A 72,089-nucleotide genomic window follows, 5' to 3' on the forward strand; every position below is an offset into this window, starting at 1 on the left:
TCATGCCTCTTTCTACACCCTATTTAGATCATTCAACCAAGCATTTTTACCCATTTAGTGAATTCTAAATGTCAACATGTAGACTCTCAAGTCTGCTTCTTGATAACCTTGATAAACATGCACATCTTACACAAATGAGGATCCTTTCTTAGAATTGATGTTTAAGGATTAAGTTACAGAGAAACTGCACTCCATATGGGCAACACAAAATAAAACCAAACACAGCCCAAAGTGCAATAATGTCAGAAGAGAAATAATTTGAATGAGGTGGCTTGTTACAAACTGCAGTCTCTTTGGAACAGAAGTCCAGTCCAAGTTCTTTCTCCCAAGTCCTGGAAGGTTTAAAGGCTCAATTAGTTATGGTCTGCACAACACTGTGAGATTCTCTTGCAGGGCTCTGAAACAGCAACTCTTTCATCTTCTACCACAAAATCATGTATTTATGCTTCTCTAGAGCACATAAATTATGAGCCACTGGAAAAGGTGAGAGGGACAGCTAGGATCTTGGGTATTGGTTAAGGTCAACAAGTAAAGAGTATATTATACAGTTATTTCTTTCATAACATACCTCTACTTTTAATGAAAACAGGGTAGTGTAGCAAATCACTTTCTTCAGTGGAGTTATGCCATGTTGTACTAAGAGAAGTTGATGGACCTATCTTCTTAACAAAAAGGCATATTTTCTTGTGAATTCATAATCTGCTGATTTCTAGGAACAATAAATGCATTTTTTTTTTCAAAGTCTGTCAGTATGACAATTGCAGTAAACCAAAACAATTATCTAAATGTTATGGTCTCAGAATGTAATTCATATACATCTACATAAGCATTTAAAAAATAAAGAAAAAATGAAACTACAAGACTCCATCATGTCCGTACAGAACTTCAGTATAATAACTTATTAGCTTTGGAAAGCATAGCAGTCTGCACAAAGGATAAAGTTTCTGTTGGCTAAATTCCTGGGGTTTTTTACAAAACTTGATAACAAAGGTATGACCTACATTTTTCTCTGTTTAATAGTCATCTAATGCCTAGTCCACAGAAATCCATTTTCTGTTCTGTCAGTGCTAAGTGTGCTCATTGGCTGGTGAGAGCCCTGAAGCTGTAGCCCACAGTGTTTGAGGAGGCTCTTTTTGGAAGACAGACAGATGTGAGACAGCTCTGTAAGGTCCACTGCAAATTCTAGAGCCCCTCTAAGTCTTTTATCTGGGAACAGTTTTGTCTGGAAACTTGGAATCTGGTTGTACCACAGCAGAGAGCCTGGCACTAGCCATGTGGGACTGGGGATTTGTTTCTCTGGCTCAAAGGCATAAGGAAATCAAACTCCCACTGGGAAAGTATTTCTTAGCTCTCGAGAGCCTGGCGGGTTGGGGATTTTTGGGGTTTTCTGGGTTTTTGGTGGTGGGTTTTTTTGGGGTTTTTTTGGTTTTTTTGCAGTGGTGGTGGTTGGCTTTGTTTTTTTTTAAATTTATCTGTCTATTATGTTACATTTTTCAGAAATGCAATTACATCTAAGGAGAATGAGCACAGTGTCTTCTTGTGTTATACAGATTTTGAAGCTGTGTGAGATTTGTAATAAAGTTGGAAAGCAGTGTGAGAAAATTACCTGTAAGTACTTGCTCACCTAGAAGAAAAGTACTGTCAAGTCTGGCATAAAGCAATGTTGCAGTGTTTCCAGAAATACAAAAAGCATTTATTTTGCCTTGGTAGTGGAGCAGCAGCCTAGGAGTGAAAAGCTAAAGAGAACCCTGAACTACTGACAGATGTTACACTTTGATGACTTCAGTAAGAATTTAAGGCAGCTGAGGGTTTCCCACAAGGGTCCTTGCTCCCTACTGACTTTCTATATTGACAGTCTCAATTTACTAATTTGTGAAGAAATGGCTGCAGTAGTATTTTTTCATGATTAATCAGCAGTTCCCAAAATACTTGAATATCATAGCAGAATAAAGCACTAATAGTTTAGATCTGTTTTTGATGTGGTATGAAAATCAGGATGTTAATACTTCTGTTTCAGATAAGTCTTACAGTTAAAATCAAAAGAACGTGCACTACCATCCTTCCTCTTAAGACAGTCAAATGTATTCACCTCTACTCGGAGAAAAAAACCCATGAAATAACCATAAATTGCTTCAGCAAATTACAGTCTAGACTTGCTGATTTGTTTTAACAACACAAGATATCAAACCCATATGCAAGCATTATTGTAAACTGCTGTTCCTAAACGCCTGTAAACGCATTGTCCTGTGGACTAAGTATCACTGCAGCCAAATAATTACTTAGATTTAATGTGGAATTTGTAACAGGAAAGGAGTATTCACTGTGTCATTTGTAGTAGTCTGGTTTTTCTCTTCCCCTGACATCTTTAGACAGTGTGGCTGGGTCATCACTGTTGTTTGACAGCAATGCAGCTCGCAGAAGATGAGAAGGCAATTTGCGGTTACATAACACTGACACAGACAGTGAGCTGTGTACCTTCAAAAGGGAAAACGAAACAGGAGTCAGGCTGCCTTTCATTATTAATGCTTTTTTGTGGTTGTCCAAGTTTATCTTTGTAACTCGTAGTACCCACAAGATGTACTCATTTCCTGCAGAACCACAGCTGTGGAACGCATGGAGGATTTACCTTTGTGGCTTCCCAGTGATTGAGCTTTGCCTCCATCTAGAAGATGGGGAATGTTGCCCCGACTACAGTGGTCTTTTTTCCTTTGATAGGCTGCAGCGTTCAGCTAAGCACATGTACATCAAGCACGGGGCAGTGACAAGTTCATAGCAATTTCCAATGAAAATAACATAAAATAGCAGTGAAAATAACATATGAAAACTTTGCATTTCATGGGCCAAAGATTTTTTACAAACTCTTCATTATAAAATAGATTGGTACAGCTCTTCAAGATTTTAAAAGCTCTGGGTAAAGTCTTCCAGCTGTATCGTACCTGAGACACTGTCTTCTTTGGCTGGCTACTGGTTGCATCACTGGCTAGCTAATTTTGGGAACTGAAACTATTACATGCACAGAGTAATTGGGATACTGAATTTCTGTGGTAAATTAGTGGCCTTTAGAGTTCAAAATGAAATGAAAAAATGTCACACACACACAAAATTAAGTAAATTTGTTCCCTACGAGTGAAATATTGCAAAAGTGCACTGCAAATAAGGAGCAACTGCACCTGCAGACAAGACATGCCCATTCCCTGCCCTCTGCAGTGTAGAATTTGTGGGATGTGTTTATTTCCCCGTGTTCTGCATACACTGCTTTCCCAGAGTGCACAGGCAGAACGAGGCCAAGGCGATATTCTAACCAGACTGCTTCTGCATACTGACCTTTCAAATGCGCACTGAGTAGTCTCACATCTGACTAACTGCACTTAGCTCATACAGGAGTTTCCCCTCCCATCCTTGGAATAAGGCATCAGTTTTGGGGAGAACTTTGTTCTGAACATAGCAATAAGGCACTTGCAGTCTTCTTTATACAATCACTTTTTCAAACTCACTTGGCTTTATCAAACTCAGCAGATAAATAATGTATGTCCTTCCCATTTCCTATGTGAGATTGTGAGTGAGGAGCTGTTTCTTGACAGATGTCCAGTGAGTATTTTCAGAAGTGTTTTTTCAGTCAAATGTAACCATTATAGCCGTCTAGTCAATTTAGCAGTGGCATCTCAGTTTTCAAACTTCAGCCAAGTTTTCTCATAGCTATGACTAAAGAGGTTCAGTTAGAACTTCCTAACAGAACAAAAGGGCTCTTTTTCTCTGCTTAAAATTACTTCAACACAGTATTTTTTCACCTACAGAAAAGTAAAATGTGATGCCTCTCAATCAGGGAAGGAAAAAAAAAAAGAGGACATTTTAATAGTCTGAAGAGAGGAAAGTAAAATGAAAGTATGTATGGCACAAATCCTAAGAACTTTGCTTAGAATTATTACAGACATTGAGGTACAGCTTCTTTTGGCATCCATGGGACATCAGGATTTGGAGCAGATCCTTTCCTGCAGAAACAAAAGGCATTTGTGTTATTGAATAAAGATGGAAAATGAGAACAGTAAGAAGGCACTGGTAGAATATCTATGCATATTAGGTTTGACCTAGATTATGAATTTCAGTTATGTTTTCTAAGAACTCATAGCATTAACTATATGTAAAACTACAAGTAGGAAATCGACACAAATTACAAACCAAGAGTTACAAATCACCTGTAGTACTGTAAGCTGTAATTTCTAAAGAAGTCAGATATTCCTTAATTTTTGCAATTATGAAAATGTCAATTGTCTTGCTTAGTAGCAGGAAGAATTGAGACATTATAACACATATTCTATCTAAACATTGCCCACCTTTAATGTAGGTTTGACCACTTCCTTGAACTTCCTGCAAATGCCTAAATATAACTTTCAATCATTTTATTAGGATATAAACTGTGCTCTATGCATAAGAATCACAACAGAACACGGTGTGACCCACAGGATCACCTAGGAAACTGCTTGTGTTGGTAAAAGACCATGTTCTCTCTTCCTAACAAAAGTATTGAATGCAAATTGTCTGAGACATAAAATGTGCACACTGTATTAATATATATGAATATATATATATATATATTCATGTCCACATGAATTAATATAACACTTGGGCAGTATTAGCATATTGACTCTTGCTTCTGATTTACAGGAAAAATATACTGCAGTGAGTTGCAAACTCTAGCAATTTATAGAAATACAAATTAAATTGGATTGAGTAGCATCAAGTCCAGTAATTGCAGGACCAAATAAATCCCATACATTACCTTAGGATCTATTCAATACACTGGTGAACATTGACTACTTTGTGAGATCTTACTTACCAGTTTGTCATGAGATCACAAAACATTTTACCTAAATTTTCAATAAAATGTAAAACTAGGTAAATACTCAATAAAATGAAAGATGATACCAAATCTAATGATAAATTCCCTTTAATTAGGACTTTCTATCTCACTCTGATTTTCAGAAGTAAAATATATTTTGAGCAATAACCTGAACTCCTTGTGTCAAAGTGATCCAGTGACAATACTTAATATATGGTGAGATTCACAGTAGCTACTTTTTTGTCAACATTTGCAGATTTTTAATTTAGAAATAGCTTGTAGTTCATGTAGGGGAGTAAGTTCTTGTTCCTTTCCACTTAATGTCCCTGGGGTTTCAAGTAGTGATACCTTTGAGAAGAATGTTGTGGCCAAAACTTTTGATTGCTCTACTAATGCATCTCTGGTACTCACTGTAGAACTACTGTGCAGTTGAGGGGAAAACAGTAACAACTATTATTTTTAGCAGACATCTATCTGACAAGAAAAGTACTGCTGACTAAATAATTTGTTGCACATGCACTGGTCCAGATTCTGCTTGTCTTTTGCAATCAAAGCTCTCCTTGATGCGTCTAGGAAAACTGAGAGTGCACACATAGCAAATTCACTCCCCTAAATATTGAAGGACACATTTTCCTACTTTTTCTTCCCATTAAGCATGAGCATATTCTGAAAATAGTACTTGTAGGATCAGTCATGTAGTGAAAAAACATTTAATGAAAGTGAAAAATTTTCCTTTAGATTTATAATAGGCTCATGCAGGCAGAAAAAAATAATGAATACTCAAAAAAACCTCAATGCAATGAAAATTCACATTATAATCTAAAAGCAAGGATGCCATAAATCCTCTGCCATTCACAGGTCAGTATCTGAGTTCCATTCCTTTTATCTCTGCCAAATCCTTCAATGCATATTTTCTGGCAGTCTTATTGACTCTTCTAAAGGATATTCAGTGACTCCATCTAGGTTAGTAAATCAAATGTTTCCCAGGAAATTAACTGCCTCCACCGTTAAATCGCCAGGAGAGTCCCTGTGATGGCTGTGCCAAGGCTAGGTAGCAATTTCCCAAGGAATTCCTGGATGTAGTTCAGGAGGAGGCATAGGCCAGAGACCATTGCTCTTTGGATGTGGCCACCACGTCTGACCCGATCAGACCTGACCATGGGGTCATGCAGCTCTTCCACTCACTAGGAATCTCAGCATATGACAGTCTGAATAGCATCACCTACAGCCATGGGCTTTTTTTGTACTACTAGAGAAGTACATGAATTTTCAATAACCCTCTTAATTCTCTCTACATGGGGTCTTTCACCAGAAATCTCTCACTCTGGCATTTGAGTCCTGGGATTCATTCACTTGAAGCAGCTCCACTGTAGGAGCATCATGGAGACTTACCCCATAACATCCAGATGGTTGTTACTATAGGTGATCTAGCCATCAGCTCCCACTTCCATTTCTATGATGCTAGTTCTTCAAGAGATGTTGTCAGTGTAAATGACACAGTGTGATTTCTTACACAAGATAGAGGCTGTTAAAATGTATATATTCACAATTTTTTCCCTCTTGTCTGAAGAACTAGTCTAAAGACATATGCGCAGTTTCTTTGGGTTCCCACAGAAAGCAATTTCAGCACATAAGCTGTCCTCCTTCCTAGTCAAAGCTTCCCTCTGTGACTTGCTTTCAGAAGCTCCAAGATAAGCAAGTTACTGCAAGAAAGGGCTGCTGATATCAAGATGTGTTTGAGGGAGGTCTGGAGTGCATCTTGAGATTATAACTTCCCTTATTCTTTGGTCCTTTTTAGAAAAGTTACCATTAAGACAACAGACAGTTGATTACTTAGAGAAGATTTTGGATTCCCTGATAAGTCTGTATGCATAACCACTCACAATCATCTGAAGAGATTAAAATTTAAGACCTAGAAATGACTGTAGCAGAAATTTTAAAAAATTACCATATACATTTCTTTTTGTGGCCTTCAAAGGTGTTAATTTTTACAGATCCTACACCAGTGTTCTGCTTACTGACCTTGAAGGGCACATTATACATTTTTATATTTACTGCTGCCTTTTCCAAAACTAGGGGTTCTACAGAATCGCAAATGAGTAATAAAAAAAGAAATGCTGAGGAATTACTAAGTTAAAAATAGATAATACAATTAATCCTTGGCTTTAAAGGAAAAATAATGCATTTTAAACTCATACTTCCAGCATAATCCCATTAAGACCTAGGTAGGTTTTGGTCATATATTTGCTTCATCTTCTCACAATGATATTAATGCAATTAATTTTTATTACTTAGGACGCAAAACAAAAGTAGTGGGAATGTGAAAATATCTGGTTAGACTGTGCCCTTGAATTTCCAAGGAAGCTGGCTGTATGCTTATGTGGTTTTGGAAAGGCATAACATTCACTTTAACAATGTGCTACTGGCTTTTACCAAAAACAAGTGAGATGTGAAAAAAGACCAAAGAAGTGCTTGCAAATATATTTCAGTATGGAAAGTAGCTTGTTACAGAAGTTAGGAAAAACTTTCTCATGCTTACCAGCCTCTACAGAAAATGTCATAATATGCATCCTTTTAAAAGTAGCTTCCAAAGAAGTACACACTAAAATGCATTATATCAGCACTTCATACAATTTACTGTTATTGAAACTTGGCTGTTATAAAGTGGGGCTACTGAAAGCATAGTGTGAAGAATAAAGAAGGCAGACTTGATTCTGCCTTCTTGATTTGATTCCTGGCTGTGCACACATAGTAAGCAATGAAGAAGCTAGTCAGGCCACATTTGGGATGCTTATAGAATCACCTCCATAGGGGCATAGGGGATTCATTAACTGCCCTCAGGATTTAATTCAGGAAAACTCTGCATTGGAAACTTCAGGGGACATAGAAGAAAGTCTTTTCCTTTTAATAACAGGGTGTCATCATAGAACAGGCATGAAATTCAGGTTACCAGTTGTCCAGTTTCATCCTCAATCAGTACGATTATCAAGTTAATGTTTTTGTGGAAGCAAAGCTCTGCAACTTTTAGATTTGCATTGTCAAATATTTTATTTACATAGTGAAACATTTATTTTGATGCAAGGAGACTTCAAATTTGTCAATACCTGAGTCCTTTAATTAAGGACAACAACAGGCTGACAACAGAAAGTTGGAAAGGTTGCAGTAGGTCTGTTTTTTGTGGTTGCTGTGGTGGTGGTTTTTTTACTGTTAAGACATAGAAGACAGTAGCTGCTAGAGAAGTGGAAGACATCTAGAAAATTGCAGAGAAAAAGGATTATCTGCACAATCCAGTTGTGACTTGATTGTAACTACTGAGCATTCAACAGAAGTTTGTGCCATATTAAGTCATATGATGGGCCTCGAGGAAGTGAATATCCAGAAATATGTCTGGAGTCCATAATGAAGTCAAGAGAAGCATGCAGTGGAAGAGGAGAGGAAAAATCAGGTTTGTAGATATGAGCTTATGATTGATCTGTGACTGTGTAAGCCATCACATGATCAAATGAAAGAAAAGGTGGAAGAAAAAGGAGATTCTGTATCAAGAAGTAGAGAAGAAATATAGTGGGGATAGTGAATGGTCACATCTTGAGTGGAAATCTTCAGGATATTTAGGAGATCATCGGAAAAAACAAAAGACACAGCGATACTCAGAAAGCTGGAAGAGGAAAAAGTGAAACTTCAGATCCAGGCTAAGAGAAGTTAGGTCTGCCCTACAGAGGAGTCCTTGTTAAAGATGAATAAATGTGCAATGGCAGATGGATAGAACTGAAAGAGGAGTACAGTGTGAGTTTCAAGCCTCAGAAGAGCAGGCAAAATGATCCCTGTGGTACCACAAAATGTCCCCAACCCATTCATCAATTTTGGAGTGCCATGACAATGTTCCTGTATAGGAAATGACTGTATAGACTTAAAGAAAATATTCATAGAAATGCTGTAAATAATAATAAAAAAGCCTAGTCATGTAGCATGAAGCAACCACAACACCGCTTAGAATGTGGACCAAATGTTTGTTGGGCAGACAGACGACCAGAGAGCTGCATGACTTTGGTGAATTTTCCAAGATGTTCAGGCCAGAAGATTTGCAGCACAGTGACAAAATGGGAGACATTTGGAAAATGCATCGTCCAAGATGATCTCCTATCCCTTAGTCAACCTGAAAAGCCCACCCATCACTCTGTTATTGAAGCACACAAATTAGAGAGCTTATGCCAATAGAAGATCATGATCTAACAGCCAATCAAGACTATCATGTCTTCTTGAAAATCCTTCCATGTTTTTGTACAGATTTGTGATGCCTGTTTAAAAGTTTTCAACCTCTGTGTGGAAAGTACTAGAGTCTGGCTTACAGAGAATGGGCCTTACAAACTGCAGTAAAGCAATAGATGGCACAAATATACTGATTATTTGTCCTTTCACCAAGGAGGTCAGTGTGTAAGTGAGCCTTAAGAGGTTCCTTAAGAGCCTTGAGGACCAAGGAGAAAGCTTATGAGCATCAGCCTGGGAGGCATTGGCAAAATATGCAACATCTGTGCTTGGAGCAGATAAGACACACAGAACCTTGGACAAGCTGAGGTCTTTATTCTCTCCCACTAATAACATTCTCAATAGGGTGCAGGTGCCTCCTGTTATTTTGAGGAATTTCATCTAGCTTCTACTGCCAGGACTAAAGAAGCCAAATATGCACAAAGTGCATCCACCCAGTGCACACTATTACATCTTGTAGCAGTTGCAGAGTGGTGGTGGATAATTCACTGAGAAAGCTGGAGGCAAGCAGGCATGGTTTCCAGAGTCACTCAAATGCCAATAGTATAAATACTATACATATGATGATGATGATGATCTGCTTTACCTATTTACAACATATGAGAAACTGGAGGTAATTTTGTTTATTATCACAATAATATTGGAATACTGATGAACTCATTAGCTGATCTGAAAATCTGGAAAGGACTCCCAAAAGCAATGGAAGTCCCTGTTCAAGACACTAGAGAAATTAGGGAAGTCACACTGGAAATTTAGTGTAAAATAATTACAATTATTTTGAGCATTTTATGGTCAATAGCATTTTTATAGCACCTTTTGTTATTGAAATTCTTCACATTTTTTTCCTGCTTACTTTTCCTGCCTTCACAGAAAAGCAGGAGAAGGACAAAAAGTGTTCTACAAAAAGAAACAGCACCTGTTTTATTATATGAAATGTAATGCACATACTTCTTTCTCCTCTGCATACATACACCAAATAAATATAGCCCATATGGCACTCAGAGTATGCATGTGCTCACATTCATGCCACACATAGTTATCCTTTCAAGAAGTCACCTGCTAACTTGTGCTATTCTGCAAACTGGAAGTGCTCCTACTGCTGCAATGCTGCACTGAAGAAGATGCTGATCTGTAGGACAGATGTTATCCCTGAAAAAATTCTGAATCTGGTAGTGTATAAAACATTGATTTTTCTGCTGAATTAAGTATTGATTTAATTGGAGCTTTTTCTGCCTCCAATTTTGAGATCATGGAACACTTTTTCTAAGGCTTGTATATATTGCTTGGTGGTTTGCAATATTTCAGTAATGCCTTGAGGCTTTCTGTTTCATTGCAATTGCATTTACAGCAATAAACTGTTCAACAAACACTGAGTTTTATTAAACTGGCAAAATATGTGATAAAGAAAGCTAAACAAGCCCACAGTCAGCTGTGCCAAAAATAAACAAATGCTTTCTTTTAAATACTAAAATAACAACAAACGAGGTTCAACAAAACTAAAACGCAGAATAATTCCAAAAGTGAAGTGTGTATAAAATTAAATTTCACAAGAAGAATAGTCACACTATCCAGCTGCAGTTCCACTACAGCAGAGATTCATCATTCCATGTGTAAGGAAATCCTTAGCCATTTTCTCCTATCCATGGCCACAGTGTATTGCTCCTTCAACTTAACCGAGAGACTGGAGCGCCATTCCTGAGCTGGAGGAAATGATCTTCCTTTTTGAAAGCTTTTTTAGGGTTAATTTTCACCTGTCTGTATTGACTGGTTGAGAACCAGCACAGCTGTGGATACCTGTGTTCTCAGGTGACAGCTGGACAAGGGAAGCACACCCGCCTTGCTGCCTAATCTTACCTGTGGCATCAGTATGGTCCCCCTAGGAATAATGCACTCTAAAATCTTTTCCCTTTGCTTTCTACTTTCCCTTTCCATCTTTTATCCCATGAACAAGTGTGCAAGAAGTAGAGGAAGCCATGGCCTTGCAGCTGCTGAGCTTCTTCAGCATCCATGGAATGACCCTCAGGGTTCATCCTTCAGCCATCTGGAGCAGCACTGCCATATTCCTGTTGAGCAGCAGCCAACTCACCCCACATGTGCTTTCAGTGTGAAATCAAATAGTTTGTTCAGTGTTTTGTTTTCAATTGGCTACATACAGTATCTCCTCATTTCTTCTTGTATCCTGTCTTGAGTATTATAAAGCTACACTTTTGCATTTTATGGTTGCATCAAGACTAGAAATATCCAAGATGGGTAATGCAGAGGTGAACAGTGAAAGGCAAATCAACTGTTGTCATATTAGAAGGCAAGTTATTGTCTTTTCAGTCAAGTAATAAAGGCAGTCATAGAAACATAAGATCCATCCTCCTCACTCCTATTTTGTCTGTTCTTAGTACCCTTCACTGACAAAGACACAATAATTTGCCCAAGCAGTCTCTTACAACACCTAATTACCTTCCCCATATTTTTTTAACTAGGTGGGTTGCAATTTTTCTGCAAATGGAACATGGACATGACTGATACAAAAGATCTCTTTCACTAGTCAGGGCTCCACAGCTTTCTTTTAAGCTGATCGTCTTGTTCAGAACATGTATATTTCAGAGGTTCCTGACAGGAAAAGCATGATGGGTCTTCATGCCAGTGAAAAACTTTCTTCAAGGACACTCTTTTTCAAGTCTGGTGACTGCAGAAGATACACATAAACTAAGGAACATGACAATTTCTTTAACTCACCCCTTAATGAAAACTGGCAAATGTCACTTCTTTACAATAGCTTTAGAAGAGAAGAACATCACCAGTGTGACAAAAGAAGATGCTCAAGAGCTTTGTGTTGAGAACTTTAACAGCCTATTCCCTCAGAGAGAGAGATCTCCTAAAAGCAGTTTCTTCTGTCTCATTTTCAGTGGCTTAAGAAAGGACAGGATACCTCTAGAGCTATTTCATCTAACTAAACACAGACATTGTCAATGAAGACATCTGCAGATGAGTTATTCTTCTCAATTCCCTTCACAGTTAATGGAAAGAAAGAGTTGTATTTGGCTGTGATTCAGCTTATGCCTTGGACACCTTCTGTAGGATGAGATGTACCCCAAAATGCATAATTTGCTCCTCTGAGTACAAACTGAACCTGAGATAAATAGCTTGAATATAGACATCTAGACTGTATGGATTTAAAGCAAAGTGAGAGGAACCCTTCTGCTGCTGGCTTTTAACAGGAACAGTTTCCATGGATGGAGTAATTTTATTTGCAGGCAAAATCACAGCCTTGTTTTGATTAACTTTTTTCTGGAGCTGCAGTCCATTAGCACTCACTCATGCAGACTGTAATGATGTATTGTATATTCTTTTTAAAATCTTATATAACAGCTCTAGTGTGCAACAATGTCACGGTAATTAGAATCACAGTTTTGACTATTATGAAGCATTTCCTGCTTGTGGTTCTAAAATATAATTTCTGTCATTTGGCAGCTACACTGCCAAGAATGTAGCAAGGTGGGGGAGATGTGTAAACAATTTACTCAAGTTTCTATTCCAAATCAAAGCTAATGACACCCCAGAAGAGTCAAAATCATCTGTTTCCATTATCAATCCACGAGAAAACTTCCTCCCCTCCAAAATTTTTCTTCCAAGATCAAGCAAAGAGGGCAAAGTTGAGCCTTCCTAGTAGCAGAGGGTGCAACTTAGGCTGCACTACAAAATGCATCTGTGGAGAAACTCCCCAGACCATCTCATGGAGCAGGCTCAGAGCAGAGATTTGCACCTGCTGAGGGATACCTCCTATTGCAGTGTCCATGTTGTACTACTGCTCTTCTTCTGTTCCTGCCCCCACAAAGAAGCTCCAAGCTGAAGAACTGAATGAAGGAAAGAATAGGTTAGCATTGAGAGAACCAGCAAGTGTCCAAATTCAGGATTTTGTAGCAGGGTTAATAGTGAAGACATTCTTGGCCCTTTAATGAATTTCATTTGATTCCCAGCTGAGCTGTTTCAATATGTGTGTTGTGCTTGTGGCTCTGGTATAGCAAAAACCAGCTGAGGTGGCTGCTGTTAATACTGATGTGCTTTACTACTGCAACGATTGTGCTCACTGCAGCTCCCCCAAACATGCCCCACTCTTTGGACTCTACTTTTCTAACCTGTGACTTGAGTATGAGAGCAACTGGTTGGACTGGTAAAACAGCAGCTAGCTGGCAGTGTGGAAGCTCGTAAAGGTTGGCCAAGCAGCCTCCAACAGTTTGTAAGGAAAATGAGGGATTAAATTACAAATAATGAGATATATATTGCCACTAAGTTTCTAAGAAGTCAAGGCAGGAGAAGGGCTGGAATACCTAGAAAAAGCAATGTTGAAATTTGACACCTCACAAATTTACCCAAACTGCAGCAGGACCTGGCAGTGCATGAATTGAGTAGCATGTCAAAGAAATGTGTGTGAATACTAAATAGCAATATGGTCAAAACCAGGAATGAGGACTTTCAATTTGGACAGTTAGATTATGCATAAATTGGGAGTAAATCCTTTGTTTTGCTTTAGGAGTTAAGTTACATGAACTCCCTGTATTTTAATTTTCTCATCTCTAATATTAGAGATGATGTATGTATACAGAATCCAGTTATTTTTCTCAGTATGAGGCGATGCCTTGCTCAAGGAACAGCATGGAAATAATTTCTGCCTCTGCTGAAGCAAGAATGGATTATCTAACAGTGACAAACTGTCACCATCATTTTGCCTTGGCAAGTAGAATAACTGAATCCTTTTTCTTTTTAGGGATAAAAACACAAATCACTTTATACATGAATAAAACATGCTATCCTACAAAGAGATCATTTCCTCTCCAAATCCAGTGGTTGCCCAGACAAAATCATCTCAGAAACACCACAAAAATAATGAGATGTAGCTGAACAGAAGGAGAGAACACGAGAAAGGGAACAAAGTTAATAAATAAGGATGGGGAAAAGCACAGGAGAATTCTTTTCTGTGAGACAGACACAGGGTTCAGAAATGAGAAAATGTTTAAATGGTCAGGATGTCACGAGGGCGTTAAAGAAACATTCAGAGAGCAGAGTTCAGTCCAGAGAGAGTACTGTAATTCTCTTAACTTCAGTACAATTTATTTCGAGTCAGTCAAATAAGATCCCAAATGTATATGACACACTACTGCAGCTATGAGGAGATGAGTGACTGGGCTGGGAGCAGTAGAGGTGAACGCAGGACGGAACACCAGACCCTCCTCGACAGCTGCCTGCTGTGTCCCCGCCATCCCTGAAAGAAATCCATGGGACGTGCTGAGCTGCAGAGCCCCAGATCCGAGCCCCTCCTGTCCCTTCCCGGCTGGCGGCTCGGGAGCTGGCATGGCTGCTGACCCGGGAGCGAGGCGTTCTCAGGTCCCAGCGCTGCTCGTCCTCTTTTCTTGAGCAGGAGAGAAGCCCTCGTCCCCGCCGCCACACAGGCATGACATTTCTTCTGCTCTGCCCTCTCTCAGAGGGGCACTGCCGCCTGCAAGCACGGACTGCGAGCCCTGGAAGGAGCGCGGGGCCCGGCCCGGGCGGTGGGAGAGAACTCGGCGGAGGGCGGCGGCAGCGGGGCCTGCAGCGTGCCCGGACTGCTCCGTCCCGCACCCGGCACGGCTGCGGGGATCTCTCCGTGCCAGGCCCCGCTCTGTGCCAGGCCCGGGCCCCGCTCCGTGCCAGGCCAGGGCTCCCTGCCAAGGCCTACAGCGTGCTCGGAGCGCTCCGTCCCGCACCCGGCACGGCTGCGGGGAGCGCTCCGTGCCAGGCCCCGCTCCGTGCCAAGCCTCGCTCCGTGCCCAGGCCCCGCTCCGGCCACCTCCGGGCGGGGCTGGCCCCATGCCTGGCGCACACCGGCAGGGAACGGGGGCTGCCCTGGCCTGATGTCCCCTCCTCAGTTCCCGCCTGACCCCGGCAAAGGCGTCTCCTAACTACAAATTGGTTCACTTTGGATATAAGGAAAAACAGCTTCCAGCACCAAATTTAAGCCTCGGCAACATACTACGATTCGAGAATTCTTACACCTCTTTAATGCCCGCAGGCACAGTTAAGACTCCGCAAAACCTCTTAATTAAGAATGCAGAGAGGTGTCTTCAGGAGAGCTATTTCAAGCTTTTGTACACTCAGCTAGTAAATACGAACTTACACTACAGTAGTCTGTGGAGTCAGAAACTTGGATCTGCAGTGTTTGTTCGCCTCGCTGCCCTTTTAGAATCAGTCTCAGAAGGCTCTCGGAGTACGGTTTAGAGTATCAAGCCATAGAGGAAGTATTGTTTGACTGGCTTAAGAATCACTAACATTGTCAATTCTTCAGGTTGATTTATATTTCTTTTCCCAAGCTTTCCAAAATTGTGTCCTCTTTGCCTTTTCTCATGGCACACTGAATGATGTGATTCTGACATGTTCTCCATTTGTGATTGTCAATAGCCAGGAAGATTTATAGCCTAAGGTTAAAAAATTCCTCTGGCTATGCTCTCCTCTTGTTCTTTAGCTTAGGAATCCAAAATGGGGAATTAGTTTTAAACTGACTGTAAATACTAATGTTGGATTTAAAATTCAAAATTATACCACTTTGCTATGTATGTTTCAATATATAATATTTTGTGTTGGTCAAAATTATATGAAAAAGCCTCAGATTTTTCAGGATGACTGAAAAAATTTTACTTGCCACTTTTTACTGTGGTAAAGCTGTGATAAAACCTAAAAGTATGTTAACATGTTCTGTATATATTAATCATCATAGTAATTCTTTTAGAGCAAATGTATTAATTTAATTTTTACCTTTTTTTTTCACTTTGTTAAGTTTTAAATTTGATGTAAGAAAATATCTGAAGCTCTAACATTAAGAAATGAATGCTGACTAGGATCAGACTCAAAGTCACCTACATTATAGCACCAAGCCCTTTAATTGCATTATTCACATTTTTTTTAATTCCCTATATTTTTCATCCACTTATTTAACTTCTGGGAGTGATCTTTAGCATCACTAAACAAGACAGTAATATCTTTAAAAGCTTCTCACATAAAATTAAGACTGTCCATATCTTGCACCTGAACAAGCAAATGAATCATTGATTCACACAGAGGAAAAATTCTCACTTTATTCATTCACAACATACATGGATCCTACATGTGTACATTCTTCCTTGTGTCATGGCTGTCCTGGAGTTATTTCTCTTATGTCATACTTTCCTGGAGGATGCCACCTTTGTTACATTACTAAACGAATCCCCCAACATTACTGAACTAAAATGGGTCCTAGATGTTATTTTATTAGGTGGTGAGCCCAAATGTCTCTATATGCCCCATATCTCATCCACAGGATGCAGACTTTGCTTCCATTTGTGAGCTGCAAATTAAACTATTCTGTGTTTCTTCCTTAGCAAGTATCACTTGTCTGAACAGCAATTCTAACTGGATTATTATTGAACTGACAGATTAATTTCACAATAAAGAGAAAGGTTTTTAATAGCACACTGAGAAAAAAAAAAACAACCAAAAAATTACTTTTTTTTTTCATTTTCAGTTGTTTAAATGAAGAACTAGCTGTGGTACCTACCAAATGCAGGTGGCAAGTTTTCTGTGCTTTAAAATAATGCCCTCAAACAACCTTTGCATTTACAACTTATTATGTGAAATTGGGATCCCTACCTTCCTACTTGGTTCCCATAGAAGTGGCAGAAAATAACAGAAGAGCAGAAAATTACAGATCCAGCAAAGAGATTTCACACACTGTTCCCTTTTTAGAACATTTTAAGCTTTATTAACAAAACACTTTAAACTTTGAATTAAGTGATGAAGTTTCTTGGCATCAGAAAACAGCTTTGAAAACCACTGTTTTAGTTTCCAAGAAGAAAAAGCTTAATACCAAAACCATTTCTGTTTCCAACTATAACAGTATCTGGCATAATGTGATATTGTAACAGCAATTCCCGTCTCTTGGTGAGTGTGGATGGCTTTCTGTTCCACAGTAAGAGCAGAGGTATGCAGTGGAAGGGTCAGCTTTGAGCTTGGCAGAACACAGCATTTGTGATTTTAGGCAAGTCGTTCAAGACCACATCCAAGAAAGGCAGCAGGCAACACTTACAGTGCATAACTTCAGGGCCTGGTCTCCTCTTACAGTTCAGGTGAAGGACTGCACAACTGGGGAATTGCCTAAATCTGGCTAGGACAGAGGTCACTGAGAACAGTAACTGGACTGAGTGCCTGTGGTGTACCATTGCCTGCCTCTTGCCAAGACAAAGTCGTGGGCAGGTATTACAGCGCCCTGATGAGGTCTTCAGGGTGAGAGAGAGACTGAATCTTGGTTCATGATCAGAAGGCTGGATTTATTGATATATGATATATAATACATTTTTACTATACTAAAAGGAATAAAGAGAGAAGTTGCAGAGGCTGCTAAGCTAAGAATAGAATCTACAAACAAGAGAGTTCTCTGTCACTGTGTTCCAGAGAGCTTGCCCTGTGATTGGCCCTTAATTGTACACATGGAACATGAACAGGGGCAACTTGCTACATTTCACAGCAGCAGATAACGATTGTTTACATTCTTCTTCTGGGGCCTCAGCTTTCCAGAAGACGAACAAATCCCAAAGAAAGAATTTCTATGAAAAAATGTCTGTGACAGGCAGGTGCATGAGCATGGAGCACAAGCACGGAACCAAAAGTCCAAACCCCTCCCAAATGCTTCAAACACACATTTCTGAAATTTCAGCTCCTTCAGTGTTAGATGATAGCTGATGGAGCTTTTAAAAGGATAAAAATATTGGATTTATATGCCTAAAAGTTCTGTGTGTCCCACATTAGGCATTCCAGCAGCACTGAACTCTCCAAGTTAATTTCTCTTTTTACCTCAGGTACTTTAGTGTTACCCATAATGTGCAGAGCCATGTGTGTGCTAAATTCTTTTTGCATCTGGATCATAATCATTCTGTATTCACTCCTTTACACGTGGAACAAGAATATCAGTTCCCTACTCATATACTATAAGAACAAATATATAAATATTTTTGTAAAGTGTTCAGATAATACAGACACTGGCATTTTAAAATTAGATGGAAGTGCAGCTATGCTGTATATATGCTTATACTTCCATCTAATTTCAGATCTAAACAATGTAGTCAGTTAGAAGATCAAAAATCACTTTAGAGGGAAGAAAAATCAGGCACTTCCCCTCTTTCTAGGCCACCATTTGAATTCTAGATGAGGCCTTTTAGCTATCCAAGTTGTGATAGGTAATTACACTGTAGATAGTATTAAGAATTACTAGTTTATTCTAGTCAGAAGAGGAACATAAATGCAGAAAGCATTCTTTATACTAAGGTTCATTTGTTGATGGAGCTAAGGGATTGATTTTGATTTTGACTGAGAGATTTCCCATGAAAGGTCTTGTCAGAATTAAATGTCAGACAATTAAGTTTCTGGTGATATTTGCTAAAACCCAGTTTCTTTAGTATACATGAAGTTAAAAATCCATTACCTTTTTTTTCCCCCCAATATGTTCAGCACAGCTACATCTATTTCTTACCAATGATACAGTATTGGAATCAGGAGCCTTATTTACTAAGAAACACTTTATCTCCACAGCAGAAGCTGTGATGCCAGAAGGTAAATAGTGGAGAAGACACAGAGGTGGGCACAGCTGGCCCCACTCCTGTCTGTAGATATCTCAGAGCTTCTCTGACCATGGTTGGAAATTATCCTAATTATCCTTGTGGTGGTTCACTGCCCATGGGGTGTCTGGGGCACATGAGTGTACTGGTTTTGCACAGCCTGTTTTTTGGTAGCAGGGGGCCAGAGGTGGCTCCTGTGGGAAGCTGCTGGAAGCTTGCTGGCCAAAACTGGGCCAGTGAGAGAGGCTGGTAACAGCTCTGTGATGACATATTTGAGAAGGAAATCACAACAAAGTCAGTTTTTTCTCCTAGTCAGAGAAGAAGAGGAGGTGAGAACATGTGAAGGAAAACAACATGGAGACACCAAGGTCAGTGGAGAAGGAGGGGCAGGAGGTGCTCCAGGCACTGGAGCCAAGACTCTTCTGCAGGCTGTGGTGCAGACCATGGTGAAGCAGCTCTGCCCCTGCAGCCCCTGGGGATCTAGGGGGATGCAGAGATCCACCCACAGTCCGTGGGGATCCACAGGGGATGCAGAGATCCACCCACAGCCCGGGGGATCCACGGGGGATGCAGAGATCCTCCCGCAGTCTGTGGGGGTCCACGTGGGATGCAGAGATCCACCCACAGCCCGGGGGATCCACGGGGGATGCAGAGATCCTCTCGCAGCCTGTGGGGATCCATGGGAGATGCAGAGATCCACCCACAGCCACAGCCCGTGGGGATCCACGGGGGAGGCAGAGATCCACCCACAGCCACAGCCCGTGGGGATCCACGGGGGATGCAGAGATCCACCTGCAGCCCATCGGGATCCATGGGGGATGCAGAGATCCACCCACAGCCTGGGGGATCCATGGGGGATGCAGAGATCCACCTGCAGCCCATCGGGATCCATGGGGGATGCAGAGATCCACCCACAGCCTGGGGGATCCATGGGGGATGCAGAGATCCTCCTGCAGCCTGTGGGGATCCACGGGGGATGCAGAGATCCACACACAGCCCGTGGGGGAGGTGGCCATGCCGGAGCGGGTGGATGCCTGCAGGAGGCTGTGACCCCATGGCAGACCCGGTGGAGGGAGAGAGCCCTTGCTCCCAGGCTAGAGCAGCCTGTCCTTGGAGGACTGCACCCCATGGAAGTGGGACCCACACCACAGCAGCTTTGGGAGGATTGTCTGCCTATGGAAGAGACTCACATTTGCAGCAGCTGTGGTGGGAGTGGACCCAGGCCGGAGAAGTTCACGGAGAACTGTCTCCCGTGGGAGGGACCCCACGACCTTACAGGAGTAGGATTCCTTTCCTGGGGCAGCAGATGAAAATCTCGGTGATGAATTGACCAAACCCCCACGCCCTGTCTCCCTGGACTGTCGGCAGGAACGAGGGAGGAGCTGAGTGGAAAAAGTTGTTTTAAGGGCTTATTTAACGTCTCGTTATCCTCCTCTGATTCTGTTAGTAATAAATTTCACTTTGCAACCTTAAATTGAGCCTGTTTTCGCCTTGAAGTGTTTCTCTCTGTCCTTACGTCACTCATGAAACTGGTGTTAATTTTTTTTCCCTCTCCGCTGCCCAGCTGTGGCCGGGGAGGGTGAGCGAGCGACTCTCGTGGGTGCCTGGAGATTGGCCGGTGTCAAACCACGCACGGGGAAACCGAGGGTTCGCCCTTGACGGTTCATGCCCGTCACCGGGATGCCGGGGGCAGGACAAACACTGGCAGTTCCCATGCTGAACCCAAACCACACCGGGCACCGCTGCGCTCGGCGTGTGTTTAAGGTGTACAACCTCATCCCGTGCGAACTGGTCCTGGACAGTTTATAAGGACTGTACCACAGCAAATTACCCTGCAGCCCTTAGTGCCACCTGCAGTTTGGGCTCTGAGGTTTTAACGCCGGTGCCCGCAGGCTGGACAGGAAGGGCGCGCCGCGGACTGGGGGTCACGCGTGGCCCCGTCACCGCGCTCCCGACGGGAGCACGGACTAACGGAGCCCAAAGAAAGGCCCGGCGAGACGGGCGCTGGCTGAAGCTCCGGCCTTTCGGGGAGTCACCTCCAGCAGGACAAGGCTCTCTCTGGTCGCCGCGACGATGCCGGAGGGGATGGAAGGAGCCCCGCGCGGCCCCGGCCGCGCTGCGGGCGTCAGGCGGGCGCGCACCGTTGCCGGGCTCTGCTCCGCCGGGCCGGCCCTGCTCCCGCCCTCCCGCCAATGACGGCCGGGGCCGTCACCGCGCTGCGTCACGGCGCGGCCGCCAAGATGGCGAAGGTGTCGGAGATGTACGACGTGACTTGGGAAGGTAACGCCGCGCAGCCGGCGGTCCCCGCCCGGGGCAGGGGCTGTGCCCGGCCCGACCGGCCCTCGGCCGTGGGGAGAGGGCGGCGCTCCCGGGTCGCGGCGGGCTCGGGCCGGCGCCGGGCGGCCGTACCCAGGCCTGGGTAACAGCAGCGAGGGGCGGCGGTTCTGGCGGCCGCCCGGCTCCTCGGGCTGTGGGCAGCCGGGCCGCAAAAGCGGCGACCTGTGCTCGGCCCTTCGTGCCCGCAGGTCCCGGACGGTGCCGCGCCCCTGGCCCGGAGTGTCCCGCGCTGCCCCGTGCGCGGCGGGCCGGCCTCCCCTCGCCTCCGCTCCGCGGGGACCGGCCCCGCGTCTCCAGGCACGGTGCGGCCGCTGCGTCGCCGCTTGCCGGCCTTCTCCCCCTCGGTACAGCGCTTGCCAGCAAACATGGTCTCTTGGCAGGGTCAGCAGTTCGCGTCATAGTTCATCTTCTGGTGAACTAAAAGTTTCCTGATACTCTCATAAAGTTCCATCATAAGCATTTACGGGGCGGCTTCAAGAAGGTCTGAAGTGACACAAGTTTTTGAGAATCCCACCCTCCGGGTCTCAACAGCTTTCATGTCTGTTCGATCAAAATGGTGATTTATTTTTCATATACCAACACTGTCTGAGCTTTATTTGACATTCTCAGTGGTTATTTTTCCATAACCGGTATTAACATGTGAGCTCAAGACAACACTCAAGCCCTATCAAGAATAAATGAATGGTTTAGAGTAACAGTTTTGGCCATAAAGGGGGAACCTTTTGCTATGTACTATGCACTGCAAGCATTATAGTGTAGAGAAGATAATGCAGAGAGAAGTCGCGTGATCTTAGGTTTTCATTTACGTACTGCCAATCTGTGAAGAAATAATTGAGTAGTAGAATAATTCCCCAGTCATGAATTAATGCTTAGTTTGATTTTGTACCTAACAGGAGGAATGTTGGGAAAACCTTGATTAACCATTCTTTTATATCTCTTGAATGAATGTATAGTACTTGTGAAGCTCTGCTTGGGTGGAGATCACATAGATCATTACTGGTATTACTGTTAAAAGTTGCCCTAAACAACCTTGTGTTGAAAAATTTTCCAGTTTTTATTATTCTTGAGCAGATGTTGTTACAAAATGCAGGGACTTAGTTGTTTGGGGTTTTTTTGTGGTGGTCTTGTTTTTTTTTGTTTTTTTTTTTTGTGTTTGTTTTTTCCAGTTGTTCTTGGGTATCCATGACAGAAAAGAGCAATGAGGTTTTTCAGAGGGTGGGTAACACACATGTGGACATCTCTCTGTACATTTAGCCCTAGATTGTTTTGGCCCACAGTATTGCAGTGTGTATGCTTATACTCTAAGGTGGAGGCCAGGTGTAGGATATTCAAGCTACTGCTGGCCTTGGCTAATTCATGCTGAGCTGAGCTTCCTACTCTTAGAAATAATCTTCACGTTTTGTTTCCAAGAATTCTGATTGACAGTTGTGGCACTGTGCTAGGTGTAGAGTTTTGTATATGGGTGGGGTTAAATGAGAAATTTCAGATGACCAGCTTATGAGTTTTATTATATCAACTTCTCAGTCTCTTTAAGTATTCATCCAGATGAAAGGCTGGTGTGTGTTGGTACAAGGGATTGTCTCCACTTTAGAAGCATGCATTTGAAAAATTCAGGTTTTTTTTTCTCTATTGCAAGAGATGAAAAGTAAAGTGAAAAAGGAATCTTGCAACAGACCATGCAATGACTCTTCTTAAAAAAGATAGCTTTTCTCTTTTCTCTGTGTGAGCTTCAACAGATCCTGGTGCAAGGTAGCTTTTCATAGGTGTGGTGATCCAGCAGTGTTGTGACCTAGTTCCTAGCAACACAGTTCTAGGAATTTTATGTAGCTCATTTTGAATCTCTTTAAAATGCCTAATTTATGTGAAACTGGGGTATGGTTCATATGTCCTTTATATACCAGGCTTTTCTAAACAAGACATTTTATACTTATATATTGCTTAAAGATGAATCTGCGATTCAAGGTTAGGAAAGAATAACATGTAACAAATGAAATAGTTTGTACCTTCCTTTGCTTTTCACTCAGGTTCTTTGAGACAGAGGTAGGAATTAAATTTTTTTAGGTACCTGCATGGTACAGGTGTTTAGGAAAGATAACTGAAAATAACTGTGTTTTCCAGTGTGGAAGCTGTGGTTTTTATTTTTTATTTCTTTACTTTGTTGCTGTATCTCAAGCTTTAAAGTGTGTTTGGAAATCTGTGTAGCAGGAAAACATCTTGTTTAACTTTATGGTCTTGATCGATGGACTTAGATGATCCAATACCACAGAGTGCTGTGGTATTGAAAGAGAAGCTTATATGTTGTTATGTAACGTATATTTTACAGTAAAGCTGATTTACTTGAGACAAAGATGGTATGTTGCTCCTTTTTTTTTTTTTAATACTGGTTCTAATTCTAGAGAAAATGGCATATTTCCTGCTTCCTTCATAAATAAAAGAATTAGAAACTATGTGGAGTGACAGGAAACCAAAAACTGTGGGTGTAGCCATGGAGTGTGATGTAGGTTTGCACATCACTTGGTACCTGGTGATGTGTAGCCTCTTACTAGGACTTTCTTAAGCTATGTAGAACTTTTTAGAATAAATATTTATCATATTTTCAGTGAAACATTAAAGATTAATTTGTCCCATGAATGGAAATATTTAAAAAAGCAAACACCTGTGTAACTTCATTTTAGCAGCAGGTTTTGGAGTACACAGGTGTAAAATTAGCACAGTCTGCAAATGGGCAGCAGTTCAAGAACTATTAAAATAGTTGATGCACTTCCACAGAAAATGCATCTGACATATTGTCAGGATTGGACAGAACCAGCCAGGTTTATTTTTCTTAACCTTGCACAGCAGCATAATGGTGTTAAACACATCACACGCTGCTAAAGGGAAGCAGTGCCTTTCAGCTGTCACTGCTGAGCTTTTTGGGGATCTTTGAGTGCTTTCACAGCAATTCTTGTTTCAGTCAATAATTCTCTTAAGTGGTTATCAAAATGAAAAAGAGAAAGGAATGGCATGTTCTTTAAACTAGCTTTCTTTTGATATAAATTGAAAAAGTGAAGAGGTATTTTTTTTTAGATTTTTATTAGCTCTGAATGCCTCTTGCTTAAGTTCTCTGTAACATTAAATTAGTTCTGCTGTTTTCTGTATTAAAAATTGCACTCCTTAAAAGTTTTCATTACCATGTTCATGTGAGACTTTTTTCAAGGAACTCTGTCATTTTGGAAAATATCATAAAATGCTTTGTAAGATGAAGTTTACCAGTGTTTGTATTTCTTGCAAATATGTGTATCTGGGAACATGTTATATACAAAAAAGAATTACCAAATTAATTTAAAAACTGACAACTTATGTTTTTAATGTTAGGTGGCAAACTTTCTTTCTGTGACTTAGAAAATGAATTCATATTGAGTTTGTATGGCAAGTCTCTAGGAAATAGGGAACAGCCTAGCATTTCATCTCTGTAGTAATCTATGTGCAATTAACTGTTTCTGATGTGGTTTGGTTGTGTTCTGTGCTGTCTTTGCTTTCTTTTAGCTATTCCTAATTTTCAGTTGTAATCAAAGGGTCAGATCAGTTTCCTCTGGGTTTTATGTATGGATTTTTGGGATTACAGCAGGCAAAGGTGAGATGCTGGTTTTTTTTTAATTGAAGCCCTTTTGACAGCAGAGTTGCCAGGATTAGAGGCAGCATCTGCAGCACCCAGAGTGATGGCTGTGCCTCTGCCTGCACCTGCCACATGAGAGTGCACAGAGGTGGGCTGTGAGTGAAGGTTTGGTGTCTGTAACAGAGATGTCAATATACAGATGAGCTCTGGAAATATAATGGCTGTGGGGTCCCTGAGTGGCTGCTGTGGTAGCAGCAATATACCAAGGTGACATTCTGGAGTTTGCAATTTCTGTCTGCCCCAAAATGATGATTTCCTTCATTTCATCAGGTGCTTTTAGATATCAAGGACTTCAAAACTATGATCCAATTCATCAGTGAAAGTGTAGGTACTTATAGGAGGATTATTTCATATCTGGTTGCTCAAGCCAAAGGAGCTGGCACCTTCCTGGACACAAAAGTGAAACACAGGTTGTGTCCCTTGGCTTGCGTGGTTTTGGGCAAAAGTAAACGTTGTCCTGAGTGCCTCCCTTCCCCAGACCTTGTAACATTTTGAGTTACACCTGCCATGGGTGCCAATTTAGAATAGCCCAAATCTAAAACAAATGTGTCAATTGCTCAGCACCAGCCTATAGGTGAGAGGAGAAGTTTTAATTAAAACTTGGACATTTCTTTACCTTACTTGGTTTTTTTCTTCTAAAATCTGTAATTGTGTCTCCCCGGCCTTGTATTATGTCTCCAAGTCTCAAGTTATTATTGTTTGACTCTTTTGATAGATTTCTTAGTAAAAAATTCATTGTTTGACAGCATTGTAAAAAGACTTGTATAATTTTACTGCAGTTCTTAGTGTTTTGTTTCTTCTACCTTTTACATAAAATTCAGTATTTCTGAAATCAATAAATGTTTCATTCATCAGCTGATGTTCTATTCTTTGTCCTAGAATTGTTTTCCCATTGCTGTAAATGTTGGACTTGTGTGATAAATTGTAGAAGTACCTTCTGTTAATACATAATTCAGACACTATTCCATTTGGAATCACACTGGAATGAAGGCATTGATAATTTCCAAGTAAATGAGTGGGTGGAAATCAGACAGCTTATTTATTTTTAGGCGTTTAGCTTGTCAGCTTTTGTGAATGTTTGTGTTCACACACATTCTTGCCGTCTAACGTTGAATTTCCAGGGACCATCATATGTCTAGAACCATTCAGCTTTGCCCATGCACATGAAATGTAACCCTGTGGTGGTTTTGGTTGAATTTCAAAACACAAAATGTAGCACAATAACAGTCTTATGAGCGATCTGAGATCACTTCAGGTAGATGGAACAACTTTTAGTGCTTAATTTTTGACTGTCATTTACATTAACTCTGTGTTTTGAAGTGCAAGAAAAACTGGCAGTGTTTAGATCTGTCGCTCTATTTGTTTTTCCAGATGTTGTAAAGTTTTAGAAAAATACTAGCAACAGTTATCCTGGTACCCTATTACTAAAACCACTATCTAGTAATGAAAACTATTTTCCTTAAGTTTTCTCAAAATTTGTTCTTGTGTATAGAACAGCTATACTTATATAAATGTATGTGCATATAAAATCACATTCTTAGCAATTTCCTGGTCTAGAGGATAAATAAAGCTCAGGCAAGGTAGTGTTCTCTACCTGACTTAATGAATCTGTCTGCTCTCTTGGAGATCTTAAATATACTCTTGAAACAAAAATCTTAATTATAAAATAAGCTGTCATTTCTACCTTGCCTAGGTAACCAGTGATATTTTTTGTACCTTTGGACACTTCCCTGGCATAGAAAGCCTTCACATCCATGTGTACTTTTATTGAAGCTCCTTTCTCTAGGAATGTGTAGATTCCTTTCAGAGGGGAAGTTCTATTGTTTTTCCTAGAATTTCAAGTGAAAATTTATCCACCTGTAGCAGAAATACAATTTTAGTGTTGTCTGTAGATGTGTGAAACTAATCAGGAGAAATCTCTTGTAGCCTATCTTACCTAAAAATGAATAAACTTTATTATTTATTGGATAACTAGGTATACATTTTTTTACTTCATGTGTTACTGTCCCTTCTGAGAGACTGCTAACTTAGAATTTGAATTGATAATGTTAGAGCATGACCACAGTTTGGGTAATAAGGTTTCAGAGATCTGTTCTCTAGTAATTTTTTAATTTTAGTAGAAGTCACTTTCGTAGCTCTGTTGCTCTTTAATCCCATTCTTCAGATGCATGTCTTATCTATCATATGCACATTCAAATGCCATTACTATCTGAAAATCTCAATTTTTTTTTTGCCCCTTTGCCCACAGATATGCGCGATAAAATGAGGAAATGGAGGGAAGAAAACTACCGAAACAGTGAACAGATAGTGGATGTGGGAGAAGAATTAATTAATGAATATGCATCTAAACTTGGAGATGACAGTAAGTAAGCAATTACTGTTTTAAAAGTTACCTTGTCTGATTTGGTTTTCGTTTTCCAGTCTGTATTTTAGTTAACAGCCTTTATATTGTCTTCCAGTATGTGCTGATGTTGATGAAGTATATATTACTTTCTTATTCTAATAGGCTTCCAGAATTCCAAGTGCTTATTTCTTCCCCAAATGTGGGCTGCAGTGAAAACAGCCCTAAAAATTACATGATAGAACTGTTAACTTGCTATATTAGTATTTAGAGTGCAATGTGAAAGCTTCATTTGAAACTGTTACTAAGATATTATTTGCATGATTTTCTGTTCTTCAGCACTGTGACAGAAATTGAAGCAAGTCCTCATAGGGATCTGTCTAGAACATGGCAGTTATGATGTTGGGAAAAATAGAGAATTAGAGCTTTTTTGCCTTTCAAAATGTCAGAAAGTACTTTGGCACTAAAAGCGCTAAATTGCTTAAATAAGTTGTTGATTAATTCCAGCAGTTTCTTAATTTGTTTGTGTTTCAGCCATGATTTGTGGGAGTAGAAGAGGAAAAATGTACAGACAGAATTAATTAATCCTGTTTACATGATAGGTGCTTCCTATTATCTTAAACAAATTCCAAACCAATTATCTGCATTTATTGTCTCTTTGTGTCCAGTTTGGATAATTTATGAGCAGGTGATGATTGCTGCCCTGGACTGCAGTCGAGATGATTTGGCATTGGTAAGTTTTCAAGTTGACTTTTCTTTCACACTGTATGTATTCATCCTGGGTGTCTCTTCCAGATAGTTTTTTGGAAGTGACAGCATATTCTGAACTCCAGAGCTTGGACTGGTAGAAAGAATATCTATCAAGAAATGCACAGCTATGAAGAAACTGCCACCACCTACCTCCTCTAAGGCATAACTTTTGTTTAGACAGATCACATCTCTTCCAATAGCCATGAAAATATTTACAGCTATTCTGGTATGGGCTAAAGGTCAAGAATAATATTGAGGTTGCCATATTGTACAGAGAGTGTTTGTTTATTGAAAACCTCTCAAATTATATTGGTTTTCTGAATATTTTGAGGTAAAATGACCCATCTTACATATATTATATGTCATATTGGCTACCCTGAAAGAAAATCACATATTGGAGCAAGTCTTCAAGATTAATATGAGCTGCACTGCATAGTGTGTAAGGAAAGGCTGTGTTAAATCTTAGGAAAGCCAAAAATGATTTCTGAATACTGATGGAAAGGAAGGTATAAAGAAGGTGGGCACATATTTTCATAGGTGTGCAACAAAGACAAGTGTGAGACATAAGCTGTAACAAAGGCAATTCCACTTACATATTATGAAAAATTTAGTGAATTCTTTATGACAAATGGCACATTGAAGCTATGGAATCTCCTTTGGAAATGCTTAAAAATAGATAGGTATATGGCTCTGCACTCCCTTGGAAACTGGCTCTGTTTTCAGTGGGGATTTGGAGCAGGTGGCCTCCAAAAGTTCATTGCAATCCATGTTGTTTGGTGGTTGTTGGTAAAAATACTGTTAATGGATATTTGAGTCAATTTTTATGCAAATTTATTTGAATGATATAAATAAGAATTGCGATAGAATTAACTTATTTTGAACTATAACCTGTTTGTTAAATTAAAGACAAAAAAAAGCCACTGAAACAAACAAACAGAACAACCCAGTCAGCTTAGCTGATCCTTGAAGGGCAAAATCAGGAAGAGGCAAAAGTTTATGTTACAGGAAAATGTTAATAATCTTTCACTGCTCTTTCACAAAACAGTCAGAAGAAAACAGAGGCTTACCTTGTGCCCTGAATGCCATCAAGCTTGAGCTTATTCTAATAGAAAAGCCATTTTCAGGGCTCCAGGTCTTTCACTGCAACTACTCCTCCAGTGCTTTGTTCTCCATCAGATGACAAAATACCTCATAAAATCTTTGAGGTTTGTGTGATGTCATTTGGGTAAAACTTAATTCAAGGAGGGTGAAGATAGACAGAGCTAGACAGGGTTATCTCACCATATATATATATGTATATATATATATATATATATATATATATGTTAAAATGGAATATGCTGGAAAATGTAGTACAAGACTTTGAACTTGTGAACCCACTGAACTTCCCTCTCTTTTGTCCCTCAGAAGAAAATACTGTTGTAGTATAGCTGTTTGTTTAAACAAAAACAAATAGACTTACTGTTTAAATAAATACATTTCTGTGTCCTGATTTATATGTAAAACAGATTTGGTCTTTATTTTCAGGGTCTTTTAAAGAAGACTTTCACAAAATTGTTGACGGAGCCAGTGTTGAAAGATCAGTTGTGAAACGTTCTTTGTTTTTACTAACCCTTGCAGGGAGTTTAAATTTCAGTGTCTGCCCTTTAAGGAATATTGCTTGAGATGAGAGAATGCAACATTTTGTATGCAGCTTGGAAATGAGATTAAAAACATAGGTGGAAACTTAGAGGATTTTATTTTTAATTTGATTGATTTATAATAAATAAGTAGTTAATTCAAACAAGTTAGCATCATCTGTGGCATTTTACTAGAGGTGTAGTTCCAAAGTAGACAAACAGCTTTGGCTCTTCTGTTTTTTTAGCAGTGAGAGTTTGACAGCTGGGATGCATTTTGCTTGGGGGATAGGTATTGTCTACTCCAAATGAGAAGCTGAGGTAGTTTTCAGAGTGATTTCTCTGACTTTAGTCTTTTATTTTCCTTTCCTTAATCATTACTTTGTCCTTTCTGTCCTGCACCAAAACCCCATGTGTACTGCATGTCCCTGCTGTAGCCAGCCAGGTGGTTCACACTGGTGGTTTAGTGCAATCACCTATTGTTGGCAGCACTTGCATTACCAGTGTTTTACCTGCTGAAGTCCAGGTTTATATTTCTCTGCCTTTGTCTGATATTTAAAAAGTCAGAAAGCAAATGAAGTACAAGTTGAAATTTCACATGCAAATTGTGTTTGCCATTGTAACTGAGAGAATTCTGAGAGAAAATCACAAGTCGATTACTGACATGGTGCAAAACCAGTCCTCAATAAAATAAATTATTATGGAGAACAAGTCCCAGTTTAAAAAGAGGACATTCAGTGCTGCTGAGTCCAGAACATTTTGAAGATACAACTGGTGTAGTTTATTCATATGCTTTTGGTTTTATCAGTGTTACAGTGAGTTGTTCATGACTTTCCTACAACTTTTTCTGTCACTTTTTTGTGTCTGATAGCTTAATCTACAGTTTATTTTGGCCCCTGGACTGCTGTGTTTAGTTGAGTAATGGTTGTGTAGTGATATCTAATGTGAACAATTCTCGTCTTGCATTACTCCTGCACTTGAGCACTACTTTCATATTGTCAGTGAGGATTTTTTAGGTGTAAAAGTCCATCTACAGATTGTGGACTTGAGTATTGTAATTGTTGGGGTTTTTTTATTTGTACTTTTTTTGAGAAAAATACTAAATGTGTTTATAAAATCACTATCTTCCAGGGTTCACTGATGACTAGACCACAGGATGGATTTATTGTATGCAAAAGTTTTTTTTAAAGTGTACAAATTTTTCAGGGTTTTAAAAGCTGGAGTGAATCTACTTTTCTGGAGTTTTATGTAATTTCTTCTGTCTCTTAAGAATTGTCAGAGATTAGTTCTGTCATCATGTAACATGCTGCTAAGTACGTGTAGTTTTGTATGACTAGAGCAACAGCAGTTTACCTAGATATCACTCGAAGTGCCAGTAAGCAATTTCTGTGCTAAACCTGAGCCTTTCTATGTGAAATTGCATTGTAAGGATCTTGGTTCTTTGCAAATTAAGTTGATTTTGATGAAAGTAGTCTGTTCTTGCTTGAGGCTAAGCATCACAACTTTGGTCACTGTTGCTTTTCTCTCTTCTATTTCTTAGCATCTGGGAGAGATGAGAATATTCCTCTTGGATGTGCTTTAGCAACCTGGTTTTCTACAAAAACAAAGAGGGATCCTACTGATTGCTGCTGATACGTACTTTGTCCTTTGACCAGTGGATTTGATGAGATGGAGCAGATTATGTAGATAGTCCTCTGTTCTTCAGAACCTTATGTCTGAAGAATAAGTTTCTAAGTTGTGTTGCATAAATAAGTGCCTGGAAGAGGATTCAGTGTGAAGCTTTTAATGTGATGCACACCACTGGTCTGTTTGAAAGCCTGTGGACTGTGCTGCCTCCCACTGTCATGAGTCAGCTAGGAACTTCACCATGCTATTTAGCCAATCCATGATGTGTTATGAGTTAGCTTGCTGTGGGGAAGTTGTGACTCAGTCCCTCTACCAAACGTCCTCTGCTAATCCAGAAAAATCTGCCTGGGATGAATTCTTTTTATCCAGCCCAGGTGTCTCATTGATTTCAGGAGTTAAAAATTTTGCCTTGTCTGCCAGCAGGTTGTACCCAAGCCAGTGGCAAACATTTTCTTTGGATTTCAAAGTTTTATTTTAAAAATAAACACAGAGCATTGTGTTAGTATAGTTTGTTCCATTGTGAAATATCCATTTATTAAAGAAGTATCACTTAAGCTCTCACTGTCTTTATTTTTTTTTACTGTCTTGTGTTACTGTGGGGCAACTAAATAGAATTCAAGGTTTAATAGTGTCAGAGCTGTTTTAGTAGGTGATTTAGTGTAATTTTCTGGGCAAATAACTATTTCAAAGGAGGCCTGAGCATCTAATGCCCTGTATGGAAGATACTTCTTAAAATCAGTCATCTAACATACAGAATTTCAGTTTCCAGCCTTCTGTTTGTCAATGCATTTTATTGCTTGTTTCAAAAATTGGTATCTACTTTTGCTCACAACTTGCGTGGCAGGCAGTTGAATTATGAGCGAAGGCCTTTTTTTTCTGATTTTTTTTTCTTCTTCTAGCTTCTGTGAAGATAATTATATTCACAATAGTATTTCTGGTTCTTTGTGTAGTTTTGTCTTCAGGAACTGAGGCGGCAGTTTCCTGGAAGCCACAGAGTTAAACGATTAACTGGAATGAGATTTGAAGCCATGGAAAGGTAAAACCTGAATTTTAAAAAATGTACTTCCTCCTCTCTGAACACAATGTTTGCTCTTTCTTAAAAAAACATTCAGCCATTGAAGAATGGCAAAATAATGCTGGGCAGTTTCTTTATAGGAAATAACAATGTCGGTGATCATATTAAGATTTTTAGACATCTGTATTGCGGTTTTGCCGGTACTGTGCAGTGTTTCATTTTGCAATCTTCCCACCAGAGATCATAGATTAGAAGGATCTCTTACTTCACAGCATAAACCATTATACTGCACAGTAGAACACAGCACAGTTTTTTGGCAAATTCTGTGAGGCCTAGGTTTCATCTCAGAGAGCTAGGGCAGCATGTGAAAATCAGTGCCACTGGTTTTTTTGCTTCAACTGTTCTTCTGTACTCCTGATTACTGCAGGGTGCAGCTCTTTACCCTTCTTTCCTAAATGTGGGTAAATGAACTTGAAAAGGATTAAATCTATAGAGTTTGTTACAGAAACAAATCAAACAACAAACAGAATTGAATGGCTGAACATAAAATTCAGACTGAACTTTTTGAAATATCATTTAGAAGGGTTATAACATACTAAGTTCAACAGAAATGACTAAAATAATGAGCAGATCTTTCCGTATGAATGACCTCAGGACTTGAGGATTAACTTTATTGTACACATTTCTCCTTGGATACATCTTTGTTGTCAACATTTTGTTCTATAGCATTTATCTTGGGTGTTAAGAATGACTTGCAGTGCATTTGAATGGTAGGAAATCTGTTCCATGCCACGTTTTGCACAAAGTTGGTGAGCTGGGAGCCTTTGTGCCATCTTGATAAAAAGGAATTGGAAGCACTGCCTAAATGCTTTTTTAAAAGATATTTACTTAGCATATGTTCTTCCTCCATTACGTTCTTGCAAAATTAGCTTTGAAAATGATATTTGATATGAAACACTGGTAAATGTCCATTGCTTGGACCCAGAGTGAATAAATGGACTCCATTCACAGGAGCTGTCTCAGGGCAGCCAGATGTTCTGTTTCACACTATAAAGTGCATATTTTTGAAGAATTTCCATTAAACTTAGCTCTCTCGTCTTCATTTTATATATGATAGGAAGACAGAATTACAGCAGTTTTTCCCCCTTCCTGAAACCTATTCAGAAGTACAATGGATCATAATTCTGTTCAGGCTTATGTGTCTGCATTAAAGATGTTACTGCATGGGAGCTGATCTTTGTGGGAGATGAGTGCTGCACAGACATCATGTGTGGTTTTACCAATAAAGCACTACTGAGATCAGAGTGTCAAGGAGCAGAGAAAGTAACAAAACCCGAAGTTTCATGTCTGTGGGTTTTCTCTAGAAGTCAGAGCAGAAAGAGGCTTCAGCTTGGGGTTGTTTTGAACAGGAACCCATCTGCAGGTGCTCTAAGCCTTGCCCCAGAGCAGTGTGTCTGTCTTCCCTGACTTAAAAAGAAAGATTTAGGCTGCAGGCATCATGTTTCACTTCAACTGAAGTGAATTTACTAAATTCTAAGTGACTTGTAGGATCTAGGATGGATCCTGCTTTCCCCGACAGGAAAAGGAAACAGTGAAGACCATTCCCATAGACTGGGACGTCCTGTAGACACTTGCTAATAAAAAGAATAACGTTCTGGAACTTCACCATGTAAAGCTGGGATTATGGCCATCAGATTCAGTCTTCTTAAATGCATTTGACAAAGCAGCAACTAACAGAGAACACAAATACAGCATTTTACAGCACGTCTGCTCAAGTCTGCAGCAGTTGCCTTCTGCTTGTTTCTGCTTTTGTGCTTCCTTTCACAGTAGTTCCTATACCTTAGGGTAGCTGGAGTGGACAGCTGAGCTCTGGTAGCATCAGCAGTGCTTAGGGAACAGGGCAAGTCTGTAAATGAGTGTCTAAGGTGATGTCTAAGGAATGTGGAGCATCAGAAGTCCATCAGTACTATCTCTGACAAACTGCTTGTCAAACTACACATGAAGACACAATGTATGCCCTAAATCTGTGGCAATAGCACAACAGCTGTGTAGTGAAATATGGTTTGAATTGAATTATTTCATTTATTGGGTCCGTGTACACAGCTGACTGAACACACAGAGTTGTTTCCCAGAAGGTTTGAAGGTTTGAAGTGCTCATAGCACCTGAAGTAACCTGTTTCAAGCACACTTCAGATGGCAGAATTAATTTGCTTCAGATAGCAAATAATAAAAGTGGGAAATGGTGGAAAATATTTTCTGTTAAGATTTATGTTATACTCTGTGGTAGACTCCTAGAGGAATCTTTCCAGTTTCCTGTATGCAGCTACTTACACTTTTTAAAGTCACAACAGAAGGAACTTTACATGAAGTTTTAAGTTACAACAATGAAGTGGAATGTCATTATTTTGGATGGCTTTTCAAGTTTTGGAGTTTCTGTTTCTTGGGAGATGTGAAAGGAGGAGTAGGGATGTGATGGTTGAACCTATTCAGTAGACATCAAGAGAACAGGCAGGAGAGTGAGATGCTGGGTGTAAAATATCCAAGTTGCTGCTGAAACAGTATTTCATGAAGCAATTTCCATGTGTTTTTCTTCATTGGTGACAAAAAATACTGCTGTTTATACTAAGCACTCTCAAAATAATTTTCTATAAATACAGTTTGCTTAGTATACGTATATTATATTTCAGTACAAAAAATGCAGGAGGGTTATTAGCTATCGCAGGGAGAGTCAAAATGTCAGAAGTTCTGTGTTAGCAGAAATAAATGTGAATGATTTCTTTGTACAGGTATGATGATGCTATCCAGTTATACGACAGAATTTTACAGGAAGATTCAACTAATACAGTAAGTTTAAAAGATAATTCTCAACTGCGCTGATGCGTTGTGTGAAATTGTGACTACATTTTCTGTTTCAATGTGGAAAAATGTATCTGTATTGCTGTATTTGTTTCCTTTAGTTTTATGTTAAAATAACCAATGTTACCATTTTATGATGGGAAGATGTGATCTAATACCTTCTTAAGCACTGATTTTAGGAGACAGATTATAATTAGTGATCTTTCCAGAAGTCTTAGTAGTGTTTAGAGCTGGGTCTTTCAACTCTTTCATTTCCCAGAATATAGAGTATTTAAAAGACTAATATAGTCTGTCACGTCTTCTATGCTTCTGTGCATAATCTTACTTAAGGATTAACTATTAATACACTCAGGTACTGCTTGAATAGCAGTTATTTTGATTCATGTCTGGGACATTTTACTAGCTCTTGAATCAAAATGCATAAAGCATGCCAATTGTATAAAACAAAATGTGAGACAGACTGTACTGTTCTTCTAAGCATTTTTTGAATACTGTTTGTAAAAGCCACTGTGAGCTATTAGCTGCCAAAATAGAAGTCTAGAGAAACTCATAGCAATATATTTTCATTGATGTTTTTTCCCTCAAGGATAAAACTTGAAATATGAAGAAACTATGGAGTTTCAGATTTTTTATAACCTAGATATTTATTGGAAAATAAATAAAATATTATTAATCATTGAGTGTATGTTACTTGGTTTCGTGGAGCTGTCTGTTGGGTAAACTTCTGGGTAAATGTAATACTTAGGCTATTTCAGGTGTTTTGGCAATCTCATGTTAATCTTCCTAGGTGTCAGTTGACCTTTCCTTGGTCAGCTTATTTTATGTGGTCTGCTATTCAGGAGGGGAAAATGCACAGAAACATTTTAAGCACTTGGACACCAGTGATTGGTTGGAGGCTGTCTGTTAGCAGTGCTAGAACTCACAGATTTTGTGCAGGGGTAAAACCAACTATTTCAGTTCTTCACTGTTCTTTTTCTTTCTCCCTGAAATAGTAGAAGCTTGAGCTCAATGAGTTTTGAACACAAGATGCATAGGTGTCCATAGTACATGGTGGATTTTATCACTGCATGGCCCAGAAAGTTTGACATGAAACCTTCAGAGTTGTGTTGGACCCATATGGAACCCATTTGCAGTGAAATCACAGAATGGGTCACCTTGGTACATGTTTTATGACCTTTTGCTGACACCAGTGGGAAATGGAGCACCATATTACAGTGACTTTTATGGACCACACATCTTTGAATTATGCATTTTTGGCAGTGTTATTTTTTGCTCATCTCAACATAGCTAACATCACCTGAGGGCTTTGTTGGATGGCATTACAAAACGAAATTATATTTAAATAAGTAAAATGCATGATTGTTCCTTTATTTGAATTTTCTCCATAACCAAATCATAAAGATCCATAAACTTTTAATATTTAGAAGCAGATGTTGTAAATATTAGAACAGTTGTGTGGTTGAAGTTCTTAATTCTAATAATAGAATTGGAGAATGTTAAATGCAAAGGAAAGTTCCTTGCTATATAACTAGAATTGGTTGGGAAAGGCTTGCATGTCAAGAGTGAAAGTTAAGTAAAAAGTTTTGGTAAGTTGTCATGTGTAGATTTCTTTGTGTCATTTACCTGTTAATTATTTCCATGCACACATGTGACTGCTGTAGGAAAATAAATATTTCAAGATTTTAGAAAAGCAACTGTTGCTGAGTTTGTCTTGGCATTCACCTAACTTTATAGAAATTTCTTCTGGTCTGCTGACACATGGAGTTGCTTATATGCATTAAATGTTTTGGCAAGTGCTTTAAGTGAATCATAGACATTTGTTCACACAAATCATGTAAAACTCATAGCTTGCATTGACTGATCAAAAGGTAGCATGGAAAAAGATTTTTCAAAAAAATTCCTTCTTTTACACACATAGCAGAATTTTCCATTATAAAAAGTAAAGTTTGAACTCAAATTACGTAATGGACATTTGCACCTTCATGTGAAGTTTTGTTGCTGAAATTACATTAGCAGTAATTACTTAATTTCTTAGGATAGAATTCAAAATAGTCTTCATTTTTTAAAATCAGGTCATCTCTAAGTTTTCTCTCACTCTGCAGTTACTTTCTGAAAAAGATGACTCATTTGACAATGGAACAGTGTTAATGTCACCTCAGAGATTTTGTTTCATTTTTCAAAGCATGTAGATGTTGAGTCATAGCCTCTTTTCTAAAGACTTTAATGAGTGAAATGTGATTCTTGTGAAATGCATAGCTTGCATACATTTCAATAGGGTGAGAATTAGAATCTTTTCCATTCTTGTCTGTTTTGGTTGAAAGATGGTCAAGCTGACAGATTCCTCTTATTAAGGCTGCATATTATTTTCTATCATAAGCCTCTTTTATTAATTAAAATTTCATGCAGTGTCCAATTGAAAATGTTTATAGTGATGCAGAACATTGATTGATTTGTTTGTAGATCTTCAGATAAAATGCTTATTCTGTTTCTCAGAACAAAATAAAAGAGAGTTATTGGTTTTTTTAGTAGTGTTGGTAGACAGGGTTTTTTTGTTTGTTTTTGCTCTTTATGTATTTCATTGAGAAATCCTTATCCTGCTCTGCTTTGGAGGAAAGTCTTTTAGTTAGACAGCTAAATATTTTTAATTAGTTGGGCTCTTTTTGAGATGATCTGTTCAGCAGAGCAGAAAAGCTTGTTGATGAGATAGGAAATTGATTTCATGTATTCCAGACTTAGATTGGAGTCTAACCTGCTTCTGTCATCCTAGTGCACCTGCAGTGTTTCTCTTGATTATTCAGCTCAACCATCAAGAATATTGCAGAGCACTTGGTCAACACCAGGGGAAAATGAGATAAGGCACAAAGTTCTGCCTTAATTCTAATCCATAGAATCTGAAGTCTTTATTAGGATAATTCTTCAGCTGTTTTTCTTGACATTTTTCAACCAAGCTTTTCATGCAAGACACTGTCTGCTTCCTTAGCTTAGAATATAGTGGATAGTCTCATTACCATCATGGGTTTAGTAATATAATTGTGTGAATGAGGAATTTAAAATTTTTGTAGTAAGGCAGTGTTCTCATCAACTCTGTTGTTTATAGGAGTGGGCAGAAACAAGTGTATGCCTATGGTCACATGCAGTTACCCTTTTTCTTATTATTTTGAGATTCTTTTTGTAGATGAGCTGGACATATTTCAGAAGAGGCAGAGGAGGTGGTTGAAGACCTCTGGAATTCCAGAATACTGGAAGGATTCAGAGCAGTATCTTACTACTTAGTGTCATGTAAATAGACAGCAGTTATATACAATGAATATCTGAGTGCATCTCTTTCTGTGACTGTGCATTACTGCCTTCTAGACTGTGTAGGTAACCTTTCTTTCCCTACCTCCTTGTCTCCACTAATAAGATGGGAATAATGAGCACTAAATTTGAGCACTGGATATCTGTTTATCATCTGAACTGTGATATTCCTTAAAACTGCTGCAGTAGCTGTGAATTAATTTTTAACAGGGACCTCCTGTGGAGATCTTGCAGCTTTGTACATTTATCTACATCTTGCTCTGAGTTGCAGAAGGGAAAACTGCTCACCAAATGAAACATCTACTAATGTGCTGAATTTTCTGAGGTGATGTGTGTTTCCTTAAATGTATTTGCCACACCTCCAGGAAAGACAGAACTAGACCTGAACATAGGTGTGTACAGTGATAGTTTTAAAGGGAGTTGAAAAAGACAGCTTGGCACTAACACGGGATGGAGAGTTGTGAAGAATGGCTGCTGCTACTTCAGTTAGTTCCAACTGAGGGCTCATGGGGAAGTTGGGAATGCACTATGTGGTCCTAAAAAAATGGAGTTTTTGGTTTTGACACAGCATCATTTACCATTGCAGGGTAAATCTTTTTTTGCCTTACGTTCAGTCATGATCGGTGAAGTGAGAGAGCAGAGTGCATTCCACCGTTTGTCCCATGTTTTGTGTGCATAGCACTTTTAAAAGTTGATGGAGATTTTGTCTCTTGAAATTAAGTATTTGAGAACAGAAGAGCAGCTGTACTGTAGTTGTGGCCAAAGTCCATTTTACTTGTCCTGGGTCTGGCTTTGACTTGTTGCAGATACCAGAAGTGTACAAGAGCAGAGCAATGACAGTATGCTGTTGTCTGTTCTGCCAGTTTCTATTCATCTTCATGTTGCAGTTTTCCTGTGCCAGAAGTGTTAACTCTCTTTTTAATAGCTTTTCATGAAATTTCTGCATAGATGTATTTTTAAACTTGCTTAAGTTTGCCATGCCTACATCTACAACATAATTGAGAAATTAAATGTTATTTTTAATAGATTGTGTAAATCTCCCATTTGTGGTTTTTATTCCATTCCCACACCTTCAATCTAACAATTTTATTTAATGCCTCTGAATTTGCCTGTTACTGTCAGCAGTTGTTTTCACTTTATTAATACTCATGACTTTAGGGATTTTTTGTACTTTTCTTCCCTCTAAGCTAAGAAGTCCTAATGTTCTTGTTGCTATTCTGTGCCTCAAAACTCTGCTACTGTTCTCTGTGTCATTTCTGTGGCTTTTCCTATATTTGGGTGAGAAATGAGAGGACTGAATGGCAGTCAGTATTAAAAATGCAGGAGCATTATGGACTACAAATAACAAAGTGATGCCACGGATGTGTCTGTTCTGTATTCTTTTCTGATCACTCCAATATCTCAGTATTTTCAGTTTGGGGTTTTGGGGCAGGGTTTTTGGATTTTTTAGGATGGTTTCTGAACACTGAATTGATGTTTTATATAACTGTTTATTGCAAGACCAGTGTTTCCCTCCTAACCAGACAAATTCAGGTTTTTTGTGTACATTAAATTAGTATTGTTTGACCCTATATGCAGCCATTTATGTAGATTAAATTTCACGGGTCGTATTATTGTACTGGTAAAAGTACTCATTATGATTAATTATTGTGAATGCTATTCTTTGGAGTTGTCTTTTGTTCTTTACACTTAAATAAGTCCTTATCAACATTTAACTTTACATCACTATTAATTCCCTTGTTAGATCTCTTATCAAGAGTGCTGGGCAGTAGTTTTTAATACAGGTGATTCTGGGATTCTCAGTGCAGAGAACCCTTTTCTCTCTTTTATATCTTTTGACTTATTTATCCATGTGAAGACCTTCCCTTCTTAGGCTGTGGTAACTCTAGATTCCTTCAGAGCTTTCAGCTTCGAGGTGAGACATCTTGGTGAAATTATATTTTAAATCAAAGATGACTTTTACATGGATCTTTATTCATCCGCACTTAAGGACTCCTTGAAGAACTCTACTAGATAAGGGAAGCCTTACTTTTCTCTGTGTAAACTGTTCTTACTTTTTGTTGGTATGTAACATTTTTCATGTTTGCCAATTCCAGGCTTTAGCTTTTCAGCCTGTACAGCTCCTACCCATTTGCTCTATGCTGGTTAGACTTTATAGGTTGTTTATTGGATACAAAAAGTTATGGTTTGCTTTGAGGTTGTCCCTAAAAGGGCAGCTTCAACCCAGTAGCTCTGTGCCTGCAAAGGTTTGCAAGATTTAACTGTTCTTGCATTACTAACTTTGAAAAAAGTCTGGATTCTGGTAGAAATAAATTTGTTATTGTGGTTGGTTTTGATTATGGGATGGTTTTGATAACGTGCTTTTTTGACATCTGTGTAATTTTTCCCTGTATCTCAGTTGAAGCTGTTTACACTTCTGTTTTGATTTGCATATTACAATTTGAAGGAAAATATTTCAGTGGATCAAATTCTTAGACCAAATACACATTTGCTAAAATGTTAAAAGAAAAGAAAAGAAAAAAATTCTTTTTAAGGTGAAAAGTATCATGTGTTAAATCATGTAGTAGTTATACAGATAAGAAATTCTTTCTTTCCTAGGGGTCTCAATCACTGACAATTCTCCTCCTAATACTTTCTTTAGAGCCATGAAATTTAGAACAATGTTAGACTCTCTGTTGGTATGTTTTATTAATGAAATGCAGAAGTTGATAAATGTTCAAGTCCTCACGTCATTTTGAGTCTACTTAATGCTAATTTAAAAGAATCATGACACATGGAGGATTAGTTCTTATGCCAGATTGGGGATTACTAGTCTTTAAAAGAAATACCTTAGAAAGGTTCACTCCTTAATAAATTTGTACATACTGAAGCAGCTTACTCCATATAATACTGATTCTTTAAGTATTTATTTAAGATGCATATATCTTTCCATAAAGAATTATGGATTTACAGAATTAGCCAATAACCATTCTAGTGTTTTGCTTTAAACTCTGGAAAATTGAGGGGGAAATCTGTGTCACAGTATCTGTGTGTTCAAATTCTGCAGATCTTGTTACAGCACTGGAGGTTTTGCCTTTTCCTTTTTACTTAAGGTGGAAGGAGAAAGAAGATTGAGTTAATTTAATTGAGGCTTGTTGTAGGAAGTCTTACTGTTGTGATGTGAAGAACTGAAATGGACCCCTTCAATGCTATTTTTAAAATTTTTGTCAATGTAATTGTTTGTGACTATTTTAGTAGGCTTCTTAGACTTCAAAATAATTTCAGATCCCTGTATTTAAAAAATAATTTCTCAAGAATATTCTTGGTAGACTTGAAATTAATAATTGAACAAATTTGAACTCTCCATTTTGCAGTTTTTTAATATCTTGCAATAGGTCCCCTAAAAACAAGTTTGTATTTTGAGATGTGAGGTTTTTGGTGAAGAGGGCCTTTAACATAGTGGAATATGAAATTGCCTGGTTTTCTTTTATCAGCTGGTTGTAAGGCAGTTAATAAATAGGAAATATGGTATAAATGCTAGGTAAAGTTTCTGAAGAATTTGTGTGAGTCTGGCTTTACTTAACAAATAACTATCTTTGTATGCCAAAGTGGTTATTAGTGTTGGCAGCGGTTCTGTGCAGTAAAGCATTTTGTTTAATTTTTATGGGAATAAATAAAAATTGATGCTATGAGTGTAAATTTCCATTAGTTATGCAGTTGTCCTCAGGATTCTCAGGAAACTGTATGAGCTCCAGCTCACAGAGCAGCAGTTAAGCTGCCTCACACAGTGAGCTCAGGAGCAATATAAATGAGAACAAGAATTAGAAGCTTACAATGTACAAACTGTGCTCCATGTTTTGTTGGTAATGCACGCCTTTTTGTATATATTTTTCTAAATGTTCTGACTGCTGGAATTATTGAATTTTATTTTTATTTAAAAACTGATAGACTTCATGTTTGAAAGAAACTAGGAATAGGAACTCAGATAGAAGAGTAGTTTGTAAATACCATTAAAAGCAACAGTAGTTTGTTTTCATGTCTTCATTTTTTCACCTGTCATATCAATCCTGTGAATTACTGAAAACCTCTTTGCATATCTCTTGGCTTTATGACTTTATTCATGTAATGGAAAAAGTTGGAATCTGGGTTAAAAAAAACTCTGCATCCTCACTGAATTCTTTCCAGTGCTTTTAAAAAGACTTTCAGAAATTCTGTGCTACTAGACAATATTATGTTCTTCCTCAGGATGTTAGCACTGTTTTGAGTGGCTGAGCCTCTCTTTTGTAAACTTGGAGTTCTGTGTAAATAAACTTATCTCCCAGCATTTTGAGGGTGAAGAGAGTGCAGATTTCAAGCCCTGACGTTGCTATACTTTTGGTGATGAGGAAGGACAACAAAAAAGTTGTAAAAGTGTAATTTTGAATAAATTTCTTGGGATTTGGTGCAGCAGGGAGATTCTGTCAGGTTTGAACGTAACTCATTTAATTCCTAAGTGCTACCGCCAGAATATGTTAATTGTGTCTAATGCTTTTGTCCTTGTTATTTGATTGCATTAGATTACATGCTTGCTATAGGTAAACATCAGTTTATATTTGTGACAAGAAATAGTTGTAGCTTTTCATAAATTAATGTCTTGAGGCTCCTGTGATTTATGTTACTTGTGAGTGTTGTGGTTAAGAAATAAAGCAGCTATGGAAAAAAATCTGTTTCCAGACTCTTTTGGAGGAGTGACTTGGATGCAATTGAAGAAGTTGCATTAGAAACAGAGAGTGATTTATGTAGACTGTTCCCGTTTGCCATTGCAAATTAAGTTTTCATATGCATTGATTGATTTTATATATTTAATAGATTATTTTAGTTCTCAAGGGTTTACTTTAATCAGGCCCTTGATTTCTTTAAATTTTGAAAATAACTGTGTTGTTAATCCAAGAGCTACATTTAAAAAGCTACATTTATAAAGTCAGTAGTCTGTTACCTGCAAAAACCCTTCTGTCTTCCTAGGCTGTAATTACTTGATGCATTCCTTTGGCTGTGTACATTGTTATCCCCACTTTTCATGTTTCAGGCTCAGTGGGCTGTGTATAATGTCAGCTTTCGGTAGTGGGTTAACACTGCCCTGGTGTTCCCATCATAGAAGGGGGTGACCTGCTTTACAATTGCTTTGAAAACTCCATAAAATGTGACAGCAAACAATGGTTTGGTTGAGGTTTTTTTGGTTGTTATTTTGTGGTGTTATTTTGTTTTGCTTGTTATAGCAGCATGATAAACATGTGGGATTATTCTTTTTGAATTTAAAGAAAATAAATTTAGTTATGCTGTTATTTTTAGAAAAGCAAAAATAAAATAGAGAGTGTGTTATTGTTACAGTAATAAATGTGTCAGCAGTTAAAATTTCCTGTTATGGCTTTTAGCCAGATGTCTCCCAGTAAAAGTAGAATGATGTATGTACCTTCACAGGCTGCAGTTTGAGAAAGAAGCAATGGAAACCACACTTGTTGTGTTCTAATTTGGCCTCTGACTAGTCTTCTCTCTGTCTGTGTTGTACATTTAGTCAGAAGGGTGAAATGTTTTTTTTCCTCACTTGAGTTGTTTTCTCTGAATTTCCATTGAATACTTATTTGTGAGGGAGATAAAGGGAATGAATTAAAAGGAAATTAATTAAATGTCAAAAGCATTTTTAGCTTTTCTGTTTTGGTGCTTGAAGTAATTTACCACTCTCTTGGAAGTAATTTATTTACTTACAATGGATTAAAGGGTAAAAAATTATTTAGGAGAGTAGTTATGTTTAAAATGCTGTAAATATACAAGAACTTTTGTAGAGTATATGTGACTGTGAACTTAGGGTACATCACGAAGAAGGTTATTTCAGAGCTATCTGAAATTCAGAGATTAAAATTGTTCAATGTTTTGTTGAAGACTTGTCCTATCAAGGCTTCTGAAAGATGATACCCAACTATATAAACTCTTTAGAAGATATGAAATAGAATGAGAGCTATGAAGGGGATAAACTGTGGGATTTAATTACCAGAGAAGTGTGCTTTATATTTTTTGTCACTAATATTATCTCATGGAGAAGTGGCAGACAAGGGTGTGTGTGCGTGTTGACATCACAGACACCAGACTGTGTTGTCTCATGTCTGACCACAGTAGTTTTGTCACCCAAGAGCATGGGGATTAGAGGCAAGGAAGGAGGCTGATGGCATTCCTTTTTTGTGTTATGTTCTGCTGGAATTGTGTTTTCCTTCCATTTGGTCAGATTTCTGATCTGATGACTTTCAGGCTGGCTGAGGTGTACTGTTTGCTCCCAGCTGAGAAGATTCCTTTGTTTTGAAACACACCTCAGGTGTATGTTGATATTCAGTTGGTTTGAGCATGGTCCTGGTAACATCAAGGTCACAGGTTCAGTCTCTGTGAGGACCATTCTCTTAAGAGCTGGACTCAATAAGATCCTTGTGAGTCCTGAAAACTGTAACCAGCATCATTTAGAAGCTGAATATTGGATTAAAGTACAGAATAATCAGCTATTACAATCCTCTATATCTTTCCTCCTTCTGGTCTCTGATGACTTTTATGGACTTCAAAATTTAAATATGTTAAAATTCTTATAACTCATTTTTATGTTGTTTAAGTTGAATTACATTTTCTATCCACGTATCACAGTACTGCTCAGTTTTTGGCATTGAAATAGAGATTTTGTATTCCCTTTACATTGCAGAGCCTACTTTGTGCTCCAAGAAAGGTGAGAGACTTGTTTAGGGAATTGGTGTGTATTTAGCATTAAGTTAAAGGTGCCATTCAGCACTTCACAAGAATATTTTATTGTGGCTGAAAGCCATACTTTCACAGGGACAACCAAGATGCATCTGTGGCATTCTCTAGGACTCAGTCACCATTTCTTCTCTACAGTCATAGATCTTGTGAATGACAAGGTGGGGGTAGTTGGAATGGCTGAAGATTAGCATCCCCTGCTGTTTTGTAATTATCAGAATCTGGACAGTCATTTATTTGAATGAAATAATGCATACAGTTTGTGCCTCCAAAGAAAAGCATACATAATGTGATTGTAAGAAGAGGTTTTCAGTCTCTCAGTGGGATGTGATAGGGTATGTTTATAAACCTCAACCTAGCAGTGTGTCTGCAGTGGAATTCCACTGGTATTGAGATAATAATTTGCACAGTCAAATTGCTTTCCTTACAAAAACCCAGGGAATTATGAGGCCTAATCCTTTATTAATGTCAACCCATAGGCAGCAAGAAAGCGTAAGATTGCCATTCGAAAAGCCCAGGGGAAAAATCTCGAGGCCATCCGAGAGCTGAATGAGTATCTGGAACAGTGAGTGTCTCTTACAAGAATACGGATTGTGTTTTGCTATTCTGATAAATCTTTTTAATTAAAGTGGAATTTGCATTTAATTTACGCTTTGGCTTCAGTGCTAGTCATTTACAGAATCCCTTGCACATTCTTTCTTTTTCTCCTTTTTCCCTCTCTTGTATCCTCTATACAGATTTGTTGGTGACCAAGAAGCTTGGCATGAACTTGCAGAACTTTACATCAATGAACATGAGTAAGTTGTTTGCTAAGTCTGCATAAAAAATGTTAATTTGAAACCCACTCTGTGTAAGTCAAAAACCACAGTGATTTTTTTTAAGGACTAATGTTACAAAGTATGCTCTCTCATTTCCAATATACTAGGCCTCAACTGGAAATAATTACCAGGCTTATTTGGCTACCAAATGCTTATAAAAGGCATTTGTTTGTCAAACAAAAAGAGTTTACTTAATTACCTGTATATTTCAGTAGTTCTTAAAAATCTGATATTTAAAAGAAGTGGTTTGAGTGCAGCAGTGAACAGCACATACTTCCCATCATTTTTTGTTCATGTTATGTATTTTACTTCTTAGAGATGTTAAATTCTCTACTTCTTAAATCAGTTGATCCCAGCAACCGATATTCCAATTTTCTTTTAGCCTACCTCTCCCACAACTTTTAGTAACCTCTTAAAAAAAGCCCACAAAGCAAAACATGGATCCAGAGTTGGAGGCATCTGGTCGCCTGGGTACAAAACCCAGTGCGATCAAGAATGCTGAATGTTGTAGTAACTTGCTTATTGGATATTTAATGTTTTTGTTAGCTTTTTTTATTGCTGTAGTGACAGGAGGAAATCCCAGTGTGAGAGGATTAGCTCCAAAGCCTTAGTGCAAGTTTTCTAATATCATAGCATTAATTCAGACCTCCACCAAAAGGCGTAGCTTTTTTTTCCCCGTTTTCTTTGGTTCTTCAGGCCAGCCTGAATTATATCACAATTGTTTCCTTCTTTCCTTTTAAGAGGGTAGTAAAAGAATCAAATTGTCAAGGAAGAAATAGCCATTCTCACCCTGAGGAAAAAATTATTCCCCAATCACCTCTCCTTGCACCCCATTCTCAAAGAAAATAGTTATTAAACTCTTTTAAATGATGACTTCAGGAATAAACTAGAATTTTGGTATCCATACTTCCATTTGTTTGGGGAAATCTACCAGCCACTTTTCCAAGAAAATAGCTATTAAAAAAAAAAAAAAATTGGCTGGAAAGATATTTAAGCTTGTCAAAACTGTCAGTACGAAAGTGAATGATAGAGTGGTTCAAACATACGTATTCCATTACTGGGTTGGGTTTTTTTGCTATAATCTTTATTATGAAATTGTGCAATAAAACCCGAGAAAGAAATTGCTTTTGCTTGTATTTGTTTTGGTCTGTAATTCCAATAAAAAGCAATATGTAGGACTTCAGTTGATGGAAAGAATTCATTGTCCTCACTTTACTTCCATAAGCATCATTATTATCATTTTGATATTAAGGAAAAATCAGGCTCTCGGCTAAAAGCAATTAAAAGTTAAGTTTTAAAAGAGAATGCAGTTCCTCAGTTTATATGTTTTATCAGGGTTACAATCACAGGCTTGTGAAATCACCATGCTCTCATTTTTGTTCATAAATACACATAGATGTACAAGGTTTACACAGTCCTCAGTTCTACCCTGTTCTGCAGTGAGGACTCTGGCTCCTGCTTTTGGAGAATGAGGTTGCTGCCCTTTTATCTCCAGATTAATAAATTATACACTGGAGAAAACCACAACAAATTTATTTTAGGATACAAGATTTTACAGATAATATGGCTTAATATGGTCTCATAATTGTTCAATTGCTTTTACTGCAATATTAAATATCTACCCACACTGTCATTGCAAACCTTGTATCTCTGAATTTTGGAATCCTGTAACATAAACTTTGCAATAATGCTATCACATATCACTAAATGATGCAAATTCTGCAGACAGTTCTATTTGAAAGATTACAAAACTAAGGTTCTTCACAATAAACCTGCATTTTGAGCTTGACTTCCTAGTTCTTTCTGAAAATTTACACTAAGAAACTCAAGGACTAGCCTTCTCAAATGATAAGGATTTGGCCATTTGGAGAGGTCTGATGCTATTTTCATACATAGATTTGGAGTGTTTGAATTTTAGAACTGTTCTTGGTATGTTGGTTTTTTTGTCTCAATTCTATGGTTCACTGTTGGTAGGTAAGGTTAATTGACAGTATAAATGCTGTGATCAGTAGCTGCATTTATGAATCCTCAGGTAGTTGAATTTTCTTAGGGAAAAAAGGAATTATTTTGTAGTTTCAGTTCAGTGTCTTAAAATACCTAATACCTATTTCTACTCATCACTAATGCTGATGAGAAACGGCACTTATTAATAAGAGATTTATATATTAAATGTTTTTTATGAGCTATTCCAGTTGTACCTAGACCATTAGATTTTGTGTATTTTCCCCCTGTCGGTGATATAAAAAAAGCAACTTGGTTCTAAACTTTATTTTTAAATGAAGCATTTTAATTAATTGTGAATCATGTGATTTTATGAGGGGAAAAGTAAGGCTTGTGTTGTGCTGTAAAAAAACTGAAGCAAAGAGCTGTGTACTCATGTCTCATTTTATCTGTTTTTTGTATTTTGTAGCTATGCAAAGGCAGCCTTCTGCTTAGAGGAGCTTATGATGACTAATCCACACAACCACTTATATTGTCAGCAATATGCTGAAGTAGGTATTTCAGAAAAATCAATTACTTCTGATTACATTTTCTGGTTTTATGTTAGAGAAGTGGTGAAAATGGTTTCTTTAATTTTTTTCCCTAGGAGATTTTAAGAGTTCACAGAGAATGCTAACATCTCATAGAACTGAACATGTTCTGAAAACTGTGTTTTCATACTCAGTGACTCAGTCACAGTGTGACTAAGCTAAATATAACAGTTAGGGGAAGAATTATTCAAGATAAAAGCTAATTTTAAATTAACTCTTTTTATTGAAGTTTTTATGCACTTTTCAAAAAAGTGCTTGAGAAGCTAAACTTTTCTACAACAATGCTGTCTAGGAGGTTATGATACATTGCCTGTTACTGTGGACTCAGATCTTGGAATCCACATATTAAATTCTGCCTGAAGGAGCTCTGGTGGAAGAGAGGTAAAAGCTAGAGGTAAAGTTAGAAGTTTTAGCTCAAGGTTTTAGCCATTTGAATTTGTCTTTTCTCTCCAGATCATTTTTTCCCCTAAATTATACTGTTAACTGCTTAGAATAGGTTTAATTTGTTTAGTTAACATGGGTAAAATGCGGTTGACATTAAAACTTGAAAGCCTAAGTAGCTTCCTCATAGAAAGACTTCGAAGCATATCTTCTAGTATTTATCTCTCTTTTTGTTGATCTAATATCTGGAAAAATGAATATAAAAACAATGGAGTAATCCTCTAAACTTTGTGTGCTATTTTGAGTGCATAATGAAAGGCATTGTGTTATTTTGTTTTCATGCTGAACTGTTTTCATGCATGCTGTGGGAAAATAGTGTCAGTATGAATTTCTAGAATTAGGATTTAAAGTTTGTGCTGCTTTTCATAAGAGACAGTCCCAAGCTTTCAGGTATTTATAGATGAAAAATCTTGTAACAATGCACTAATGAAATTAATGCTGGGGTTTTTTCTCTTATAGTTAAATTTTTTAAAATGTATACATTGTGAAGAGCTTGGATTTCTCCCAGGCCAGTATTTGGCCTTTGATAGGACTCATCTGATTTGAAATGTCATGTGAAACAAACTTGGAGTGAATTTTTGTAATATCATTGCTTCAAAGTGATTGCCTGAGGTATGAATGGCATGCAAGTTTCAGGCGTTTATCATTTTTGCAGGTTAAATACACTCAGGGTGGGCTTGAAAACCTCGAGCTGTCAAGAAAGTATTTTGCACAAGCACTGAAGCTTAACAACAGAAATATGAGAGCTCTATTTGGACTTTACATGGTAAGCATAATTACGTATTTTCCATGTTATCATTCTGAATATGTTTATGCGTGTATATTATCCTTTCCCATTTGCTGTTTTCCCCCTGATTTTTAACTTAATAGCTCAGATTATTAGCACTGTTTTAAAATATGGGGTATTTTTCATACCTTTGGAGTATGGACAATTTTGTGCTAGTAACTGCTCCTTACTGAAGTGCTCTTCACCTTTAAGTCTTGCCTGTATTTTCAAAAGAATTATCGTTATTGGCACGGGAAGGTAACTTCTTGAAAAAGGATTTAAAGTCATGCATCCTCTCTAGGAGATGATGAATTGCTGAAAAACACCAGCCCAGTAGCAGTGATTACTTGCACAGTGGATTTATTTATATAAGTAAAAAACTTTGTTTGGTTCTTAAGTAATATTTTTTATTCTTTCAGGTGAGGGTGAGCATATTTTATCTAGAGTCTTATCTGCTTTTAAAATGTGTTTTCTGATGCTGCAGGGGAAAATGTCATGTTTTTAATGGCAGCTTGGACATACAAGTGATGTATTTTATATTGTCTCTGGTAAAAAATTGAAAGTTAATTCATAACTTTCACTTTAGGAGAAGCAAATTAGGTTAGCTGATCGTGTCCAGGTTTGGTTCTTAACTCAGTACAGAACTGAACTGAAATCTAATGTAGCTTTAAATAGAGCAAACAATAGTTTAAAAAGTCTAGCTGAATCTTATCTGGATGCTGCTTGCTGGTAATAACTTTTTTTTGTTATTTTCCATTATCACTGTGCATGGGTCTTGGACTGTAAGGATGCTCAGTGTTCTCAGCTTATTTCATGCACATAAATTTTATAATTACACTGGGTTTTGTTTTTTATTTTATTGTATTCCTAGTCTGCCAGTCATATCGCTTCCAATCCAAAAGCAAGTGCAAAAATGAAAAAAGATAATATGAAATATGCCAGCTGGGCAGCAAACCAAATAAACAGAGCATATCAGGTTAGTATTTCATTGCTTTATGATACTCTTAACTTGATCTATAGTTCTTTTCTGCACTTCTATCAGCTGCTTTTCAAGAGGTTAAATATGGCATGTAAATCAGCATAGTCTGCTTGGTTTTTTTTAACATTCTGCTTCTGTTTGATGTCCTGGAAACCTTCATTAATAAAAGGTTAATGTTTCCTGGAAACTTTTATTAATAATTTTACAGTTACTAATTGCTATCATTTACTTAACAGCTTTAAACATATTTTTCCTAGTAGCATTAACTGAATGTACATTACTGTAATATTGACCTTCAAGACTTGGTTCTACAGCTATTTTGGTAAAACTTGGTATATCTTAATTCTTAGAGTGACTTTGCTATCCACTTCTGCTTTACTAAAAAACAAATGAAAATTCTAGGATTTTTGTTTTCCTTGAATTTACTCTAACCTTTCAAAATCATATTTAATTGCCTTAATATTTGTGGCTGAAGTTGGTTTTGTGTAGTTTTGTAGAAAAGTGCTCATTGAGTTGTGAAAACCTAGATTTTGTAAGCCATAATCAAAGCTTGCTGAAGTCATTGGGAGTGTTTCCAACTTTTCAAAAAGTTATGTGTAAATTTTTATATTTCCTGTTGTATTATAAGCCTGTATTTCTTTCTATAACTATGAGTGAAAACATGTTTTAGCTCATAGGCTCTTCTGTCTGTGTATCCCAAATATATTATGTGTATTTGACTCCCTTACAGCTATTCTTAATGATCTGCCAATCAAAGTTTATATAAAAGTAATCCTGGATATCAACATCATACTGTCCAATTCTTCCCACAACTTTTTTGTTGAGCAAATGTATTGATATTAAATGCAATGACTTTGTATATATGTAGCTCTTCTTAATCCCTGCAATATTTCAGTATTGGAACCCAATATTTAATTTTTTTCTTCTTGCTACTATTTCACAGTTAATACTACCAAATGGCCTTTTTACAAGCAGCATCTATTAGGGAATTAAATTAGATTTTCCTTTTACAGACAATGCAGTTTTCTTAATATTTAATTGCATTTCAGTTCCTTGCCAAGCGTGCAGCTTCTTGTGGCTGATGTGTTTTTGATATATTCTAAGTTAGAGATATTTTCCATTTCTCCTACTTGGCCCTGTAGCTTCTGAATGCACAGTGAAGAGCATTTATCCCTGGGGACATAACGAAGCATTTTTTAATATGTGCCTAAAGTTTGTTTCTCTTCTGCTCTCTAAATTGCTCTGCTTTTCAGTAATAAACCATTTACCTGCTCATGATGGTAAGGTGTGTATGAATTAGCTATTTTGTCTGATGTTTCATAAATAACCAAGGCTTCTTTTGACTTGAAGTAAACCTGACATTCCTGTAAGCACAGTGCAGATGGAAAATTCAAGTATTGCAGGACTAAAACCAAACAAAACCCAAAAAACCCCAAAAAACAGCAACAAAATGCCCCACAAAAACAACAACAAAAAAATCCAAAGAAAGAAAAAAAAAAAACCCCAAACACAAATCCAACCAAAACAACCAACCACTTACAAAAAACTGTTCAAGAATGGAATACACTATGGAATCATAATTGACAGAACAAAACAGGTTTCAAAAGATGTGTGAATTTTTAGTGAAAACCAGTATTCCATGTTTTACATCTTAGTAAAATCAACTGCTTAGATTATGGGTTTGCATATGTTTTAAGTAAATATTGTGACTAGAGTTCAAAGTACTGGTGGAGACTTGTTAGCACAAGGGAAGCAGTCCCTTTCAGGGTGCATCAGGGTGAAAATTTAAAACCAGTGAGGGCCATGGAATGGCCTAGAAGACCTGGAAATAGGCATCTCCTGGTTCTAAATAGAATGGATGTTTAATTATGACAGTTTCTAGTTAACTGATTCCCATCTAGATAAGCACACCTGTTTGGTTTTTGGGGTTTTTTCCCTTCTTTTCTGTCCTTGTTGTGGCTTTCTGTTAACATCATAATGTCTCAGATAAAACACGAATTTATTGGGAGAGATGTGATGCTAGGGGCATTTTTAAGTGCAGGGGCTTAGGGATTTTGGGGGGGAATTGTTGGTTGGTTGGTTTGTTTGTTTGTTTGTTTCCTTTTAGTTTGAAATTTCTATTACTTTTTTTGTGGAGTGCTTTGGATCCCACATTAAGCATTTTTGGTTGTAGCTTACCAGAACAGGCCATGGCCGTGTTAACACAACTAACATACGTACATACGTACATACACACATACACACATACATGTACACACACACACACACACACATATATATATATATGTACACATATACATACATACGTAGCCTCCTTTTCTGCTCTTGTTAGCTGTTTGGGATATAAAGTGAAGAACATTGTGAATGATGAGAATCTTAGGGAAAATTCAGCTCTCAAGAAAATGGAAGTGCTGAAGCTCAAGCCAGGATTTGGCAAATACATGGGGTGAATACCCCCATTCCCCTTCCCAGAAGAGCCACAAGAAGCTCCAGTGAGCTCAGCTGGGCAGGATATCCCCAGGCCAACCCCCCTGGGTTGTTACAGCGCTGCAGAAGCCTTTGGCTACTCCAGTCCCTGTGCCACAGACTCAGAGCATCCAGCAGCTGCAGCCAGGGGTGTTAGGTGATGCAGTAGGTGGCAGTCACCCTGTGAGTCAGTGCTGATTTGTTGCTCCCTTGGTGAGCTGAGCAGTTGGAAATTGTCACCATTTGGACCTGAGGTTGAAGCCTTGGTCACTTAGTGCCAAGGGAAGCTCTTACAGTGTTCCTGCCTTAGACAGGTTTTAAGCTGGATATTTATATAAATCTCTATAAATCCCCCCACTTTCCATGCATTATCCACCTGTGAAGTGCAGTAAGAGCCTTAACAGCTTGTTGGGTTTGACATTGACTTGTTTTATTGGGTGCACATTCTCATACTGCCAAATGACATTTTTCTGGTGGCCATGTTCTAGAGAGCAAGATGAATTTAGAATCCTGATTTGGGTATCTATACAAATTATATGAATTTGTGACTTTAAATTCCAAATTATTAATGCAAAAAGTTAGTTTTGAGCAATTGTCTTGCAGTGAGATCTTTCCCCATTTCCAGTTTGGATTTGAACTTGAATTACCAGCAGTTTGCTCAGTAATTTTCAAGAACTGCCCTTTTTTTTTTCAAATGACTGGCTATAGTTGCTTTCTAAATATTTAATTATTTAAAAATTTATTTTGTATGTAATTTACTTGAAATATTTTTACTGGTCCCCTTCTTTCAATTTATTCTGTCATTCAAGCAGTATGCTTTAGGACTTGATTTTTGTTTTTCCTGTGCATTCCTCTAGGAAATCAGAGGAACCTCTTAGTTTGTTGCCATTTAAAGAAAGCAGTGTTTGAGTATAGAAAGAAAACCTTACTTCCCCAATGTTGGTTGGACTGTGCAGCACCGTCTTTACAGGAAAACATGGTGATAAAGAATAGTTAAAAAATTGTCTGAAATGCACAGATATTTGACACTCCAGCTAGTTAATATACTTAATTTGATGTTAAATATGTAACCATCCATGCTGATTAGTACTTCTCATCTGTGTGTAATCTAGGAGAAATGTAAACTTCTTCAGGAAGACAGAAAGGTTTTGTAACTAGGGCTGCTGTATAGAGCTGGAATTCCTGGCTTCTAACACATCCTCTGAAAAAAAAAAAAGTCATTATGCTCCAGGCTTCTTAAATTTAATTGACTGGGTGGAAAAAAGACCCAAATAAAACTTAATTTTAATATTTTATTTCAGAAGCTAGTGAGGTACTCCTTATTCAAAGAATTTGTTTTAAGTTTATTATTATTATTATAAGCTTACTTTTGCCTTACGGCTGGGAAACTGGATCATTCCATATGTGCAGACCCTGAGAAGAACTTCTGTCTGTTCTAACTGAGGACATGAGTCACAGTTACTTTAACACCAAAACAAAATAAGGCTACCTGGTGCTCTTCAATTAGGTAATTGGTTTAGCATGTCCTCTGGTAGAAGCATTTCAGCAGAGGCAGGCAAGTTTGATTAATGCTCACAAAAATCTTTAATGTGATCCTACTCACAGTAATTTTCCAGATACATGCTTCTGGGGTACATTGCTAAACTCTTCTGTGTTAGCAATCTACATGTTATTTATGGCTGGAGAGAGGTGATGCTGTTACTAACCATTTGGGAAACAGAAAATTAAGTCATGATTTAAGAAATGGATTCCAGCTCAATCAGTCAAATTGCTGTGTAATGGCTGAATAGACAAAATAATTGTTTGTCAGGGCAAATTTGAAGTGATTACATTTCCAAGTGTGCTTCTGGTTGTTATGACGTAGAGTTTGATTTTATTTGTTCAGTTTAAACCACATGTCAGTATCATGAAGGCAACTGCTCTTGAAATTACCAAGTAGCATTTTTTTAAACCAATGTCATATGTCAATTTTGCTTCCAGTGTCCATGTCAAGAATAAGTAAAATATTTCTTTATTTTGAAGCTTTTCTCTGCATGCTTTCTGCATGTCTTGCCAAGTGCTTTTTGGCTGCAGTATATTTAGGCTTCTGTGCTTTTTATTGAAATTTCTGAATGCTTTGAGTTTGAAACAATTTTTCACTTTAAACTTTTGACTTTTTTTTTAAACTTACTTATTGTTGTGAAAGGATTTGGAATTTTCAAGTGTCTCTTTAATGTGGACAAAGAAAGGATATTTTATTCAATCAGATAAAAGCATAAGTTGCTGCTTTCACCTTGGAGTATCTTAAGAAATCTTGGATTTTCCTCTGAAGTTGACTATTGCATGTCACTTTGGAAACTGCACACCCTGAAGAATGGGTTAATATATGCTACTAGAATCAAAACCTGGTACACCAGTTAATGACCTGGAAATATAAAACATGAAAATAGAGTGTTTTCAGTACATCTCTAAGCTGTAAAGTGTTGTTACAGTAACAAAATTTCTCCTAACTTTGATTTGAGATAGCTTATTATTTACTGTGCCAAAACTGTTTTTAAAAAAAACTCTATGCTGATTGGGAGTTGCAATGCTAGATTGTAGCCTAGGGGTCAAAAGCAGGTTAACAGGTCCTGCAGCTTGTTGCTGGTGTGATATTACCTGAGTTTGATGACTTAATCTTTCTTAACAGGTCATGAAGAGTTTGCTAAATTAAGTTAATTATAAGGGAGAAGGGACACATTATAAATCAAGGACTAGCTATGCAAGACACCAGTGGTATTTGAAATAAAAAACTTCAAATTGAAAATTTATTGAGTGTTTAGATGTTACCATTTAAGTAGAGGATCGGTTGTTTTACTAAAAGCAAGTTTTAGTTACTGTTTCTGTAATTTCTTTACTACCCCTCCCAACCTGAAATGCAAAACTTTTTAGTGCAGGTGTATTAAAAATGGTTAGGAGTTTCATTTGACTAAAGACCAACCTGGTCAATGAATCTCCTTTGTTAGATATGGCTTATGAGTGATGGCAATTGTCAGTATCATTAGAAAAACCCTTTTGAGTTCAGCATGGGGTGGTCAGCATTTCCTGTCCTTCTACCCCTTCCTTTTTAAAGCCACTAGTAGTATTTGTTAAGCTGTATCTTTCTTCCTTATCAAGACAGACCTAATTTCAAACGTTCTCTGAAACTGGTGTTTTGATAGTAGTCAAGTACAATGTCATCCACCATGGTTACTCTGAACCATAAAATATGATTATATGTTGTTTGGATTATTTTATAGTAAATTTTGATAAGTAGATTTTTTTTTTCTGTCTTACTTTAACAGAAAGTATTTTTTCTTTACTTCATAGAAGAAGGTAATATAGCTTGTGTTCTGGTAAAAATTCTGAGGTTTAGTTTTGTGCTTTTAAGTTTTTAGTAAATAGAGTTATTATTGGTATTTGGTGTGTAGAACTGTTATTTTCACAGGATTTAGACATAGAATTTCAGATATATGGCAAATAACAATCCTTTCTTTCCTGTTTAGTTTGCAGGTCGCAGTAAGAAAGAAACTAAATACTCTTTGAAGGCAGTGGAAGATATGTTGGAGACTCTGCAAATCACTCAGTCTTAGCTTGGCACAGAGATCTAATATGAAATTTTCCAATTCCACACTAACCTGTAATGACCTGTGGGTTATGTTACTCTAGTGCTGTTAAAAGTTAATTTTGTATTGATTATGTGCTATATAAAATAACATTTTATGAAAAGTAAAATGCCTATTTATTGCTGCTACAAGAAATGTGATGAATACCCACTGAAATGAATAACTTATCCACATAAACAACACGAAGAAATGACGTGCTGCACATCAGTATCCTCAGATTTTTGTATGTACAGTACCTGCTTCTAAGCCATAATTTGTAGAAATAAACTTGTTAAATGATTAAGAAAATACAGTGACTTAAATTTATATATGTAGATTAATAACATATGGTAAATATTTTTCTTATTTGCACATTTAAGAGTAAAGACATGCTACAGAGGTACACTTTCTGAAAAATACATCAAGGAGTGATTATGAGTATACATTATTAGAGAAGAAAGTTTGTTAAGGGTTTTCTTAATGAGTTCATATCTAGTACTGTAGAAATGGAGAAAACTTACTCGTGGACTTTGCTTCAGAAGTGCTGTTGTACTGGCTTAAGGGCACAGACATTCTTCTCTGTGGCTTTGTGGGCAAATGCTTTCATGGCCACGTAATTCTCTGATTGGTGTATGCATATTCCCTTTTTTTCTTCCTTCTCTGTGTCCTTTCTTGTACCTGTGTTCCACATGGTGAATTTCATGTGAGGCTCTGTGCTGGTCTCTGCTGTTGTGTGTCCCTGGTATGGGCACCCCTGCTGTGGTGCTGTGGCCTCTCCACATGGAGCAGGGGGTACTGCACTGAAGGGGTGACAGGAGAGCTTGCTCAGCTGCCTTGCACTTACTGAGAGATAGTGCTTGTTACACCATCAGCATGAAGCATCTAGCACACTGTAAAACTCTGCTCTGTTTGTCTTCAGGCACTTCTTTATTTGCTCAGACAATGAGTCAAACACCCTCATTCAAGCATTTTGCACCTCTGATGGTTCTGGATGTTGTTCAGATGTGCACTGTGGCAATTCAGTTGTGCAGCCATCATTTCATTTCCTGCAGCTTCAGTAGGATTGCATAACAGCATCAGCGTACCCTTGGCAAATTCTAGTACCAATACTGCAATGTTGTTTTCATGGCTGCTACAACCATCCAAGATGATTGAACTTTCAGATTTTATACTGCCTAATCTATATAGATGGATAAGTTAAAGGCTGTGTATTAAACCCTATGATTCTTGGACTTGATGTAATAAAACACAGCTGAGATCCTTCTTAAAAACAAACCAGCAACAAAAAATTCCTTCAAAGCTTCTAGGTTTGTATAACTGAGCTAGCTTTTGCATGAGACTGGGCCTTCAAGAAGCATGTAGGATCTGACTCTTATCCGTGAAGTAGGTTGGAATGTGACAGAATGGATGCCATGCCATGAGAATTAATTGTATGTGGAATCATAAAATAGCTTAATTCACTGCTGTTTAAATACAAAACTGCAGATACTATATAGTTTTACATTAAATCATCCAGTTTCAACTTGGGGAAATAGTGCACATCCTTTTATAATAATAATTCACAAACTGGCCTTGGAACAGTATGTGTGGCTAGATTATACATGCTTTGGGTGGAAAACATCATAGTGAAAACATATCATACTTGGTCCTGTGTATTTCTGTCATAGTCTTTGATTGTATGAGTGTGCCATCTAGAGTTTTAAGCCCTCATTAGTATTTTTTTCTGTTGTGCCTACACCTCATGTAACTTCGTTGCATTTTGAAATTAAAAATAGTGGGAAGTTGTACTGAAGATTAAAATTACTTAGTGTATAACATTTTACCTCCAATCTATTAAAAATGAGCAGTGCATATTTTTGTGTAGCAGGCACCTCCTGCTGAAATATGCTGTATATAAAGCTTTGTTCAGAGGCAGCTTTTAATATAGCAATGTCAGACTTGGGTATTTAGTATATCAGTTTCTCTGTAAGGAAATTTGTTCTGTTTCTTGTTTTCAGTTATTTGATGACAATTTTTATGTCATTTGGCTGCTTAGCACCTTCTCATTTTCATTACTGTTTAGCATCTCTTTGAAATTGCTATTTAGCTCTCTGATTTGTGCCTGTATTTTGGCAAGATTTCCACATAGTAGAGCTTACAAGTCAACCTTGCAAATATTTCTGACAAATTTGTGTTTTCTTCAAAGGTTAAATAAATTACTCCAATGAAAATGCATGAGCAGTCTCAAACAGAACTATTCAATTGCAACAATGGAAATTTACAGTATTTTTCATATTGAAATTTAAAAATAAAGTTTAAAAATCCTCTGCAGGGGAAGTAACTGCTTGAAATGCCCTGCACTCTCAGCAAGAAAGTGCTTGCTGAGAAGAGAAGCTGTCATATAATATGATTTTGAAAAAGTAATTTTCCAGTTCTAGTAAATGATTTTGTAATGTTACGGATGCTGTGTTGCATTAAAGAATAGGTTTTCAGAGAATGGGTTACTTAATTAACAAATGAACTTCATTAAGTTCTGTATTGTGCTCTGACAGTGACAAATGCTACACAAAAATATTATCAAGCATTCAGCCTCTTTCCAAAATAAAAGGCCGTGTTTTCATATTGTTTCAGTTGACAGTGAAAGCTTGGGACCTTTGCAATGCCAGGCTGAGTAACAATGGCTGTGTCTTTGTTTTCTCAACCATGCTTTGGTAATAATAGGCTTCAGAGGGAGAGCTCAGTGTTACCTGATGAGGTAAAAGTCATTGAAGAGCCACCAAAACCTCCAGTTCTGCCTTTGTGATACAACTTATTGGTAACTTCTTCAAAACCTTTTGTCCAATGTTATACAATTCATATTATGTAGTTGCAAAAAGCACATCTTGTTTAGAATATATCCCTAAATCTCTTCAGTTCAGTGCCCAGAATGTCTTGCAGTTGCTATTGGAAACTGTTAGTAGTCAACGGAGCACTTCCTCTTGGCAGTGCTGTATTTGTAATGGCATCCATGTTTGCTAGTCACTGCATTTACAGTGGAACTTGTATTTCAGCCAGCTTTAGAAGGGACGGGAAAAGGAAAGCAAATTAAACTTGACTTACTGGCAGGAATTTGTTAGCTTCTTGTTACTTGCACTCTCATCTTCCAAGAACACCAACTGTAGCTGCAGTCAGGTTTGCAATAATAATTCTTGTAATTTAAGAGCTTCTATATATTCAGCTCTAAACTCAAAACTCTGTTATAATCTAAACCATAGAGATTCCAGTGCAGCAGTGCTATGTGATGTGCACATATCTCTGTGCAGGAAAGGAATACACCCACCCTCCTTCAAGTTGGTGTCAGAGTAGAGTGGCATTAATACAGGTTTTGACTGTGGTTTTGTCTATAAAATTAATGCAGCTTAGTATTTCTCAAAATATTGCTTAGTACTTGTTCAGTGTATGAATGGAATGTCAGGACTATTGCTTAACTACAGCAAGTAGTCCACTACTGTCTGCAGTAGTACAACAGACTACTTGAGTCTACCCAGAGAGTAGTTATCAGGAATAAATGGGTCTGCCTCTTAAAAATAAACTGAAAATAATCCCCCATCAATAAAACCCAACCCCTCCCCCGCAAAAAAACCGGAAAAAAACACAAACTCCCCACCAAAACAACAAAAACCCAACCAGCCAAAAAAAAAAAAAAAGAAAAACCAAAAAGCCGAACCAAACAAACAAACCCACCACACAAAAAACCCAGAAAAAAACCCCAAAGACAAAAAGAAATCAACCTCACCAATATAACCTGGTAAAGTTGTTTTTCAGCTGCTAGGGATGTGAAATGAAAAACCTTTATCAGTGCATTTCATAGGTGAATTTATTTTGCCTTGTGATGAGGAAGTCCCCTGTACTAAGCAGTGCAATCCTTTCAGTGCTTATCAGGAAGGAAGAAAGGCTGGAGAAGCACACGGCCTGTTCAACCCAATGCCATAGTAGTTTCCACTGGCATGTTGCTAAGAACATGCCATTCACCTGCACTCAGGATCCCAGAGCTGAGCAGTCATGGTGAAAAGGACTAAATGAGCCTGGCCTGGCCCAGCCCAGAACCATGTGCTCACAGACCCAGCACAGCACCTGAGCTCTGCCCAGCTCACTAGGGCTGCATTTGCCATGGGTCCCCGAGTCTCCCCACAGGATCTTGCTTGTACTAAGGACTGTTCTGTCCTCTGCTTTGCTTTTCTCCCCTTGGCATCTCCACAGCTGGAGAATCTTGCAGATCTGCTTTTGATTTGGGACTGGCGTAGAGGCGAGGGATCCTGGAGTGATCCTGGCTCTGTGAAGGTTTTGTGCACTATTGGCTTCAGTGCACTGAGTGACCAGTGCACCCCTAAAGGTTAGTGAGTAAGGTTTTGCGTTGGACTGAGTCTGCTCAAACCCTTTGTGGGTGCCTGACAAAAGAGTGCCTGAGGTTGGATGTGAGCTGTGCTGAATGACCTGGAAGTGGGGAGATCTATTGCAGTGACATGGCGACTGCAGTTTGGGTCTCAGTCACTGGGCCTTTGTGTGTGTGTGTGAAACAGCATGGGGTGAATCACTTCAGGAAAACCATTCCAGCTGGGAGGCTCTTTCTTTATCCAAGTCAAAGGGATGGCTGGAGGGAGGACGAGCTGCCTTTTTAGCTTGAGTGAGTGAGCAGAGGTCCACTAGCTCTCTGCCCTGTAGAAGGTGACAACATCTGCTGCACTTTTGTATTGCCAAAATAATGATAGGTGCTAGGTTGTGTTTAAAATAAAAAAAAAAATTGTGATGCAAAAATGTTTCTCTCATCATCCCTGTGTATTTTAACTGCTTTCAATGTAAACTTGATGTTATGATTCCTCATGACATGTGGCATGTAGGCCTCTCCCTCAAGGCAGTGGAGAAAGGCACATTTACAGTGACTGCTCACATGGGGAGTTTCTGGTGGGCTTCATCATGGCAGGCCACAACCTGTTTGCACTTCTTGTCTCATAGATGGAGCTTGCTTAAATAACATTCCTCTTAGGATCCAGGCTAATTTTCCCCAGAGAAGGAAGGCTCTTTTCCCAAATTTATACTTTTTTTTCTGCAGCAAGCTTTTAGGTTTTGGACATGATGTTTGGAAGTGAAACTTTAAACCAGGCAGATGTAATCCTCCTAGGAAGAGACTGCAAAAATCAACAGTGAAGCAGTTTCAAAAAAGTGAACAGCAAGTAAAATTAACCATTGCCTCTGTTTATTTAGGTAATTGAGCTTGACACCATGGTGTGTCTGACAAGTTGGTTTGTGTTTTTTATTCCATTAAATACCGGTACAACACTCATAGCTGTCACTGCCCATCTGAGAATGTTTGTTTCAGTTTAAACATGGAAAACTATGTAAATGTGGATAAATCACGAGGTGGACAGCAGAAAAAAAACTACCCAGTAGAACTGTATCTCTTTCCCTGGACAGCTGTTGCAGTTTACTCTGTTTAAGTTAGAATCAAGAATGATAGCCATAAAAAATTATTATAAATCTATTAAAAGTCAATAGCTGCTGTCTGTTCAATTCTGAAATCAATGTTGTTACTCCTTTTTTTAATTAAATGATTATTCTATGGGCTGCTTGGCCATTATTAGGCTTTATTGTAAGCTTGAGTGTTTGAAAGATTCAAGGAGAGGATGCAAACTCTGATCAATCTATAAATACCCTGGTATTTGTGCAATTGAGATTAATTGTATATAATATGAACACAGAATTTCTGTTTTAAACATATCAATACCATTTAGTGCCCTGTAACAATATTGTAATTGTAGTCATGCCAAGCTTTTTGATCAAAACTTCCCAGAAATGTGATGTCTATATAGAGCCAAAAGCTCTAATAAGCTTTTAAGTAAAATTTGATTTAGTTAAGTGTAGGCACCACCCAGACTTAGAAAGGAGCCTTTGCTAATACAGATAATTTGCTCCTCTTGGGAAGCTCCCATATTCAGGTAATTCTGAGCCTGATAGCCATAAGAAAGAAACAGCTACAACTATTAGAGCAGTTTAAAAGAAAATCAAGGCTTTTCCACATACAAACCATCTTCTCAGTGGAGATGTAGATGTGGTTATTTGAGAGCAAATCAATACATCATACCATCATTGGAACTGGATGGAGAAGCCTAACAAGAGACATCTGATTTTTCTTTAGAACTTTTTTTTGTGTGAAGTTTGCTGAAGAAAAAGGAAGTTTGGTGCTTCAGCTGAATACATAACAGTGCATTTTGGGGCTGTGAGCCTGACAGGCTGGTGGGTGGCTGGAGTCAGTGCAAGGAGCAGTGTCTTACACTGGTTCTGGGTTGCTAACACCTGGGCCTTCTATGCCAAGGCAGTAGGGCCTGGTACCCTGCTCCAACATCTGTGTTGAGGATGAGAACAGACCTTCCTGTGTCTTTTCAATGCCCAACCATCATAATCAATCTTCTGAATGCCCAATAACTTGAGCAGTGCTTTAAAAAAAAATTCTAGTGATTTCCCAGTGCAGAGGAGATCAGTGATCCAATTTATTCCTTCCAGCTCTAGGCAGCATTCATACAAATATTTTGTTCAAAATGAGATCCTGGGCCCTATTTCTGGATTCTTATTTAGACAACAAAATTAGGGATGGAATTCTCCAAGTCATCACCTCCCAGCTGGCCTTGCTGGCATTTTCTTGATTCCAAATTTTTTTTTTAAATCAGACCACATATTTAAGTGCTTAAGTGCTTAGACATGGATTTTATTCTTAAATTTAGGCACCATTTTTTAAAAATATTTTATTTTGTGTCCTTCATTTGCCAGACTCCTAAGTGGAAGCAGAACAGATATTGTCTGAATCACCCAGGCTCTGTGTTTGTAAGCGTATGAAGAGTAACTTTTCATAGACAGCCATCTGCACCTAAAGTGGAGAAAGAAAGCAATGAAAGTGATTGCTGACTAAAGCAGTAGGATCAATATTTTAAACAAAAATATTGCAAAAATGGCTACAGGTACAGGAAATTGTAGGAGTTCATGAGGTTAGAAGTCTGCTTGAAGCATGGAAGGTATAACAAAATCTGTGCACTGCTGGGTTCTGGAGATGCCCTAGTCCCTTGTCTTCGTGTCTCCGTGTCTATTCCCACAGTCTGTCCCCTGTTGCCTCCCACCAGTTACATCCTTTGTGGTGGTTCTTTGGGTCAGGTTCTGCCCATGTGCTGTGGCCACCTGTGACACATATGAGGATGGAGGGATAAGGTCTGGATGGTTTGTCTGTTGTTTTGCCCTGTTTCATTTTCAGTGGTGGGTGAGACTTGAGAGTGTGTTCTCTGGCAGTGAACAAGAAACACCAGAAGACTGCCATATATTGGTTCTTTTCACTTACCTCTGGTCATTTTGGGTACATGAGCCAGGGATACCAAAAGTGTCAGAAGGAAATCAAGTGATCAGAAGAAATCTGTGGGACCAGCGTTTCAGTGCCACCATGGGAGTAGGAGGAAGATGAGCACAAACACCCTGAATAAAGAAGACTAAATAGATGGGAAATTATACTGCTGAGGAATGGCTAGCATGCAAGAATTCCATTTTACAAAAAAAATTGAGGTTTGACTGCTGCTTTTGTTCCATAACACAAAAAAAGAGAAAGCCAAAAGAAATCTTTTCACCACTGAAAAGCCATACCCACAAGGTTTACTCCACACTGGATTACCAGTAACCTAACAACTGAGTCATTTCCTTGTGTGGTAGGAGGTGAGGGTTTATATTGTCTACCTGATTGCAAGAGACTTTGAACTTGTGTTTCTTGTATTCCCAGCAACTGACCTATCCATCATGTGTGGAGTCAAGTCTCTGGCCCAGAGAGGGTTGGAAAAAAGGGAGAGCTCATTATGAGACAGCTTCTCTTGGCAGCTTGAAAAGACAAACTTTGCCTTGCTTTCATGGTGAACTTCATGTATCAGCAAACTACTGAAAGGTTAACTGAGCTTGAAAAAAGTAAATTATCTCTCAGACATACAGATGCATCTTCAAATCTTTAAGTTTAACTTAGCACATTTCTTGGCTCAGACCTCAAGTGACATAAATGGTGCTGGCAAGGAAGGTGCATACCATTGCGAAGACATCTTAAAACATAACTTCATTTTTCTTACCTGCTGAAGTATGGTGGGTTTTCATTTTTTATATTATATTAGCAGGGTTATGTTGATAAATTTCCTTATAATACTGATCTTCTATGAAAGACACGTGTAAATGCTGTTCTTTGTTACATTAGTAATGTCTTTTTTTCTCCAGTCATTCAGTCTGTGGGGTTATTCCTTTTTCCTCTCTCTCGGTAGTTTAAACTATCTCTGATGAAATCTGTACGCAGAAAATAGGTAACTTCACTGGAAATTATCTTTGATTAGGTATTTTTCCCTTGTGCAGTGGAGTTACTCAATCTTTTTTAATGACAAAAATCTTGTGGGTAACAGTAGAGTTCTGTAACCAGCTTGAAGCAAGCTGCCACTTCCTGAGTTTTGTTACTGGCTGAGCTCTGCAACATCGTTCAATTCAGTAATTCAGCGTTTGTCTCCTTCAGATTTCTCAAATGGAAAATATAATCAATTAAATCTTTTGCTCTCCCAAAAAAATCACTGCTCATAGGTGTTGCTTTGAAATTAATGCAATGCTTACCAGTTTTATCCTGCTTTACTTCATTAATGTTCTATTACTAGTTGACTGATCAAGAAGCTAAATCTGTCTGGGGAAAGAAGTAATTTCTCACAGGTAACAAGAAATTTATGTCATGTGGGTCATTCCAGGCAGTGCTTCAAGTGACAGGAGAGTGTAGGGTAAATTTGGCAGAATTCATGTACATTTTATACCGACTCCAGATGTTTTAAACATTCTATGCATTCATTTTAAAAAATGGTCTTTTAATAGTTGAGGTGGTTATTAGTTTTTCTGCTCAAACTGAACTTTAATGTGAGTAGTTGAGGGATATAAATTAGCATGTCTTGCTAACCTAAAAGTTTTTTTATTTATCCATGGTTTATTTTCTATAGTTGTCAAGAGCTTTTGATCCTGTAGTCTTCCTTGACTGTATAAAAGATAATCTGCCATTTAGATTAACAAGAGAAATATATTTGAAATATTTTTAATGCAGAATTTTTATATGATCAAGTGCAAAACGATAGATCACAGAGTAAAGAGATGTGGAATAAAGTATGAAAAGTCTTGAAGAAAAAAAGAGAAGTGGTTCTGAATGTTAGTGGGGTCACAACTAATGCTGAAATTAATTATTCTGCATACTGAGAGTTAATCAGCTCTGATTTAACTAAGGAGGGGTTTTAATTTTGATCTGCTGAACTTGATGTTCTGAGTTTTAGGTCAAATATTATATTCCATTAAAAAACTAATTTATATTTTGTAAATAATTTTCATTTATAATCATAGGTTTCTCTATATTGAAGGTGCTGCATTGCCAAATACCTTGTAATGAGTAGGACACATGACAAGTCAAGTGTTTAAAGTACATGATAAAATAAGAAACTGATCAAAAATTTTCTCTTATTTTTAAACTATTTTTTCATCACAAGTCTGAAAATTAAGTAACTGATTTTTTTTTATTGTCATTAGGCAGGTCTGCTAAAATTTATGTTTAGAAGTTTTGGCCTGTTTATGTGTGCTGAAATTTGCCAAAATTGGTAATGTGATATTCCATCTTTAGCAGGACTATAGAGCAATAAATAATGACACATGACTGTATGTGAGTGTTGTTAGTTAATTTTTTTGTGGTGTTCATGAAATGCAACAATCTTCCAACCCAAATTCTGCAGCATTAGGCAGCAAGTTGTACTCTGAACTAAACCAGATGCTGATCAGCTCTGTTCCTATTATCGACTTGGGGCAGAGATGGTAACCAGACCTTATTTGCAATGTTAACATTTGGAACAGATTAACAGCATTTAGGCTGAAATGAGAAACCTCCACTCCACTGAAAAGGTTCAAAACATGTAATGCTGTAAAAATCAGGATGTCTGTAGTATGTTAGATAGGAATAAATAAGTTAACTGTAAGCCGCACTTTCTCCTTCGCAGGATGTGTTGTTTCCAGTTTATGAGTGACTCTTTAAAGGAAATGTTTATAAGGTATAGTCAGGCTGAAGTCCTGATAAACCATCTACCTGATGAGGTAAAGTATATCCAAACTTGCTGTGCCTGTTCATTGTGAGAGAGCCCTCCCCAGAGCCAGGCTGTACAGAAGATTTTTGTCTGGGGGACAAATCCCACATGCATTTGTGAAGTGCAGAGACTCAGGATACTTTTGACTGCTGGCCTTCTGCTACATTCAAACCCAATGGGAAATGTGACCCAGAGGTCCTGCCAGAGGGCATGGAACACGTGGTAGCCCAGAATGCCACTCTGGGCTAGGGATGTGTCTCTGTGCCTGCTTGTGCTATCTCAGAGGATCCACTGGGAACTGGAAGGGTTCAACAGGAGTGGAGCACAGGCCGAATGCTTTTAGGCTGAAATTGGGCTAAGCTTCATCACTTCTGTGTGAATATTGTATAGATATTGGTGCAACCATAAGCTTCTACAATGCATTATTGCTGGTGCTGTATTACCTTTATCCTCCTTTCCTGTGCTTTTTTATTGGGAATATTGCTTTAGCAGGAATTGAATAGCAAGCTTCAATTATAAGGAGAGTATTTCTGCAAAAGTCAGTCAGAGATGTTGCTGGGTTCTCATTGTGTCACCTGCTGCATGGTTTTTCCATCCAAAGAAGGGCTCCTGGAAGCCTGGACAAGTGCCTGCCTGACATTCCCATGTGCAGTGGGTACATGGTGGTGTATGCTTAGACCCACACTACCCAGGGTTTTGCTCCTGGCATTCAGTCACAGAAATAAAAAAGTTGCCTCCTAGTTTGTGTCCATCCAGCATGGATGTGAGGCAAGCTCAAGAGCAGGTTCAGACAGTCTTGGACCTCTGCTGCAGGGGTCTGCTAGTTTTCCCTCCAGTAGTCCACAGCTGCATCACACAGTTCCTGAGTGAACCCATTTATAGGTCACCCAGGGATATGGGTGTAGGTTAAGTTCCAAAATTTATTATAAAAAGTATGTTTGCCTTTTTCTTGACCTTCTAGGTATTTGGAGCTTATGAAAATTGATCAAGTTGTTATTGAATTACAGGTCAGTGTGAAGCCATTCCTGGCCATGGTGTTGCTTAGAAGCTTGTCTGAATTTCAGTTTGCAGCTGGACCTCTTCTGTGCTCCCTGTATTTTAAATCAGAAAGAATCGTTTCAGATGTAGAAGAAAAGCTGAGACTACTTTGCAAGTAATAGTATTTTCCACATAAAAGTGAAAAAGTAGTGAAACACAAATCTGTTAGTTTTTCAAAGAATGATTTCTTTGAGATGGTGTATATCTGGGAGGCACAAAGGAGGGATTAATTTTCCCCCTCAGGTTAGCAGCTCTTGCCAAAGAAGCTTGGAGAGAAGTATTTTATGGCACTGGCACTGCAGAAACAGTCAGATGGGTAGCTCTGAAGCATGGTGGATGTTGCTATCTCTGCTTAAAGACTCTGAGCTGAGCTGAATTTAGGGTTTCTAGCATAAGCATACAGGGCAAGGTGGTGAAGCAGGAGCAAAATGCCAGCAAATCACTACAGCTCAGCATGTCAGTATGCGCTGCTGCATGGCTGTGGTGTTAACAGCTGCCACACTGAAATGGCTGCAAAACAGTTTATAAAGTGGAAGCATGGCTTCAAGCATAGCAGAGTTTTGAGAAGAAAACTTGGAAGTCAGAAAGTTTTGTGTGCCCCTTTTTTCATATTTTCAGTCCTTCACCTCTCTGCATTTCTCCATCTCTCAGACACATAGTGGTTCTAAGGAGGCCCTGCTCAGCTGTCATTTCAGCATCCAGAGGACCAGTAACCTGGTCTCATTTCTGATAGTAAAATTTTGCTCATCCTTTACCTTGGTCACTTGAAATGTTTTTCTAGGCAGTGGCATATTTGCATAGGCAACATTTTGCTCTGCAGACAAAATCATGCTATTTCTAACTCTTGCACTCTAACTTCTCTGCTTTACCTTTGCAATGAGCATTCCTATTGTAAAGAGTTCCTTAGCCCTTTTTAATATAAACCATTACTTTTAAAGGTCTGTTTTGCCTGTTGTAAGAAATCTGACATATTGGAATTAGTGACAGAATTTTAAATATGGAGGTGATATGCTGTAAAATCTCAGTTGCAGTTTGCATTTGATTTAGATTTAAAATGAGCAAAAATGCAATTGAGGGATAAAAGTTGGCAATACTCATAGCCTAGGAATTATGTTTCAGACTTTGGAAGGAAAATGGTTTGGCTTATTTTTTTTCACTTTCAGGAACACTATTATTTTCTTACTTAATGGTTTCAGATGCTGTTAAATGAAAAAAATATTTCTGGAGTAAGTGAATTTTGCAGGTGCTTTGTCCTGGGGTGTCTCTTGGAGTTTTACAGTATGACTCTTTGTGAAAGCAACAGGTCACAAACCTTCATGAAGTGGCTTCCAGCCATCCAGGAGTGACAGGTGAAGTTGCTGGTGTTGCAGTGACCCTGATGGAGTGTGACCAACCTGCCCAGCCCAGTGTTTCACCATGCTGGGGGGTGGCTGCAGCAGGAGAGCACTCAGACATCCCTTTGGAAAAAATGTGTTGTATTGCATGCAAAGAAGAAAAAGGCTTCAGACCTTAAAGACTCAAGGACTAATAATGGCTTGGCATATTGAACATATGTGGCCCGATCTTATTGAAGTATTGGCTGGATTTAGTTGCTACAACTGGAACTTTGCAGGGCACCCAAACCAGTGGGAGAGGTCTGCTCTTAGCAGGAGCTCCCCATGGGCATCACCATCTCACATATTTATGATTTATTTCTATATAACAATATATTATTACTGTCTCAGGCGTGCATTTGGGTTAGCTATGAGATTAATTATAAAAGAAAAGCATAATTTTTGGGGTGATCCTTAGAGGAAATTCTTGTGCTTTCCTTTCCTTACAACTGAAGAAGTAGAGCCCTCTGTATGAACCACACTGCCCTACCTCTCCCTGCTTAAGAGCCCATTCCCATGCTGTGCTCACCGCTCCAGTCACAGCAGCAAAGGGGCTGTGGAATTTGTGGAAACAGTGGAATTTGGTGGAGTGAGAGCTCATCCATCAAAGACCAGCACTGCTCTTAGAGTCACTCCAAAGCAGCCAGCATCTCCATCCTGGCACAGAGAAGGCAAATTTGATCAAGAGGCATTTCAGCTTCTACTAAAAAACACACGTAACAAACCATGTGGTCATGAGGTCTGAGGCTTCAGCACATTGAACTGGGAGGTGGAAGTTATCTTGGAAAGCTGAGGTTTAGGCTATCCCTTACAGCTTCATATGTCTTGTGGCCACTCCCAGGAGCAAACAGCTCTCTTTGGGGAATGGTAAAAATCACCTAAATATTTAACTTATTTTAAAGTCAGCCTATGATTTCAGATATATGATTGCTTTCCTGCCTTTTACTTGTTTCACTAAAGATCAATTACATTTATTTTCTGCCCAAATACTTTTTTTTTCCCAACAAAAATTTGCATGTCAAATGATAGAAAAATGTTTTTGGTGTTTTTGAGCCATTTAGTTTTTCTCAAAAAAAAAAAAAAATCCTGACTTGTACTCAAACATGTTAGTTCTTTAATTTCTTAGATGCGTATTTTTGGCTCCCACTATCTCTTTTTAAATGGAGAAACCTTTTTAGGCTTATGCCAGGTCAGATGCTCTTTCCTGCTCACACAGCGTCACTGCAGTAACACCCAAGGCACTGGATGGCTGAGGAGCTTTCTGGAGCACTTTATCCCACAGGAACAGTTTCTGAAGTCACCTGCACGTTGTCCATGTTGGTAACGTCCTGAGGCTGGACCAGGCTCTTAGAAGCGTCTTGATTTTGTTTTATTTTCAACTTTTAAACATGAAAGAGAGGTAGGAGAAATTTTAGTCAGAGATGAAGGTTTTACAAGTATTTCTCATTCACTTGATGCAAAATAAATTCTTTACAGCATAACTGGAATGTCTTTGCACGTGTTCCAGGATGGTTGTACCCAGCTCTGAGAAGAGAGCAGTGCCTTTCCAAGTAACACGCAGCTAACTCTGCCAGCTTTACACGTAGCCTTTAGTCAGAGACGTATGTAATTTCTATTTTACAGCTGTCCAGACACACTTCTGAAAAACCTAAGCCATATACACCAGATGTTACTTAGTCCAGTGTGGTCTACCTTGGACCCATTCCAAACCTGCCTGCATATAATTTTCAAGTCCCAAGAGCCCTGCAGTGCTAGAAGATAAAAACTGACCATAACTGTACCCTTTCATATTACTTAGAGCTCAGTTTAATTATCTGAAATGCTACCAGATATATAGTTCAGTCACAGGAATTCCACCTTAACAATAACTACTACCATATCAATTTTTTTTTTCTAATTTGAGACAGGTTTTGGTTTACTGGCTCTGAATTATGCAAGGTTCAAATCGATGATTAACATAATTATCTAAAGAGGGTTTTTTCCTTAAATTTTAAATAATGGAGTGTGTTTATATGGCCTTATTGAGAAAGGCAGCCCATGAATTTATATGATTTTTTTTTATGTACACGTGGGTGGGGTATGTGTGTATGATTTGGACTTGATATTTAAAAAACCTGATTGATGGACTTGCTAAGCAACCAGCAGTGCTGATGAAACCCTCTCAAGTAAGAAAGTTTCTCAAATTTTTTGAGTTGGCCCTGTTTAAGCATTAGCTTATAATCAAATGGATGCTGAAGTGCTTCCCTGAAGATGTCAGTAACCCAAAGATGGTTTTAAATCAGGGCCTTCTGTGCCTGTAAAGTTTCTTTCAGAGTCCTGATTCTGACTGTAGCCTAACTCTGAAAAGCTATTTAGATTTCTAGCCTAAATAGCCTCTGTTGTGGGATTTTTGTGCTTTGTAAGCCTTCAGCCCTTGCCCTGGAAGCATAAGGATAAGAAATATGAAGTTGTGTGGAGACCCCCACTTAATTTAGACAGTATTTTCAATGTATTGATTATTATCTCATATTACAACGGTATTTTATTATGAAAAAAATTAGAAAGATTAATAGTTTGGTTCTTTTGTAGTCATTGCTGGTTTTCTTAGTATTTTCCTTTATCGGTATGAATTTTCTGCATATACTGACTGTGATTAATTTATCTATTTTGTCTTTGCTTTTTTTTTTTTTTTTTTTTGTGTTAGACAACTGTTTATTTAGTTTTGGATCAGGAAAGAGGTCAGAGAAACAACAAACCAAGAAAAATATTAGTAAGAATTTGTAAAAAGTGATGATTGATGCTCAAAATGAGTAACTGATGGAAAGAGCAGACATTTGGTTATGAATTAATTTTATCAGCACACATAAGCAAGACTCGTGACAAATTAGAATAAACAAACACGTTTGATTTTGATATTAAGTATTAAGCATGTTCCTTTTAAAAAGTAATCTACGTCTTGGCTGTTATTTGCCTGAATGATCCATTACATTTCAAGTAGTGGTACTGCAGGGTAAAATTAAATCAGATAAA

At 38.2% G+C, this 72,089-nt stretch overlaps 1 protein-coding gene across 1 annotated transcript; it reads left to right on the plus strand.

Moving 5' to 3' along the window:
* Positions 1–20,903: 20,903 nt before the first annotated feature.
* EMC2 (ER membrane protein complex subunit 2) lies at positions 20,904–58,341 on the plus strand. Its single transcript, XM_054278397.1, has 11 exons — positions 20,904–20,991; positions 26,952–27,065; positions 27,713–27,777; positions 31,987–32,072; positions 34,838–34,895; positions 45,431–45,516; positions 45,689–45,748; positions 48,180–48,261; positions 49,397–49,507; positions 50,379–50,483; positions 56,456–58,341. The coding sequence occupies exons 1-11, from the start codon at positions 20,904–20,906 to the stop codon at positions 56,540–56,542; spliced, it is 942 nt and encodes a 313-aa protein (XP_054134372.1). The 3' UTR covers positions 56,543–58,341.
* The last annotated feature ends 13,748 nt before the right edge of the window (positions 58,342–72,089 follow it).

Source organism: Melozone crissalis, unplaced genomic scaffold (genome assembly GCF_028551555.1).
Source record: "Melozone crissalis strain CALT ecotype California unplaced genomic scaffold, PUWL_Pcris_2 ptg000002l_1, whole genome shotgun sequence".
NCBI lineage: Eukaryota > Metazoa > Chordata > Aves > Passeriformes > Passerellidae > Melozone > Melozone crissalis.

What these genes read in the sequence shown, in the direction of transcription:
- EMC2 (XM_054278397.1), top strand. Translation starts at nt 20,904, where the DNA reads ATGACGGCCGGGGCCGTCACCGCGCTGCGTCACGGCGCGGCCGCCAAG. An exon ending in CTGAATGAGTATCTGGAACA is followed by an intron (nt 45,517 to 45,688) that starts GTGAGTGTCTCT and finishes TCCTCTATACAG; the next exon opens with ATTTGTTGGTGACCAAGAAG. An exon ending in CTCTATTTGGACTTTACATG is followed by an intron (nt 49,508 to 50,378) that starts GTAAGCATAATT and finishes TTGTATTCCTAG; the next exon opens with TCTGCCAGTCATATCGCTTC.